At 44.5% G+C, this 70400-nt stretch overlaps 4 protein-coding genes across 7 annotated transcripts; all 4 read right to left on the bottom strand.

Moving 5' to 3' along the window:
- Positions 1-224: 224 nt before the first annotated feature.
- LOC309812920 (HLA class II histocompatibility antigen, DO beta chain) lies at positions 225-24304 on the bottom strand. Of its 3 annotated transcripts, none has more exons than XM_082637247.1 (8): positions 16539-17124; positions 16076-16182; positions 15333-15424; positions 3480-3749; positions 2751-3032; positions 2186-2296; positions 1892-1923; positions 225-1726 (listed from the first exon to the last, which is right to left on the bottom strand). In XM_082637247.1, the coding sequence occupies exons 1-8, from the start codon at positions 16794-16796 to the stop codon at positions 1691-1693; spliced, it is 1188 nt and encodes a 395-aa protein (XP_082493373.1). In that variant the 5' UTR covers positions 16797-17124; the 3' UTR covers positions 225-1690. The 3 variants fall into 3 exon arrangements, with proteins under 3 accessions (XP_082493373.1, XP_082493374.1, XP_082493372.1); XM_082637248.1 differs by lacking the exon at positions 16539-17124 and adding an exon at positions 22734-24304 and having other exon boundaries at positions 1696-1726; positions 1814-1923; XM_082637246.1 differs by having other exon boundaries at positions 1696-1726; positions 1814-1923.
- Positions 24305-24428: 124 nt separating this feature from the next.
- Positions 24429-38169, bottom strand: TAP2 (transporter 2, ATP binding cassette subfamily B member). 2 transcript variants are annotated; one of them, XM_082637244.1, is made up of 13 exons: positions 37962-38168; positions 37642-37764; positions 37044-37544; positions 36849-36963; positions 34474-34604; positions 34024-34229; positions 33257-33454; positions 32973-33101; positions 30616-30804; positions 30305-30478; positions 29963-30122; positions 25478-25614; positions 24429-25177 (listed from the first exon to the last, which is right to left on the bottom strand). In XM_082637244.1, exons 3-13 carry the CDS (start codon positions 37534-37536, stop codon positions 24947-24949), a joined length of 2163 nt encoding a protein of 720 aa, XP_082493370.1. In that variant the 5' UTR covers positions 37537-37544; positions 37642-37764; positions 37962-38168; the 3' UTR covers positions 24429-24946. The 2 variants fall into 2 exon arrangements, with proteins under 2 accessions (XP_082493370.1, XP_082493371.1); XM_082637245.1 differs by lacking the exon at positions 37642-37764 and having other exon boundaries at positions 37962-38169.
- A 1553-nt stretch (positions 38170-39722) lies between these two features.
- On the bottom strand, positions 39723-43466 carry PSMB8 (proteasome 20S subunit beta 8). The gene is made up of 6 exons (XM_082638251.1): positions 43275-43466; positions 42348-42495; positions 42077-42188; positions 41080-41209; positions 40501-40705; positions 39723-40019 (listed from the first exon to the last, which is right to left on the bottom strand). The coding sequence occupies exons 1-6, from the start codon at positions 43419-43421 to the stop codon at positions 39931-39933; spliced, it is 831 nt and encodes a 276-aa protein (XP_082494377.1). The 5' UTR covers positions 43422-43466; the 3' UTR covers positions 39723-39930.
- Positions 43467-44640: 1174 nt separating this feature from the next.
- TAP1 (transporter 1, ATP binding cassette subfamily B member) lies at positions 44641-52613 on the bottom strand. The gene is made up of 11 exons (XM_082639868.1): positions 51892-52613; positions 51298-51412; positions 51029-51159; positions 50062-50267; positions 49203-49400; positions 48226-48354; positions 47875-48063; positions 47129-47302; positions 46725-46887; positions 46298-46434; positions 44641-45254 (listed from the first exon to the last, which is right to left on the bottom strand). The coding sequence occupies exons 1-11, from the start codon at positions 52487-52489 to the stop codon at positions 45042-45044; spliced, it is 2253 nt and encodes a 750-aa protein (XP_082495994.1). The 5' UTR covers positions 52490-52613; the 3' UTR covers positions 44641-45041.
- Between the last annotated feature and the right edge of the window lie 17787 nt (positions 52614-70400).

Genomic DNA, 70400 nt, shown 5'->3' on the forward strand with positions numbered 1-70400 from the left:
ACTACAAGAAACCCAGAACACCCAAAAGCAACCCTGAGAAGGAAGAACAAAGGCAAAGGTATCGCACTTCCTGGCTTCAAACTATAGTAATAAAAACAGTATAGTACTGGCATTAAAATGGACACATAGACCAGTGGAACAGAAAAGAGAGCCCAGAATTAAACCCTTCCATATATATTCAATTAATATTTGACAAGGGAGCCAAGAACACCCAATGGGGAAAAGATAGTGTCTTCAACAAATGGTGCTGTGTAAACTGGAGAAACACACGCCAAAAAAAGTAGAAGAAAGGAAATAATGAAGATAAGAGAGGAAATAGAATGGATAATAGATGCATAATAAAGAAAATCACAAAGCTAGAGTTTTCTTTTTTTCTTCTTTTTTTTTTTTTTGATAAACCACCTGCAAGACACATAAGGAAGAAAAATTCAAATTACTAACATCCATAACAAAAAGATGCCATTGCTACAGATTCTATAAACATTAAAAGATACTAACAGGATATAAAGAATTTTGTTCCGGTAGATTTGTCATTTTGATAAAATTCTTTGAAAAACAACATTTCATGATCTATTTCTGTATAACAAATTACACCCAAACTTAGTGGCTTAAAACTACAGCCATTTAATGATTTTTCACAGTTCTGGGAGTTGATTGAGCTTAGAAGGTGGTATTCACAGAGGGTCTCTCATGTGGTTGCAGTCACATGGTAGCTGGGGCTGGGGTCCTCTGGAGGCTCAACTGGGACACCGAGGCACTCTCTCCCTCAGCAATTCCAGTGCCTCTAACGTGGCCTATGTGGTCCCATCAGCAATGAAGTCAAACTTCTTACCTGATGGCTCAGGACTTCCAATAGGAAAGTAAAAGCTGTAAGCCTTCTTTAGACGTACTCTCAGATGGTCTAAGTCCAGGGCCAGCTACGTCTTCATGAGACGAATGACAAATACTTTGTACCCTAATTAATCTACCCCACAGAATTTACCAAAGCTGACCCCGAATTTAGACAATCTGTATAATCCTACAGATGATTTTTTTTTGAACTGTAAGTGTAATAAAATCACCCTCAAAGGAAATTCAAGGCCCAAATAGTTTGCAAGGATATGACTACTTTTGAGAGGAGGGAGTGGGCTTTGATTGGCCTGCAGCAGGGAGACTTATGCAGCGGCTGGAAAAGTTCTATTTCTTGAACTGAGCATTGATTACAGGGGTTTTGCCCTTAAGTCATGTATTGAATTATACATTTTATGTGGTTATCTCTATCTCAGTTTTATTTTAAAGGAAAAAGTCTTTTAAAAAACAATGAAAAGGGAGCAGTGACTATCTGAACGTTTGTCTTCTGAAGACTGTGGGGCTGCCTTTGGAAGAGAGAAAGATGGAGATCACGACTTAGAGGGTTAGGGCTGGACCACAGAAAAGTAAAAAGTTTGGGACTGGAAGGAGCTAGGTCTTAGGGGAATTTCTGAACACTGTCCTTGGAAATGGGGACTAGTATAGACAAGGAGGAGGAAGAAGGGCACAAGGATGAGAGATGCATGATCTCAGAACAGAAGACTCTAGAATCAGTTCAGGACTCCTCCAAGGTCTCATGGGAACGAGTCATCCAGAACATTGACCTCATGAATGTCCTTCACTTAATCCAGGGCCACTCAATCCCTCTTCAGGCTCCAGGAGAGAAGCTTCTATTAGGACCTTAATGTGGCTGTGGATGAAGAACTGCTCTTGGGACCTGCAGGGACAGTGATAAAGTCCAGTGAGTCCCCCACCCTCCAGCACAGGGACTCAGCAGACAGCGCACCCAGCCAGAGTCACTTACATCTTATCCCCGTGACCCTCCCTCCGCCAAAGGATGGGTGAATGATCTGGCACCAAAAGCTAAGGAAGGAGACATTACCTCAGCACCAGACAACGGAGTCTCCACACGTCCTACAATAAAAAAGGAAGAAATAGGATGCCCCAGTTAGAACCAAATGTTGTGATTATCCTGAGCGATGGGGGATGACCCAGAGTATCAGAACTCCATCTCCGATTACCCCCCGGAATGTTTCTGGCTTCAGGAAAAAACTATCTCAGTGACCCCTGAGAGGTATGATCAGCCCTCCCTGCCTTGCATCTTAGACGTTAGGAAAAGTGGGAAGTGGGGAAAGCCAGGGGGCACGTGGCAGGGGTACTCCTCAGAGCTCATTACCTTTCCGAGCCCTGGTGTGGATGACGATCCCCACCAGAAGGAAGACTAGCCCAACCAGGAAGGCTGCAATTCCACTCAGCATCTTTCTCCAAGAATATTCAGACTGAGCTCCTATGGAAAACATGTATTAAAGTGAGCCAAAAGCTCCCAATATTTGGTGTACCTTCCTGAAATCCCAGAACCTGTGCTGGACGCCAATCCAATGCTATCTAGGGAAGGACTACATCTTTGAAGCCAAGGCTTGTACTCATGGAGTTTCTGTTAATGATTCTTGTAGCCAATAATAATGCCCCCCTAAATGCCAAGACCAAAGCATTAGAGGACAGTAGTTCCCAAAGTTGGAAGTAAGTGACAAGGTGATTACACCTCCATATTTCTTGGAAGATCCAAGAATAGCTATTTGCCATGTTTTTTCCCACCCCAACCCAAACACCCCAATTTCTATGACTCCCTCAGATCAGAGGGAAGAAGAACTAGTGTTGTAGCCAAGATGAACACAGAGGTAACACAGGTCTTGAGTCAGATTGAGCCGAGTTTCATCCAGAAAGTATAAGCTGATTCTCACTCCACTCCACAGAAACAGGACTCAGCAGGCTGGGATGATCAACAAGGCAGGTGTAGACCTCTCCAAGTTCAGGCATCATTGCCAGCATCACCATTGTCTGAAAGGTCCAGTCTCCATTCCTAATGAGGCCAGTGGACATGACCCCCTCTCTCTGTTCCTGCCCATTCCGGAACCACGTGATCTTGATGTCCCCTGGATAGAAACCTGTCACAGAGCAAAGCAGCAGATTGTGTTGCTGCAAGGCTGGGATCCTCTCTGGATACACTGTCACCTCTGGTTGCACTAGCAGGGGAGAGAAGAAATGAGACATGGTGAAGGAAATCCACAAAGCCAACACAGGAGTTTCATTAAAAAATCTCTTTCCCAAATCACCCAAGTAGAAACTGGAAATGTGGGGAAATCTCCCCCGCAAAGACTCAAACACTGGATATGTTAGTGTCGCAAGGAGGATTTAGGCTTTATCACATGCCCACAATTGCCCCTTGTATTTGGGAAGACACTAGCCCTTAAAGTCCCTGAGAACTGGGGGTCTGGGACCCAAGACCACCGTGAACTGACCACTGAGGATAGTGAGTCAGTCACAATTGAGGACAGAACATATACAGACTCCCCTGCTCCTGACCCATCTATCCTGAAGCAGGAAACTGCCCAGTACAAGGAAGAAGAGCCACGGCCAGGCTCACACGGGGGAGATTCCTGAATCCCTGCAGTCCCCACCTTACACCTCACCTTTTCTCCCCACAGTGAAGGGTGCACCCAGCTTGTAGTTGTGTCTGCAGAGCGCATCCACAGAGGCTCTACTCCTTGCCAGTATATCGGGCCGACTGTTCCACAGCTCAGCGTCAGGCTGGCCCAGTTCCGTCAAGGCCACAAACATCCCCAAGTTGCTGTCAAAACGCGCATACTCCTCCAGGTTAAAGATGAATCTGACCACAAACTGCACCTTTTCTGTCCCATTGGTGAAGTAACAGTCAGCCTTTGCCTGAATCACAAAGTCTTCTAGAAAACCAAAAAAAAAAAGACTATGAACCAGCCCCAATTAGGAAACCCATACCTGGTTTATTATGCCAGACCACAATGATTGAGGCCTTTGACCTCAGTAAATCAGCCAAAGTAGCCTCTGCTCCGCTGGGCCCCACCCTGGTTCCTCTTAGCAAAGAGACATCCATTCTTCTTTGAAAGAAGCCTGAGGTCCAGCCTACCAGGCCAGCCAAACAGGAGACATGTAACCCAAAGAAGCAAGTCAGAATGTGTCCAGAGACATAAACTTTCATTCAACAAATATTCATTCCTTTGACCAATATTTATAGACTGTTTGCATTTTGCCAGACACTGTGCTAAGTTTCTCCAAGCCAAGCTTTCAGAAGCCCAAGAATTCCCAGCCCTGTATGGAATAGTTCAATAGTATTCTTGCCGTTAGTAGGTTAATTCTATATATTCCTTCTGGAGTAAAGTGAAAGGAGGATGGAGGTGGGCTAAAGAAATGCAGAGTAGGTTCATAGTAGGTGTGAAATAAACTCCCCTTCTACTTTCCATTCACTATGGGTTTTCTCAAGAATTTTCTTCTGGGGACTTCCCTGGTGGTCCAGTGGTTAAGACTCTGTGCTTCCCCTGCAGGAGGCACAGGTTCGATCCCTGATTGGGGAACTAAGATTCCAAGTGGCACAGCCAAAAAAAATTTTTTTTCTAATGAATTTTCTTCTGGACATTTTCCTTTGCACGATTACTCAAAGACCTCATCCCCTCTGTTGGCTCTAGTAAGGTAATGACCTAATTACCTCTATCTACGTTGGGTAAAATAATATTAACTCATGACTTGAAGATGCCTTTTATTATCATCATCATCATCATCATTGGCCCTGTATGCACAGTTCTAGCGGTTGTAATAATCTGGTGAATATAGGGTTAACTTAAACCTTTTCTGGAGGCTTTTATATTAAACACTTCCACTGAAGAATGAATTTAAAAATCCAAATCCTTCAATATCCTGCGATAAACCATTATGGAAAAGCATATGAAAAAGAATGTATAACTGAGTCACTTTGCTGTACAGCAGTAATGAACACAACATTGTGATTCAACCATACTTCAGTAAAAAATAAATTTTAGGGACTTCCCTGGTGGCACAGTGGTTAAGGATCTCTCTGCCAATGCAGGGCACATGGGTTTGAGCCCTGTTCCAGGAAGATCCCACATGCCACGGAGCAACTAAGCCCGTGCGCCACAACTACTAAGCCCGTGTGCTACAACTACTGAAGCCCGCATGCCTAGAGCCCATGCTCCACAACAGGAGAAGCCACCACAATGAGAAGCCCGTGCGCTGCAACTAGAAAAAGCCCGTGTGCAGCAACAAAGACACAACGCAGCCAAAAATAAATAAATAAATAAATTTTTTAAAAAATAAAATTTAAATAAATAAACAAAAATGCAAATCCATTCTCCATTATGATTTTCCACTTTCAGAGTACCTTATTAGTATTGATAGTGATTCGTTTGAAATCTATACTAACTTTCATACAATGTAACTCTTTTTTAATTGGCATGTTCTCCAAAACAATTTAATTTCCCAAAGCTATTTAATCAGTCTTCACAGGTAAGAAAAAATATGATTGTGTATTGTGGTCTGGATGTTTGTGTTCCCTCTATTCACATGTTGAAACCCCAACCCCCAAGGGTAATGGTATTAGTCAGCAGTGTTAGGGGAGGTACTTAGGTCAGGAGCATGGATTCCTGATGAAAGGGGTTAGTGTCCCTAGAAAAGAGGCTCCAGAGAGCTCCCTTGCCCCTTCCACCATGTGAGGACACAGAGAGAAGGTGCCAGCTCTGAACCAGAAAGAGAGCCTTTCCCAGAACACAACCATGCTGCAGCCTTGATCTCAGACTTCCCAGCCTCCAGAACTTTGAGAAATAAATTTCTGTTGTTTATAAGCAACGCAATCTGTGGCATTTGTCATAGCAGCCCAAACAAACTAAGGTGGTGATAGTTGTCTTAGATTTGAAGATCTGGACAATTTTAAGAGACAAACTGGTAAACGGACCTGGATTGGTCTCAGTTCACTTAAGTTCTAGTTCTTTATCTAGTTATTTTACATAGAAACAGACACTTCCCCTCCCTGACCTGCTTCCCTATCAATAAAGACAGGTTTGGATTCACAACACCAACACTGAGGTAGAACTCAAAAGCATTGTGTTAGGTAAGAAAAGAAACAGAATGTGATTCATCACACAATGACATTTATTAAAACTTAAATATACACACAGGAGGGAGCAGAGTCAAGATGGCGGACTAGGAGGATGCGGAGTTCGTGTCTCCCCACAACTGGGCACCTACCAGAGGCTGGTGGGGGACCTTGTCATCTAAGGGGATGGGAGGAACCCCCGAGTGACTGGGGAGGACATGGGGTGGAATGAGGGGGAAAGAGAAGTGGAGGTCAGAGGGAACCAGTGCCCCTGAGGGGTGGCTGGGGGAGGGGAGGGGTTCCTGTGCCTGGAGGGACCCTTGGAGTTTCAGAGGACTCGGGGGAACATAAATAGCATTTACCCTGCCCACTCAGGCCCTGAGACCTCCACCATCTGGGGACACCTCCTGCCACGTGGGTCCTAAGGGTGTGTGTGGCGGGGGAGAAGAGTAAAGGTGAACGGGGAGCCTGCTAAGGTCTCAGGCCTGATCATCCCTACTCTGAGGCCAGAGGCACATCAGGGCCCCTCCAATAGCACTGAGCCTAATTCCCACCCCCACCCCAAGGGCTTAAGAATAGGCCCCAACCCCACCTAAACGATGCCCATGCCTAAGCCCCACCCCACATAGCCAAGGCCTTTTCCGGCCTTTTTTTTTCCTATTTTTTTGCTATTGTGATTCTGTTTTACCTTCTGGTTGTTGTTTCATTTATATTTTACTTTTTTTTAACATATCTGTTAGTTTTCTAATCTTATATTATTTTTTACTCTTTGTTACTTTCTGCCCTTTTTTAGTTTTTTGCCACCCTGTGCAGCTTGCAGGATCTTGGTTCCCAGACCAGGGGTCAGGGGTCAGCTCCTATGGTGGGAGCACTGAGTCCAAATCGCTGGATGAGCAGAGAGCCTCAGACCCCAGGGAATATTAATCAGAGTGAGGTCTCCCAGAGGTCCTCATCTCAGCACCAAGACCCAGCTCTACCCAACAGCCTACAAACTCCAGGGCTGGAAGCCTCGGGCCAAACCACCAATAAGACAGGAACACAGTCCCATCCATCCAAAAAAAAAAAAAAAATGAGACAATTAAAAAATATGTTACAGATGAAGGGGAAAGATAAAAACCTACAAGACCAACTAAATGAAGAGAAAATAGGCAACCTACCTGAAAAAGAATTCAGAGTAATGATAGTAAAGATGATTCAGAATTTTGGAAATAGAATTCAGGCACGGATCAAGAAAATACAAGAAATGTTTAACAAAGACCCAGAAGAACTAAAGAATAAACAAAGTTGAACAACACAGTAACTAAAATGAAAAATACAATAGAAGGAATCAATAACACAAAAAATGAGGCAGAAGAACAAATACATGAGCTTGAAGATAGAATGGTGGAAATAACTGCCAAGGAGCATAATAAAGGAAAAAGAATGAAGAGAATTGAAAACAGTCTCAGAGACCTCTGAGACAACATTAAATACACCAACATTCGAATTATAAAGGTCTCAGAAGAAGAGAAAAAGAAAGGGTCTGAGAAAATATTTGAAGAGATTATAGTCAAAAACTTCCCTAACATGGGAAAGGAAATAGCTACCCAAGTCCAGAAAACACAGAGAGTCCCATACAGGATAAACCATAAGAGAAACACACCAAGACACATATTAATCAAACTAACAAAAATTAAATAAAAAGAAAAAATTTTAAAGCAGCAAGGGAGAACAAAAAATAACATACAAGGGAATCCCCATAAGGTTATCAGCTGATTTTTCATCAGAAAGTCTGCAGGCCAGAATGGAGTGGCAGGATATATTTAATGTGATGAAAGAGAAAAACCTACAACCAAGATCACTCTACCCAGCAAGGATCTCACTCAGATTCGACAGAGAAGTCAAAAGCTTTTCAGACAAGCAAAAGCTAAGAGAATTCAGCACCACCAAACCAGCTTTACAACAAGTGCTAAAGGAACGTCTCTAAGTGGGAAGCACAAGAGAAGAAAAAGACCCACAAAAACAAACCCAAGACAATTAAGAAAATTGCAGTAGGAACATACATATTGATAATTACCTTGAATGTAAATGGATTAAATGCCCTAACCAAAAGACTCAGACTGAATGGATACTAAAACAAGACTCATATATGTGCTGCCTACAAGAGACCCACTTCAGATCTAGGGACACATACAGACTGAAAGTGAGGGGATGGAAAAGGATATACCATGCAAATGGAAATCAAAAGAAAGCTGGAGTAGCAATACTCATATCAGATAAAATAGACTTTAAAATAAAGACTGTTACAAGAGATAATGAAGGACACTACCTAATGACCAAGGGATCAATCCAAGAAGAAGATATAACAATATAAATATTTATGATTTAAATAAAATAAATATGATTTAAAAATCCTCCCAACATAGGAGCACCTCAATACATAAGGCAAATTCTAACAGCCATAAAACAGGAAGTCAACAGTAACATAGTAATAGTGGGAGACTTTAACACCCCACTTACACCAATGGACAGATCATCCAGACAGAAAATAAATAAGGAAACACAAGATTTAAATGACACAATAGACCAGATAGATTTGATTGATAATTATAGGACATTCCACCTAAAGTGGCAGAATACACTTTCTTCTCAGGTTCACATGGAACATTCTCCAGGGTAGATCACATCTTGGGTCACAAGTCAAGCCTCAAAATTTAAGAAAATTGAAATCGTATCAGGCATCTTTTCTGACCACAACACTATGAGATTAGAAATCAATTACAGGAAAAAAAAAACTGTAAAAAACACAAATACGTGGAGACTAAATAGTGCACTACTAAATAACCAAGAGATCATTGCAGAAATCACAGAGGAAATTTAAAAATACATAGAAATAAATGACAATGAAAACACGATGACCCAAAACCTATGGGATGCAGCAAAAGACTTCCTAAGAGGAAAGTTTATAGCAATTCAATCTCACCTCAAGAAACAAGAAAAACCTCAAATGAAAAATCTAACCTTACAGCTAAAGCAACTAGAGACAGAAGAACAAAGAAAACCCAAAGTCAGTAGAAGGAAAGAAATCATAAAGATCAGAGCAGAAATAAATGAAATAGAAATGAAGAAAACAATAGCAATGTCAATAAAACTAAAAGTTGGTTCTTTGAGAAGATAAACAAAATTGATACACCTTTAGCCAGACTCATCAAGAAAAAAAAAGGAGAGGATGCAAATCAATAAAATTAGAAATGAAAAAGGAGAATTACAACTGACACCACAGAAATACAAAGGATTACAAGAGACTACTACAAACAACTATATGCCAATAAAATGGACAACCTGGAAGAAATGGACAAATTCTTAGAAAGGTACAATTTTCTAAGACTGAACCAGGAAGAATTAGAAAATATAAACAGACCTATCACAAGTAATGAAATTAAAACTGTGATTAAAAGTCTTCCAACAAACAAAAGTCCAGGACGAGTTGGCTTCACAGGCGAATTCTAGCAAACATTTAGAGAAGAGCTAACACCTATACTTCTCAAACTCTTCCAAAAGATTTCAGAGGGAGGAACACTCCTAAATTCGTTCTATGAGGCCACCATCACCCTGATACCAAAACCAGACAAAGATATCACACACAAAAAAAGAAAATTACAGACCAATATCTCTGATGAACATAGTCACAAAAATCCTCAACAAAATACTAGCGAACAGAATCCAACAACACATTAAAAGGATCATACACCATGATCAAGTGGGATTTGTCCCAGGAATGCAAGGATTCTTCAATATATGCAGATCGATAAATGTGATACCCCATATTAACAAATTAAGGAATAAAAACCATATTATCGGGCTTCCCTGGTGGCTCAGTGGTTAAGAATCCACCTGTTAATGCAGGGGACGTGGGTTCAAGCCCTGGTCCAGGAAGATCCCACATGCCACAGAGTAACTAAGCCCATGCTCCACAACTACTGAGCCTGTGTGCCATAACTACTGAAGCCTGTGTGCCTAGAGCCCGTGCTCTGCAACAAGAGAAGCCACCACAATGAGAAGCCTGCACACCGCAATGAAGAGTAGCCCCCACTCACCACAACTAGAGAAAGCCGGCATGCAGCAACAAAGACCAAATGCAGCCAAAAATAAACAAACAAACAAATAAATAAATAAATAAACCATGTGATCACCTCAATAGATGCAGGAAAATCTTTTGACAAAATTCAACACACATTTATGATAAAAAAAAAAAACTCTCCAGAAAATGGGCATAGAGGGAACCTACCTCAACATATTGGGTGGGCCAAAAGGTTTGTGTGGTTTTTTCTGTAATATGGCTCTAGTAGAACTTAGTTGTCTTTAAATTCATTCAAAACAATTTTGTTAGATTGTATACGACAGCTGTCATATCGGCATACATTTAAAAAAATTATCAAAATCGGTGAATATTTGTGTAGCCATTTTAATATTGAAGATGGAAGAAAAAAGCAACATTTTCAACATATTAGGCTTTACTATTTCAAGAAAGGCAAAAACACAACTGAAACGCACAAAAAGATTTGTGCAATATATGGAGAAGGTGCTGTGACTGATCAAACGTGTCAAAAGTGGTTCACGAAGTTTCGTACTGGAGATTTCTCGCTGGACAATGCTCCACTGTCGGGTAGACCAGTTGAAATTGATAGTGATCAAATTAAAACAGTAATTGAGAACAGTCAGTGTTATACCACACAGGAGACAGCCGACATACTCAAAATATCCAAATCAAGCATTGAAAATCATTTGCACCAGCTTGGTTATGTTAATGGCTTTGATGTTTGGGTTCTACGTAAGTTAAGCAAAGAAAACGTTCTTGACCATATTTCCGCATGTGATTCTCTACTGAAACATAATGAAAACGTTCCGTTTTTAAAACAAATTGTGATTGGCAAAGAAAAGTGGTTACTATACAATAATGTGGAAAGGAAGAGATCGTGGGGCAAGCGAAATGAACCTCCAGTAACCACACCAAAGGCCGGTCTTCATCCAAAGAAGGTGATGCTGTGTATATGGTGGGATTGGAAGAGAGTCCTCTATTATGAGCTCCTTGCAGAAAAAACAATGATTAATTCCAACAAGTACTGCTCCCAATTAGACCAACTGAAAGCAGCACTTGATGAAAAGCTTCCAGAATTATCAACAGAAAACGCATAATCTTCCATCAGGATAATGCAGGACCACATGTTTCTTTGATGACCAGGCAGAAACTGTTACAGCTTCACTGGGAAGTTCTGATTCATCTGCTGTATTGATCAAACATTGCACCTTCGGATTTCCATGTATTTCGGTTTTTACAATATTCTTTTAATGGAAAAAAATTAAATTCCCTGGAAGACCATACAAGTCACCCAGAACAGCTCTTTGCTCAAAAATATAAAAAGTTGGGCTTCCCTGGTGGCGCAGTGGTTGAGAGTCCGCCTGCCGATGCAGGGGACGCGGGTTCGTGCCCCGGTCCAGGAGGATCCCGCGTGCCGCGGAGCGGCTGGGCCCGTGAGCCATGGCCATGAGCCATGGCTGCTGAGCCTGCACGTCCGGAGCCTGTGCTCCACAGCGGGAGAGGCCACAGCAGTGAGAGGCCCGCATACCACAAAAATATATATATATATATATATAAAGTTTTGGGAAGATGGAATTATGAAGTTGCCTGAAAACTGGCAGAAGGTAGTGTAAAACAATAGTGAATAAGTTGTTCAATAAAGTTCTTGGTGAAAGTGAAAAAGGTGCCTTTTATTTTCACTTAAAAAACCAAAGGCACTTTTTGGCTCACTGAATAATAAAGGCCATATATGAAAAACCCAAAGCAAAAATCATTCGCAATGGTGAAAAACTGAAAGCCTTTCCACTAAGATCAGAAACCAGACAAGGATGTCCACTCCTGCCACTCTTATTCAATATAGTTTTGGAAGTCCTAGCCATGGCAATCAGAGAATAAAAAGAAATAAAAGGAATACAAATTGGGGGCAAAAAAGTAAAATTGTCACTGTTTGCAGATGACATGATACTATACATAGAAAATCCTAAAGTTGCCACCAGAAAACTACTAGGGCTAATCAGTGAATTTGGTAAAGTTGCAGGATACAAAATTAATGCACAGAAATCTCTTGCACTCCTATACACTAACAATGAAAAATCAGAAAGAGAAATTAAGGAAACAATCTCATTTACCATCGCAACACAAAGAATAAAATACATAGGGATAAACCTACCTAAGGAGGCAAGAGACCTGTACTCAGAATACTATAAAACACTGATGAAAGAAATCAAAGATGACACAAACAGATGGAGAGACATACCATGTTCTTGGATGGGAAGAATCAATATTGTGAAAATGACCATACAACCCAAAGCGATCTACAGATTCAATGCAATCCCTATCAAATTACCAATGGCATTTTGCACAGAGTTAGAACAAAAGATTTTACAATTTGTTTGGAAAACAAAAGACCCTGAACAGCCAAAGCAATCTTGAGAAAGAAAAACGGAGCTGGAGGAATCAGGCTCTCCAACTTCAAACTATACTACAAAGCTACATTAATTAAGACAGTATGGTATTGGCACAAAAACAGAAATATAGATCAATGGAACAGGATAGAAAGCCCAGAGATAAACCCACGCACCTATGGTCACCTAAACTATGACAAAGGAGGTAAGAACATATAGTGGAGAAAAGACAATCTCTTCAATAAGTGGTGCTGGGAAAACAGGACAGCTACGTGTAAAAGAATGAAATTAGAACACTTCCTAACACCATACCCAAAAATACACTCCAAATGGATTAAAGACCTAAATGTAAGACTGGACACTTGGAACACTCTTAGAGGAAAACATAGGAAAAACACTCTTTGACATAAACCACAGCAAGATCTTTTTTGACCCCACCTCCTACAGTAAGGAAAATAAAAACAAAAATAAACAAATGGGACCTAATAAAACTTAAAAGCTTTTGCAGAGCAAAGGAAACCATAAACAAGACAAAAAGACCATCTTCAGAATGGGAGAAAATATTTGCAAACAATGCAACAGACAAAGGATTAATCTCCAAAATACACAAACAGCTCATGCAGCTCAATATCAAAAAAACAAACAACCCAATCAAAAATGGGCGGAAGACCTAAATAGACATTTCACCAAAGTAGACATCTCACCAAAGTAGACATACAGATGGCCAAGAGGCACATGAAAGGTTGCTCAATATCACTAATTATTGGAGAAATGCAAATCAAAACTACAATGAGGTATCACCTCACGCCTGTCAGAATGGCCATCATCAAAAAATCTACAAACAATAAATGCTGAAGAGGGTGTGGAGAAAAGGAACCTCCTTGCACTGTTGGTGGGAATATAAATTGATACAGCCTCTATGGAGAACAGGATGGGGGTTCCTTAAAAAACTAAAAATAGAACTACCATATGACCCAGCAATCCCACTACTGGGCATATACCCTGAGAAAACCATAATTCAAAAGGACACATGTACCCCAATGTTCACTGCAGCACTATTTACAATAGCCAGGACATGGAAACAACCTAAGTGTCCATTGACAGATGAATGGATAAAGAAGATGTGGTACGTATATACAATGGAATATTACTCAGCCATGAAAAGGAATGAAATTGGATCATTTGCAGAGATGTAGATGGACCTAGAGTTTGTCATACAGAGTGAAGTAAGCCAGAAAGAGAAAAACAAATATCATACGTTAACACATGTACATGGAGTCTAGAAAAATGGTACAGATGAACCCATTTGCAGGGCAGGAGTAAAGACGCAGACGTAGAGAACAGACGTGGAAATGGGGGCGAAGGAGAGGGTGGGATGAATTGGGAGATTAGGAATAACATACATACACAACCATGCGTAAAATAGATAGCTAGTGGGAACATGCTATAATGCACAAGAAGCTCAGCTCAGTGCTCTGTGATAACCTAGATGGGTGGGATTGGGGGTGGGAGGGAGGTCTAAGAGGAAGGGGATATATGTATACATATAGCTGACTCATTTCGTTGTACAGCAGAAACTATCACAATATTGTAAAGCAATTACACTCCAATAAAAAAATTTTTTTAATACAACAGGAAAACAATGCTACATCTTCCTAAAAGCCACCCACATACTTAAAGACATACCAGACACATTAGAATGGAAGGGAGGGAGTGAGAATGGAGACAAGGGAAGAGAGGAGAGCATCCTTGTTCTGATCAGTGATTACAAGGTGCTGTAAAGTCACTGGGGAAGATTAACTCCATTCTGTGCACTTGAGAACAATATAAAAGGACATTCAAATGGGTTAATAATGTAAGTTGATCAGGAAAGATCTCCCTGAAGAAATGGCATTTCAGTTGAGACTTGAAGGATAATTGTTACTGATCTCGAGTAGTAGATTTTCCTTCATTTCTACGTTCAGAGGAACTATTGGACTGAGTGTCAGGACAGCAGCAACCTTCCTGGGTCAGCCAGACTCATCTCGAACTCAGCTAATTTCAAACAGGGCTCTAACCTCCAAATCTCTGTTTTGTCTTACATTCTAAATAAAAAAAATTTTTAAGTTAGTTTTCAGTCAGATTTGTGTCAGAGTTTAGATCTTACTGATTGTGTATGTGTTGCTGTTGTTCAATGGATATTATAAGCTCAGAGAGGTTTCTGTTCTCCAAGAATAATGATCTCCTCACACCCATCCTCCACAACCCTAGGTTTGTTCCTCTTTCGTGTTTAATGAGACTTTGACGTTCAAAGGGGTTCTGGTTTTTAGCACGTTATATCCTGTTTTCTTCTGATAAATATGTTTTCAGAATGTAATATCACTTCATATTTGCATAGCTTAACTCCTCAGCTAGAAAAATAACAGCAGTAAAAACATGTACCTGGTAACATGAGGACAGGCCTAATACATTCAATTTCTCTCATTTCTCAAGATCGCTTCATACAATCTGACCATATTATAGGGGCTTAAAAATGTCAAATGAAGCAACCTTCGCTTCCAAGTTCTTTTATTCACATATACCCCAATTGGATACATACAGAAACAGTCACAATCATCAAACTCCTGGCTGAAGGACAGCAGCTATTCTCAGACTGCCTCCATTTTTTACAGTTCTCCAGACTGACATTAATACCATAAGGACCCTAAGCAAGCAATGTTTCCCTTTTTCCTGCCTCTGGACTCCTTGAATCCGTGGCTCTGGGACAGGAAGACCCTTTTCCTGCCGGGCCATTGCATGTGGTAAAGAGGGAAGGAATAATTTCCTGTCAAAGGGAAGAAGACTCTCTTTGAACCCAGAAGCCCCTTCCGGTCTGGACTGGAGCCTGGACCTGTAGGGAAAGGCCTTCCTCCCCCATGCCAGTTTTTGCATGTACACATGAAAGAAATCACTGTGTCCTTACCTGGGGAATCTCTGCCTTGAGTCATGGAGGAGTCCAGCCTGATTACCGCCACTAACAAAGCCACCACCCAGGAAACCCAGCTAGAACCCATTCTGGAAGAAAACAAGCGAGACAGAAAAATCGTCCACCTCTTCAGAATGGGGCTTGCCCACACACAACTCAGTCAAAAATATTCATGAAGAATAGAGATACCTTTCTGGCCTCCCCAGGATTGGAAACTCCTCACATGGATAACCAATCAAGACAGAGGAGCTTTGTGTCATTAAATGCTAGGTAGAATACTTTCGTAAAGTTGTTACCACTCAAGAACTGTTTACCTGCAGAATCACTGGCAGCAGTTTAGGTACATGGAAACCGGCAGAGGAAGAGAGACAGAATCATCAGAACAACCCTTCACTGTAGATACCATTATGACCTCCCTTTTACAGGTGAAGTAATGAAAGAATGAACCAAAGTTCACAAGTAGTAAATCCATAGGCTGTGCTATTTCCATTGCACTACATTTCTTACTTGAGAACCCTGGAAACTTTATTTCTACACCTTTAACATCCCTGTAATGATAAGATGCACAAAATGTCAAAATAACTGAAGAATTGTATTATAACTTTGGTACCAGGACAGACTTCCATCCCCATCTCTTCAAAAGAAGTCAGTGTTTTCGTATATCACAAGCAAGGAATGACATGGAGACCATCTGTAGGAAGAGGTAGCAATGTCAACCAAGAAGAGAAAGCGATACCAACCTGGGAATCTCCCTTGTCAATGGCCTCTGATACATCTTGAATAAATCGAAGCCTCTGATTGGTCCAGTTGGAAGCTTTGAGTCATTTTCTGTGCTCCTTGTCAATGTCTACAGTGGAAGGATCTGAGCTTCAGAGGCTCATCAGAGAAAATAGACATTTCTGGGGAGACAACTAATAAAGGGAGAGGTCATGCCCTGGTTGCTTTCTCCCACATTTTTGTTTTTGTGTTCTACTTGTATGAGTTTGAAAAATAAAGTGGGGCATTTTCATCTATCTCTTCCCGTCTGACTTCAGCCAAGAGCCCTACCTAATAGAGACATGGGCTTTTCTGTGATTTTTCCCCCAAACTCATATTTTGCATCCCTCTTTCTCATTCCCTCCCCATTCCCTAGGGAGTGAGAGAAGTTGGGTGTGGTAGATGTGGTTATTCATTGAGGTGGTAAAAAATCATTCTCCTTATTACCTGACAAAAATATCTTTTCCAGAGGGGCTTCCCTGGGGGGCTTCCCTGGTGGCGCAGTGGTTGACAGTCCGCCTGCCGATGCAGGGGACACGGGTTCATGCCCCGGTCTGGGAAGATCCCACATGCCGCGGAGCGGCTGGGCCCGTGAGCCATGGCTGCTGGGCCTGCGCGTCCGGAGCCTGTGCTCCGCAACGGGAGAGGCCACAACAGTGAGAGGCCCACGTACCGCAAAAAAAAAAGAAAAAAAATCTCTTCCATTGTTATCTTGGTGACTTTATTTTTATTGAGATATAATTAACCTACAACACTCTGTTAGTTCCAGATATACAACATAGTGATTTGATGTTTCTATACATTACAAAGTAATCACCATGATAAGTCTAGTTACCATCTGTCACCATACAAAGTTATTGCAATATTATTGACTATATTCCCCACCCTGTACATTTCATTCCTGTAACTCATTTATTTTGTAACTGGAGGTTTATACCTCTGAATCTCCCTCACCTATTTCACTTATTCTCCCCAGCCTCCTCCCCTTTGGCAACCACTCTGTATCTATGAGTCTTTCTGCTTTGTAATTGTTCACTTGTTTTGTTTTTCAGATTCCACATGTAACTGTAACCATACAGTGTTTGTCTTTCTCTGACATTTCAATTAGCATGATACCCACTAGGTCCATCCATGTTGTTGTTAATGCCATGATTTTATTTCTTTTTTATGGCTGGATAATATTCCATTGTATATACGTACCACATCTTCTTTATCCATTCATCTATTGATAGACACTTAAGTTGTTTCCATTTGTTTGATTTTGTTTTCCTTTCACTTAATTCACTTCATTTCATTCTTTCCTTTCATGGATGTAAGTAATTGAGGTCATGAATTCTCCTCTGAACACTGAGGAACTATATCCCATAAGTTTGATATGTGATTTAATTGTAACAGGGAAGAGCAAAGTCGGATTCCATGTTGGATCTGTTTCTTTGATTTTAAACTTTGTTTTTTGTTGCTTTTGTTATTATAATCATATACAATGGCCTGCCTCAGGGAACCCTGCCCATCTGCCTGAATGTTATAATAAAGTACCTTTGTTCAGCTCCCAGGGAGACAATCTGACTCTGCCCACCTGTGAATGGCTGCAGAAAAGAAGAAATTAACACATCCCCTTCCCAATGCTGGCCAAGCCACGCAAAACTAATGGCCTTTTTACTTTACTTCCTCACCTCCTCCCCCTCTCCGTTCTATAAAAGAAACTGCCATCCAGACCCTGATAAGATGGTTTTGGGGGGACCCTAGTCCCCCATCTTCTCGGTCTGTCGGCTTTCTGAATAAAGTCGCTATTCCTTGCCTCAACACCTCGTCTCCCGATTTATTGGCCTGCTGTGCGGCAAGCAGAGTGACTTAGTAACAATTTTTAATTGTCATTTTTCTAGAAAATCTTCAGTTGTTTGTTTTCTTGTTTGTTTTCTCACTCTCTGGCCCAAGACAAAGACCATTTCTTTTAAGTTCCTATGTGGAAGGGCATTTACCTTTTCTGACCTGATTATGATCTAGCTTGCTCCATTATAGTCAGAGAATAGTATCTGTATCATTCCTATTTGGGGAAATGACTGAGTGCCAGAATGTGTGGTCTCTTTTCATTAATATTTTGCTGAAACTTGAAAAATTGTGTTCTCAATTTTCAATGAAGAAATTTCAATATAGAGCCATCAGATCTAATTTTTGACTATGTTAGTAATATTTTCTGTGTTTGTATTTATTTTTTGTCTACTTGATTTGTTTAGTCCTAAGAAAAGTGAATTAAAATCACCTATTACTACATTTCTGAATATTTTCCTGGTATCTACCTTCATTTCTGCTTTGTGAGGGTTACTTATATGCTATTTAGAACTTATATATTTCTTAGATATGCACTTTGAATTTTATACTTTACATTATAAGGTGTCTTCTTATCTCAATCAATCTGGGGAGATTGGTCTGAATTTCACCTTGTTTAATAATAAGATTGTGACCTCTGCTTTCTTTATATTTGCATTCTTTTTTATGCCTTTGTCCATCATTTTATTTGTTGAATAAATGAATGAATCTATTTGAGTCACTTTATTTTTATGCATATCTTTTGTATATTGCAAGCAGCAGAGTTTTTCTTTTAATCTAATATGAAAATATTTTTAATTTTAATATTTTAATGAGTTAAGTTCATTTACAATTATTAATACGGCAAATAGTTCAGTGTAATTTGGAGATTATTATTTTCTGTTAAATATGATGTTTATATGAGTATTTCTTTTTATTTATTTATTTATTTTTATTTTTTTGGCTGCGTTGGGTCTTCATTGCTGCATGTGGGCTTTTCTCTAGTTGAGGCGGGTGGGGGCTACTCTTCATTGCGGTGCACAGGCTTCTCATCATGGTGGCTTTTCTTGTTGCAGAGCACAGGCTCTAGGTGCACAGGCTTCAGTATTTGTGGCTCACAGGCTCTAAAGTGCAGGCTCAGTAGTTGTGGCACACGGGCTTAGTTGCTCCACGGCATATGGGATCTTCCTGGACCAGGGCTTGAACCTGTGTCCCCTGAATTGGCAGGTGGATTCTCAACCACTGCACTACCAGGGAAGCCCCGAGTATTTCATTTTTAAAATCTTTCACTATGTCTTTTTGTGGTTTTCTAAATTGCAGTTTTTCAAATATTTAGGAAAGTGTACATGTTGGGATTGTCTTGATAATTTTATTTTTATATAATTCGGTTAGTTCCTCTCTTCTTTAGATAGTTCCTATTAGTTTTCTACTATAAACATCAGAAAACAAGCTTATATTCTCTCCCTTTCTCTTCCATTGTCTTTGTGTATAACTTTGTACTCTTACATATGTTCTAAATACAACTACTTGATTTATCAGTCTTAGGGCTAGCTTTTGACTCTCAGATATTAAAGACTAGGCCATCAGCAAGTTTATTCTATGCCCTTATTCATTTTTCCACTTAATCTATAATTATTAAGAAATGTGTTTCTATTTGTCAATTTCTTCTATAAATTGGGATACAGATATAGATATAGATATTTTTTTGCCCACGCTGCTCGGCTTGTGGGATCTTAGTTCCCCTACCAGGGATTGAACCCCAGCCCTCAGAAGTGAAAAACGGGGAGTCCTAACCACTGGACCACCAGGGAATTCCTGTGGTCTATATTTTCTTACCTATATCTGACTTTATTGCTAGGTGCAGACTGATTCAGTTTTAGTATAATGTCCTGGTGACTTCTTGTTATGATTATGCGTATTTTATTTATTTTGTAATATTTATTTATTTATTTATTTATTTTGGCTGTGCCGGGTCTTAGTTGCGGTGTGCAAACTCTTAGTTGCAACAAGCATGCAGGATCTAGTTCCCCGACCAGGAATCACACCTGCACCCCCTGTGCTGGGAGAGCAGAGTCTTACCCACTGGACCACCAGGGAAGTCCCATTATGCATATTTTTAGATGTCAATGTAACTACATGAACTATCTTCTATTAGTGTTAGCTTTACAAATCGTATTACACATTTTGATTTTAACCTTTTCAAGTATTTAAGTTTTCCTTGTGACTCATGTGAAGGGCTTATAACTAGATTTTTTGGGTTTTTTTGTTTTTTTTGTTTTTTGCGGTATGCGGGCCTCTCACTGTGTGGCCTCTCCCGTTGCGGAGCACAGGCTCCGGACGCGCAGGCTCAGCGGCCATGGCTCACGGGCCCAGCCACTCCGCGGCATGTGGGATCTCCTCGGACCGGGGCACGAACCTGCATCCCCTGCATCAGCAGGCGGGCTGTCAACCACTGCGCCACCAGGGAAGCCCCATGTTCTTAAATTTAATTGTCATTATTGCCAGTGATTTTTGTAGTTATAGTCACTTTTCATTCCTCAGTCTGATTTACCAATATTTTAGACAGGTTTCAGTTAATGATGGTTGTGGTGGTGTGTGCACACGAGTGTGTGTTTACTCATCTTTGCTTATTGCATCCCAATTTTTCTTTCTGGGTTCAGTATCCTTCTTCCTTAAGTGGTAACAAAAATAAACCAAATGACAACTTCAGTACGATGCCACTTTTTATCTACAAGAGTCACAAAATCTAAAAATTTTACAACACTCTGTGTTGATGAGAATGTGAGGAAAGCGATAAACTCATATACTGCTGATGGAATTCTGCATTCATACAATCTCCATGAAGGCAATTTTCCAATATCTATCAATATTAATAATATATAAACATTTAGACTTGGCAACATCCTCTTTAGGATTTTATCCTAGTCCTATTCTCGCACATGTGTATAACAATGTCTATAAAAGACATTGCTTATAATAGCAAAAGACTTCTGATAGCCTAACTACTCATCAATAAAAGGAGACAGGCTAAATGAAATATGGTACTTCCATAAAACAACATACATTAGAGCCATGTATTTCTAAAGTTTAAAAAGTAAATTTCAGGACTTCCCTGGTGGTGCAGTGGTTAAGAATCCGCCTGCCAATGCAGGGCACACGGGTTCAAACCCTGGTCAGGGAAGATCCCACATTCCAAGGAGCAACTAAGCCCATGTGCCACAACTACTGAGTCTGCGCTCTAGAGCCCTCGAGCCACAACTACTTAGCCCACATGCCACAACTACTGAAGCCCGCATGCCTAGAGCCCGCGCTCCGCAACAAAAGAAGTGACCGCAATGAGAAGCCCGTGCACCGCAACGAAGAGTAGCCCCCGCTCGCTGCAACTAGAGAAAGCCCGCATGCTGCAACGAAGACCCAAAGCAGTCAAAAATAGATAAAATAAATACATTTATTTTAAAAAAGTAAATTTCAGAACTGGGAATTTAGGGAGCTGCTATTTGTAAAAATAGGGAGCAAGAATATATACATATATATGCTTAAATATACAGTACATTGTTTCTCTGGAAGGATAGAGCTTGAAGTATGGATTGCCAAAGCAAGGGGTATTGGCAAACTGGGGAAGGATGGGAGTGAAGCTTTCCTCCGTAGACCATGTTGTGCTTTTTTACTTTTAAACCACATTAATTAATGTATTGCTTATTCATATGAATTGTATCTTTTAAAAAGAGAATAGTAAGAGGGTAAGTGGATACAGGCAGTATAGCAAACTCTTTTGAGGAGTTCTGTTGTAAAGTTAAGCAAAGTCCACCTTTTCCTAGCTCTGTGTCCCAGGCAAGTGAGTAAATGTTTCTAAATCTCCATTCTCATTCTTAGAATTGGGATAGTAACACCTGCGACATAGGATTATCTTAAATATAAAGTAAGGGGCTTCCCTGGTGGCGCAGTGGTTGAGAGTCCGCCTGCCGATGCAGGGGAAACGGGTTCGTGCCCCGGTCTGGGAAGATCCCACATGCCGCGGAGTGGCTGGGCCCGTGAGCCATGGCCGCTGGGCCTGTGCATCCGGAGCCTGTGCTCCGCAACGGGAGAGGCCACAACAGTGAGAGGCCCACATACCGCAAAATAAATAAATAAATAAATAAATAAATAAATAAATAAAGTAAGACGGTATATGGCAGGCACTTAGCACAGCAGAAGCACACCGAAGGCACTCCGTGAATGATTATCATTGATACTGAATTATTACAATTCATAAAAGTCCTTGAAACTCTAGGTTGAAGACTCAGTCTTTCCTAGGGCCAGCAGGTGGCATCGGACCCAAGTGAATGGATGCTCCTTTCACTCAGCGCCCAAAACAGAAGATTTTTGTTTTCCTTATTCCCTTGTCTTTCCCCCACCCCCAGATTCTGACTCCACACTTCCTTCTCCTGAACCACGACTGCCATGCAGACTACAAGTGGCTGCCCCACTCGGCTGGGGTGTAAAGTACTTTAAGTTCAATGTTATTCCCACACTGGGCAGGGCAGACGGGGCGGGAGGTTGTTTGGGGCTCCAAAGTAATCTGAGAGTTTCCTAAGATTCCTCCTCTCCATTCACATCTCGCTTTGGAAAGAGTCGTACATGGCTGAGCAGGAAAGGCACTGAAGGTAAGTGACAAGAAGAAGGGGAAAGTAAGGGGCGGACGTCAAATGGTGATGGGTAGTAGGAGGGGGAAATGAAAAGAACTCTGGACAAATCAGAATTACTACTGTCTGTGGTTACCAGGCAGACCACACTTGTAAGGATTTGTTGAACACTCTGTCAGGGAACATTTTTCTGTGTTCCTGAGATAAGGCATACCTGGAAGTTTCCCTGAGATAACAAGTTTTCATGACCGCTTATGACCTTAAGTTCTGCTGTATCTTCCGGTACTGCCCATCAGGATGCCTGAGTTTTCCTCCCAGCTCTGTCACTGATCAGCTGTGTGATTTCAGGCCACTTCCCCTATCTGTAAAATAAGATTTGACAGCTATACTATTTTTAAGATGTCTTCCAAGTTTAAAGTATTTTGAGTCAATGGGTATAATTTGTACTGAGGACATCAAAGATTAATAGATCTTCTTCTGTGAGGACTATAGTTTCCATAAGGTTGGGAGATACAGAAATTATCATTCCTACTTTATAAATAGAAGAAGGACATTTGGTGGGGAGGGGAAGGAATCAAGCCAGGCTTCTGTCTCTCCCAATGCTTATTTCACCCTCGGTGAAACTTGAGAGATAAACAGGTGTGGAGCAGTAGGACAACAGCAGGATGAAGCCAAAGGTTTATCTGCATAAGAACTTCCTTACTCTGGCCTCATCTTGCTCCCAACAGTTGCCAGGCAGAAAAAAAAAAAAAATACAAAACAACAAAAAGTTCTGGTGAGGTCATTGCTAGCCGGGAAAGTACCTGCTATTTCTGGGAAAGTGAAAGTTTCAATTTCCTAGAATAGGAACCGTCCAATTTAAGACCCTTCCAATAACCAGTGACGTGTACAGCTTTGGATTTTCCATGATTTGTACTTGTAGGGAGGATTAAGACGGAAGACAGTAGAGGAAGGAGATTTATTCATTTACCCAACAAACATTTATTTATTGTCCACTATGAATGGAGCCCTGTGCCAGGTAGTAGATATAAAGCTTAATAAGATAGACGGCCTCCCCCGCAAGGGCTCACGGTCTAGTGGAAAGACAGAGGTCTACAGTGGGCGGTGGAGAGTTTAATAGGGACTGTGAGAGAGGTAAGCCCCAGCAGCAGAGCAACAAGAGCACGTAGAAAGGGCACTTTCTCCAGACTGAGAAGATAAAGCAAGGCTTCTTGGGAAACTTGAATCCTGAGTTGAATCTTAAAGAACTGGGGCAAATCCAGGAGCGTCGTTCACAGAATGGCAGGAAACATATTCAGAGGCACAAAGGCATCAGGAGGGCAGGAAGTTTGTTGTGATAGAATTTAATCCCACAAGAAAGGGTGAGACAAACGGGCTAGAAAAACTGTCTCTGAGGAAGATCTGAGCAGAAAAAGGGGTGAAGACACAGGGAGGATTTTACAGGAGTGACATCGTCTTATGCGTCTTTTAGAAAGAAGAATGACTTTGTGAACAATGGCTGGAAGAGGTGCACCAACGGTAGGGGAAACTCTCTGAATATGAGATCATCTCACACTATGAATGAAAGTTACAACAGCGAGATCAGAGAGAGGATAAGGGATTCAGAGCTGTTCGGAGCTAGAAGTGAAAGAGCTTTACTTGATCTGATTATAAAGTAGATTATGACACAAGATGCAATATAATGCATTAGTTGAGAGCGTGGACTCTGAGGTCAGGCCTGGATTCCAAGTCTAATTCCACCACTGTGCAACCTTGGGAAAGTCCTTTAATCTCTTTGAGACTCAGTATTCTCATCCATAAAATGGGGATAATAACTAACAATCTCAAAGGGCTGCGGATAAGGATTAAAAATGATAATACATGAAAAAGGCTTAGCATAGTTCCTACTCATATTAAAACTCTGTACACAGTAACTCATCAATATTTTATTCATACTGTTAATTAGGGAACGGTGCTTTGTCCCACCATACCCTAGCTCCCCAACAAAACATCACGTCCTGGTGGGAATGGGGAAGGATACAGAAAGGCAAACTCATGAATATTTATGTCATACTGGTTAATATGTATCTCAAAGAACAATTCAAAGGCTGATAGGACAGCCAGCAAAAGAGTCCCTGTGATTATCTCTGGGATGTGAAACAGTGTGTAGTTTTACTTTTCTCCTTCCTACCTGTCTCTACATTTCCTATATGAATGTGTGCTATTTATATAAGGAAAAAATATTTTGAAATGTATGCCACAGTACAGTACTCAGCACCAGGCAAAGCTCTGTTCATTAAGGAAATAAGGTCCTTGGATACAGAAAGCAACCCCCTGCCCTCCCATGGCCCCAACAAAAGTACCCACGGTCTAAATCTACATCATCGTGCCTCCAGCTCCAAAAACAACCACCCAGGGGAACACCCCCAGGGAAAGCCAAAGCAGGAGCTACTCTGGGTCACTGAGATGGCCCTGAGAAGGCTCCAGCATCTCTGGGGTCTCAGTCCTCCTGTTCTGCTGCACCAGGCAGGAGTAGAGGTCCTGCCCCTCCATGAGCTGCACGTGCTCCTGCAGCTCCCCCTGCCTCAGCACCAGGATCTGGTCGGCACTCAGAACCGTGTGCAGCCTGTGGGCGATCACCAGCACCGTTCGGTCCCCGTGAGCTTTCCAGTCCTGCAGCTGAAGGGGGAGGATCATAACGCCTCAGAAAGATAGGAATGAGATGGACGCCACGGCCTCACTGGGCACCATCTCTAGTGACTTAGGGTAGAGAAGGCATGAAACACGCGAAGATAAGACAGAGCGGGAGGGAAAGGTCTGCGCTGCCCTCCTCTCTCAGCGGGGCTGTGGCAGCTGGAGGATGGGACGGGAGCCATGGCGGCATCAGGGATGTCCTCACACCACCCCCACATATCCTCCATTCCATCCCAGCCCTAAGAAGGGTCCCACCGCCCCTGCCCCTCCCAGCCCAGTACTCACAGCCTGCTCACACTCCACGTCCAGGGCACTGGTGGCTTCATCCAGGATGAGGACGCGGGGGTCCCGCACAAGAGCCCGGGCGATGGCCAGACGTTGCTTCTGTCCCACAGCCAACTGGTTCCCTTTCTCCCCCACCTCTGAGGAAACCGAGAAATCCTTCTCCTCAGACACAGGTGACCACGACAACATCCTCCTCATAAGCACAGCTGGTATTTCCACAGCCAACACTTAGGCGGATGAGGGCCCAGGGTAGGGGAGGGACCTCTAGGGCTGCCCGTGTAGATAGAGCATCATCACCCTGCCCTGCTCTCCGGGAACAAAGGCTCCTGAGCTGGACAGGCAGCTACAGAACTCATGATGCTGGGGACAGAGGTGAGTGGGTTTGGCTGAACATACCTGTATCCCTAAAGCAATTAGAGAAAGAAGAACAAAAAACCCCAAAGTTAGCAGAAGGAAAGAAATTATACAATTCAGATTAGAAATAAATGAAAAAGAAATGAAGAAAGCGATAGCAAAGATCAATAAAACTAAAAGCTGGTTCTTTGAGAAGATAAACAAAATTGATAAACCATCAGCAAGACTCATCAAGAAAAAAAGGAAGAGGATGCAAATCAATAGAATTAGAAATGAAAAAGGAGAAGTAACAACTGACACTGCAGAGATAAAGGATCATGAGAGATTACTACAAGCAACTTTATGCCAATAAAATGGACAAACTGGAAGAAATGGACAAATTCTCAGAAAAGCACAACCTTCCGAGACTGAACCAGGAAGAAATAGAAAATATAAACAGAGCAATCACAAGCACTGAAATTGAAACTGTGATTAAAAATCTTCCAACCAACAAAAGCCCAGGACCAGATGGCTTCACAGGAGAATTCTATCAAACATTTAGAGAAGAGCTAACACCTATCCTTCTCAAACTCTTCCAAAATATAGCAGAGGGAGGAACACTCCCAAACTCATTCTATAAGGCCACCATCACCCTGATATCAAAACCAGACAAAGATGTCACAAAAAAAGAAAACTACAGGCCAATATCACTGATGAACATAGATGCAAAAATCCTCAACAAAATACTAGCAAACAGAATCCAACAGCACATTAAAAGGATCATACACCATGATCAAGTGGGGTTTATTCCAGGAATGCAAGGATTCTTCAATATACGCAAATCAATCAACGTGATACACCATATTAACAAATTGAAGGAGAAAAACCATATTATCATCTCAATAGATGCAGAAAAAGCTTTCGACAAAATTCGGCACCCATTTATGATAAAAACCCTCCAGAGAGTAGGCATAGAGGGAACTTACTTCAACATAATAAAGGCCATATATGACAAACCCACAGCCAACATCATCCTCGATGGTGAGAAACTGAAAGCATTTCCACTAAAATCAGGAACAAGACAAGGTTGCCCACTCTCACCACTATTATTCAACATACTTTTGGAAGTTTTAGTGACAGCAATCAGAGAAGAAAAAGAAATAAAAGGAATACAAATCAGAAAAGAAGAAGTAAAACTGTCACTGTTTGCAGATGACATGATACTATGCATAGAGAATCCTAATGATGCTACCAGAAAACTACTAGAGCTAATCAATGAATCTGGTAATGTAGCAGGATATGAAATTAATGCACAGAAATCTCTTGCACTCCTATACACTAATGATGAAAAATCTGAAAGAGAAATTAAGGAAACACTCCCATTTACCATTGCAACAAAAAGAATAAAATATCTGGGAATAAACCTACCTAAGGAGACAAAAGACCTGTATGCAGAAAACTATAAGACACTGATGAAAGAAATTAAAGATGATAAAAACAAATGGAGAGATATACCATGTTCTTGGATTGGATGAATCAACACTGTGAACATGACTATATCACCCAAAGCAATCTACAGATTCAATGCAATCCCTATCAAACTACCAATGGCATTTTTCACAGAACAAGAAAAAAAAATTGCACAATTTGTATGGAAACACAAAAGACCCCAAATAGCCAAAGCAATCTTGAGAAAGAAAAACGGAGCTGAAGGAATCAGGCTCCCTGACTTCAGACTACACTACAAAGCTACAGTAATCAGGACAGTATGGTACTGGCACAAAAACAGAAATATAGATCAGTGGAACAGAATAGCAAGCCCAGAGATAAACCCACACACATATGGTCACCTTATCTTTGATAAAGGAGGCAAGAATATACAATGAAGAAAAGACAGCCTCTTCAATAAGTGGTGCTGGGAAAACTGGACAGGGACATGTAGAAGAATGAAATTAGAACACTCCCTAACACCATACACAAAAATAAACTCAAAATAGATTAAAGACCTAAATGTAAGGCCAGACACTATAAAACTCTTAGAGGAAAACATAGGCAGAACACTCTATGACATAAATCACAGCAAGATCCTTTTTGACCCACCTCCCAGAGAAAGGGAAATAAAAACAAAACTAAACAAATGGGACCTAACGAAACTTAAAAGCTTTTGCACAGCAAAGGAAACCATAAAGAAGACCAAAAGACAACCCTCCGAATGGGAGAAAATATTTGCAAATGAAGCAACTGACAAAGGATTCATCTCCAAAATTTATAAACAGCTCATGCAGCTCAATAGCAAAAAAACAAACAACCCAATCCAAAAATGGGCAGAAGACTTAAATAGACATTTCTCCAAAGAAGATATACAGACTGCCAACAAACACATGAAAGAATGCTCAACATCATTAATCATTAGAGAAATGCAAATCAAAACTACAATGAGATATCATCTCACACCAGTCAGAATGGCCATCATCAAGAAATCTAGAAACAATAAATGCTGGAGAGGGTGTGGAGAAAAGGGAACACTCTTGCACTGCTGGTGGGAATGTGAATTGGTACAGCCACTATGGAGAACAGTATGGAGGTTCCTTAAAAAACTAAAAATAGAACTACCATATGATCCAGCAATCCCACTACTAGGCACATACCCTGAGAAAACCATAATTCAAAAAGAGACATGTACCAAAATGTTCATTGCAGCTCTATTCGCAATAGCCCGGAGCTGGAAACAACCTAAGTGTCCATCATCGGATGAATGGATAAAGAAGATGTGGCACATATATACAATAGAATATTACTCAGCCATAAAAAGAAACGAAACTGAGCTATTTGTAATGAGGTGGATAGACCTAGAGTCTGTCATACAGAGTGAAGTAAGTCAGAAAGAGAAAGACAAATACCGTACGCTAACACATATATATGGAATTTTTTAAAAAATGTCATGAAGAACCTAGGGGTAAAACGGGAATAAAGACACAGACCTACTTGAGAATGGACTTGAGGATATGGGGAGGGGGAAGGGTAAGCTGTGACAAAGCGAAAGAGAGGCATGGACATATATACACTACCAAACGTAAGGTAGATAGATAGTGGGAAGCAGCCGCAGAGCACAGAGAGATCAGCTCCGTGCTTTGTGATCGCCTGGAGGGGTGGGATGCGGAGGCTGGGAGGGAGGGAGATGCATGAGGGAAGGGATGTGGGAACAGATGTATATGTATGACTGATTCACTTTGTTATAAAGCAGAAACTAATAAAAAAAGTTTAAAAAAAAAAACTACAATGAGGTATCACCTCACACCAGTCAGAATGGCCATCATCAAAAACTCTACAAACAATAAATGCTGGAGAGGGTGTGGAGAAAAGGGAACCCTCTTGCACTGTTTGTGGGAATGTAAATTGATACAGCCACTATGGAGAACAAGATGGAGGTTCCTTAAAAAACTAAAAATAGAACTACCATATGACCCAGCAATCCCACTACAGGGCATATACCCTGAGAAAACCATAATTCAAGAAGAGTCATGTACCACAACGTTCACTGCAGCTCTATTTACAATAGCCAGGACATGGAAGCAACCTAAGTGTCCATCGACAGATGAATGAGTAAAGATGTGGCACATCTATACAATGGAATATCACTCAGCCATAAAAAGAAATGAAATTGATTTATTTGTAGTGAGGTGGATGGACCTAGAGTCTGTCATACAGAGTGAAGTAAGTCAGAAAGAGAAAAACAAATACTGTATGCTAACACATATATATGGAATATAAAAAAATGCTTCTGAAGAACCTAGGGGCAGGACAGGAATAAAGACACAGATGTAGAGAACAGACTTGAGGACACGGGGTGGGGTAAGGGTACGCTGGGACGAAGTGAGAGAGTGGCATGGACATATATACACTACCAAATGTAAACAGATAGCTAGTGGGAAGCAGCCGCATAGCACAGGGAGATCAGCTCGGTGCTTTGTGTCCACCTAGAGGGGTGGGATAGGGAGGGTGGGAGGGAGGGAGACGCAAGAGGGTAGAGATATGGGAACATATGTATGTATATGTATAACTGATTCACTTTGTTATAAAGCAGAAACCAACACACCATTGTAAAGCAATTATACTCCAATAAAGATGTTTTAAAAAAAAAAAAGAAGGTACCTGTATCAAGTCCGTGCTTCATTTCCTTTATGAACTCCTCCACTCTGGCCGCCCGTGCAGCAGCCAGCACCTTCTCATCGCTGCAGCCCTTCAGCCCATAAGTGATGTTGTCCCTCACCGAACCCGAGAACAGCACAGGCTCCTGCCCGACCAAAACCACCTGGGCAGAGGTGACAGGAACAGAGGACCATGTGGAAACCCCCATGGCAGGGACCCTCCTTTCCTCCTCACCTACGTACCTCACAATGGACCCCTTGTGTTTCTTCCCCCGTCTCCACCCCCTGCTCTCTGCACATCCTTCTTCCATCCAATCTGCAATCCCTCTCCTTCCTCCCCACCCACCTGTTGGTGTAGGTAGCGGTGCTCATACTGGGACATGAGCTCCCCGTCCAGCAGCACCTGCCCCTCGGTGGGCTGGTACAGATTCTGCATCAGGGCAGCTACTGTGCTCTTCCCAGATCCATTGGGCCCCACCAGTGCGGTCATCTGCCCAGGAGGCAGGGTGAACGTCAGACCCTAGAAAAGCCAGGAAAGAGTTAGGGGCCTGCCTGTTTGCCCTCCCTCTCCTCTTCTTTCTATCAGAGGAAGATAAGCTTCTCATCACTCAGGGGGTGAGGGGACCAGATTCCCTCCCTGGGGTCTCTGTTGGGCACCTTGAGCACAGGCTGGTCAGGGCAATTGGGATACACAAAGGAGACATTCTGGAATTCCACCAGGCCCTGCAGAGTGGGCGGGGCTAGTGTCCCAGTTGGAGGCAGATTTGGCTTTCGGTCCAGGTAGCAGAACACCTTCTCTGCAGCCCCCACGTTGCTCAGCATGTCCCCAAACATGTACACCAGGGTCTGCAAAACAGGAAGGCAGGGGTCAGCCAAGCAAAGGAAGCTCCACCAGGAACCAACTTCCCAACTCCTCACACACTCCCTGCCACACTCCACCCCGGCCATGCTTCTCCCCTCATCCAAAAAAGACTCCCTACCTTTTATATATATATATATATATATATATATATATATATATATATACACACACACACACACACACATATATAGATAGATATGTATATTTTCTTATTTATTTATTTTTGGCTGCGTTAGGTCTTCGTTGCTGCGTGCAGGCTTTCTCTAGTTGCAGTAAGTGAGGACTACTCTTGGTTGCGGTGCATAGGCTTTTCATTGCAGTGGCCGCTCTTGTTGCAGAGCACGGGCTCTAGGCACGTGGGCTTCAGTAGTTGTGGCGCGTGGGCTCAGTAGTTGTGGCTCGTGGGCTCTAGAGCGCAGGCTCACTAGTTGTGGCACACGGGCTTAGTTGCTCCGCGGCACATGCGATCTTCCCAGACCAGAGATCAAACCCGTGTCCCCTGCATTGGCAGGCAGATTCTTAACCACTGCACCACCAGGGAAGTCCCGATTCCCTACCGTTAATGTGCGATTTTTTTTTTTTCTTGGCCTTGCCACAGGGCATGTGGGATACTGTTTCCCCGACCAGGGATCAAACCCGTGCCCCCTGCAGTGGAAGCATGGAGTACTAACCACTGGACCGCCAGGGAAGTCCCCTTAATGTGCAATTTGCTTGAATTTCAAAGGGGCACCAATACCCCATTAGTCCAATTTGCCAGGTAAAGGATGGAGACCAGAGTCCTTCCATCCCCAGACCTTTCCAGTTACTCGTACACATTTCTGTCTGGCCCAGTTACACAGGGAACTCCTTAAAAGCAGGTGCTGTGCCCACCTCCTCTTTGCAGATGCCAGACTGCTTTGCACAGCTCTCCACCCATAAAAGATGTTTAATCAATGTCTACGAAACTTATAAAATAAAGCCCAAGATGCAGTAACTAATTTTTTTTTTTTTTTTTTTTTTTTGCGGTACGCGGGCCTCTCACTGCTGTGGCCTCTCCCGTTGCGGAGCACAGGCTCCGGACGCACAGGCTCAGCAGCCATGGCTCACGGGCCCAGCCGCTCCGTGGCATGTGGGATCTTCCCAGACCGGAGCACGAACCCGTGTCCCCTGCATCGGCAGGCGGACTCTCAACCACTGCGCCACCAGGGAAGCCCCACTAATTATTTTTGAAAACTGGTAAACATAGGGAAGAAACTAAACACTTACTGTGCCTTTCCTAATCAAACTGTACCACTTGGCAACCAAACAGTAGATGAGAAGACATCTCTCTTGAGACATGCATATAATAAATGAAGGAATGGTGGAGCGTCACCGTTTTGCCACCGCAAATGATTTAATGGATCTGGGCACTAAGCTTTACTGGTTGCTGCCACCACAGATGTATATGAGAGAGAGAATCAGTGTAATATATACCTCTATGAAAAATGTGAAAATCTGATCATTGACCTTCATTTGGTGAAGTTGTTGTTAATTCTTTTGGTGTGGTCATGGCTTTGTGGTTACATGTATTTTAATGTTTACATTTAGCAATACATATTTACAGATGAAACCGTATCTTGGATTTGCTTCAAAATAATATGGGGGGAGGGAATTGGGCGGGGTTACAGATTAAATAAGATGGGCCATGAATTGGTAACTGTTAAAACAGACGCTGGGGGATAAACAACAAGGTCCTACTGTATAGCAAAGAGGACTATATTCAATATCCTATGATATATACACACTACTATATATAAAATAGATAACTAATAAGGACCTACTGTGTAGCACAGGGAACTCTACTCAATACTCTGTAAAGACCTACATGGGAAAAGAATCTAAAAAAGAGTGGATATATGTATAACTGATTCACTTTGCTGTACACCTGAAACTAACACAACACTGTAAATCAACTATACCCCAATATAAAACAAAAATTTTAAATAAAATAAAGTTAAAAAAAAAAACAGATGCTGGGTACATGGGGGTTCACATTATAGTTTTTTTCTCTTTTATTGCCCATGTTTGAAATTCTCCATCACAATGAGTTGGGCTTATTTCAGCTTGTTTTTTTTTAAGGGGAACAAATAAAAGCCAAAGCAGGAAAAGAGAGCGTGCACAGCTCCTGACTCACATGCACGTGGGAGCCCACGTTGTCCTGGTACAGCAGAAAGGAGAGCAGCCCGCCCTGGGTGAGGTCCCCAGCCAGGATCTGCTGCAGCCCACATCTCAGCAACAGCACCTGCATTGCCAAGTACAGCATCTGGAGGGAGAAGGAAAGGGAGCCTGAGAATCTTCCATTCTTTGGCCTCCCTGCCCCTATGACACTGAGCGACCCCCAGACCAGCTGTAGGAAGAGGACCATCCCTTTCCCTGCCCCCTCCCTGGGCCCTTCCTCCAGCCACTCAGCCTTCTCACCCTCCTTAAGAGCAGGTAGAGGGCCGTTTCCAGATCTCGTCGCCACCACAGCTGCCGGCATCGGTCAAGAGCCTCCTTATAGCGACGGACCTCTTGCTCCTCGGCCCCAAAACTGCGCACAGTCTGCAGCCCTCCAACTGCCTCACGTACCACCTGTCCCGCTTTCGCCACAGCATCCTGGATCTCCTGAAGGACTGCCTGGAAAAGTGGGGCAGGAGATGGGAGAGGCTGCTTCAGCAGAAGACAGTCAACTCCCACGTCTCATTCCAGCCCTTGGAACACTCTCTTCCACTAAGTGAAGTAAGTCAGACAGAGAAAGACAAATATTATATGATATCATTTACACGTGGAATCTAAAAAAATAATACAAATGAACCTGTATACAAACAGAAACAGACACAGATGTAGAAAACAAACTTATGGTTACCAAAGGTGGAGGAAGAGGGGAGTGGATAAATTAAGAGTTTGAGATGAACAGATACAAACAACTAACACAAAATAGATAAGCAACAAGGATATACTGTATAGCACAGGGAACTACATTCAACAACTTTTAATAACCTATAATGGAAAATAACCTAAAAATCTCTCTTTCTCTCCCTCTCTCTCTCTCTCTCTCTCCCCCCCTTCCCACCCCCCCTCTCTGTCACACACACACACAAAGTCCCAGAGGGTCATGGACCTTCTGAAGCCTCTAAGGGCCTGGAGAAGAAGGCCTCTAGGAGAACTTTCTTCTTCCCTGGGGATTCCCTACCATCCACACGTACCTGATGGCGAGCACTGTACAACTTTTCAGCCGCTATCATTAGAGGCACCTCAAGCAGAGAAAGGAGGGTGAGTCGAGGGGACAGGCTGAGCATGAAGCTGTAAAGTCCCAGCACTTTCACCAGGCTTCGAGACAGCACGTTGGCATTAAGAGGAAGCCAGTTACTCATCAGTTTGGTATCCGAGCTCAGCCGGGAATTCAGCTCCCCTGGGCAGGACAAAGCAGGTGAGGAAACCACGTGTCGTAATGCAGAACCCCCAGAAACTCCCTCCTGAGCTCCCAATCTCACACAGCCCTCCCTCCGTGCAGACAGACAGGTGGAGACTGCCTCTCTACATGGTCCCCAAAGAGAGAAAAACAGCTCCAGGCCTTGGCACCAGGGATGCAGGGGGAGGGCAGTGGAGGGGAAAGGAAGTCCTGGGGGACCCCAGACCTGGACTCCAGGCCCTACCTGTCTTAGTCTCCTGGAAGAAAGCAAGGTCCTGGCACAGGAGGGAGGAGAAAAGCAGCTCCCGGATCCGCAGGTTGATTCTGGACATGATGAAGGTGAAGGTGCTTCCTCGGCAGCCTGCGGACAGTGAGCTGCGGGGAAAGAGGGCGGCGGAGGATGAAGAGGAGAGATGCAGAGAAGGACGGAGGGAGGGAGAGAAGCAGAGGAGAAAGCATGCAAAGAAAAGAAATACAAAGTTGGGGGCAGTATATCATGAGAGAAGAAGAGAAACAAATAAGAGAGAGGGAGACACAAGGGGCAGGAATCAACAGACGAAGAGAAAAGAGGACGCAGTGAGCCGGCTGTGGGAACCACATCATAACACGGGCAGATTCACCAGCATCACTAGTTCATTCTGTGCTAGACAGGAGGGAACAGTACAATAGAAATGGAAAGATGCTGTGAAGGCAAAGAGCCTATGGCTTGCTTCTGACCTGGTCTCTCTCAGGGCCGCCCCTCCAGCTTTCCCCTTGGTCTTGGTCTCCTTCCTCCCCACCCCCAACGTCCTTCTTCTTACTTCCAGATATTGATACTTTCTTGTGGGAACTGCAGCAATGGACTCCCTGCCCTCCCATCTCCAAAGCCCTGGGATCCTGCTGTTCTCCCCTCTCCACTGTCCTTGGGATTGGAGAATTCCTCTTAGACCAAGTGAATTTTTACAGTCAAACTCAAAGGAAGAATGTGAAAGCACACAAGCAGGAACTGTACCAAATATAGGTTTCTAATACAAATCTAATTACCATGTTTAGAGGGCTGTTGGCATACTCAGACATCAAATGGTGAGGATTTGGACTTTGGTGATCACAGTGAGAATGGAGAGGAAGGAGCCATAGGAGCACGTTTTGAGTGTGGAAAATGCAAGAACATGAGAAAGGCAGCGACGATGCTGGTGCTTGGAGCTGAGGATACTGATGGTTTCATGAATGGGAATAAGAAGAGGGAGGCATTTTCAAGGAGACCAGGAGGGAGTGGGATGCACTTGGAGTTCTGGGTGCGTGGAGTCTGAGGTGACAGGGCGTCATCCAATGGGAACGTCAAGGAGGCCTCTGGATTACAAGACTGGAGCTGGATGTGGGAATGTGGATGTGGGAATGTCCTGCAGACGTGAGCTGCATTAGCCCAACAGGAAAAATGTTCTCAAAGATCAAAGAACTGAGTCCTGAGAAAAGTCCATAATTAAGGATCCAGAGGAGGACGGTTCTCCAGAAGAGGGAGAGTGGACTGGAAGGTAGAAAGGGAGTTCACAAAAGCTACCTGAAGAACAAGATCAATCATAAGAGATTGTTCTGGGACTTCCCTAGTGGTCCAGTGGTTAAGACTCTGAGCTCCCAATGCAGGGGGCCCAGGTTCGATCCCTGGTCAGGAAACTAGATCCCGCAGGCTGCAGCTGAGAGACCATATGCCGCAACTAAGACCCAGCACAGACAAATAAGATACATAAGTAAATAGTTTTTTAAAAAAGAGAGATTGTTCTGATGCCAGATGCTACAAACACATAGAGAACTGAGGGCTGATTTTTTTTTTTAAAGCAGCAGCTTGATCAATAAGAAGTTCACTTTTAAGTAGTTTCAGCAAACAGTAGTAAGCATGGAATAATGAAGATCTGGTTTTTGAGGGACTCTAAGTGAAGTATGACCGTATCAAAGGAGCAGGATCAAGCAGCCGGCTGGTGTTTGGGGAAGGCTCGTGAGGTGCTCGCACGACCCTGAGAATGAGCACCTCCTTAAATGTTGCAGCCTAGGCGCCTGACTCACCTCATCCTAATCCCAGCCTTATCTAGCAGTTAGTTAATTAGTTAGTTTGTAGACAGCAGACTCCTGGCTACATCTTAAAACAGAAGGAAAAGTAAATGAAGTGGAAAAGAGTAAAGATGCTGGAAAGAAAGGTGACAAGCCTCAGAGGAAGATCCTCCAGGATAGACAAGATGACTCAAGGACGAAGAGTCAGGAGGAAGAAACGTGCCCACCCTGACAACTGGGTAACTGTGGAAACAAACACAAGGTGGGAGGTTGGAGACAGAAAAGAGAAATGGAACTTCATGGAGATAAAAATGTTGAGAGGTAACTGAGAGACATTCCATTTGACACATAAACACCTTTTCTACTACATTCACTCCTATCTGTAACTATAGTAAGTAATATAAACTTTGAAGATGTTGGAGCCACGTGGTGAACGGAGGAATAAATGAATGGATGCATGACACAGAATGGTGAATGAACAAATACAAATTTTTAGTTTAAGTATTTTGTGCTTTGGGCACAAGAGGGTCTGAAAACAGAGTTAGGAAAGTGAAGGCCCCTGTAAAAATTGGGGGCTAGCAAATCGCCATCACCTACCTCCCAACAGAGAAGAGACACATGAAAAAGATGGCGCTGGCAAAGGCATCAGGATCAAAATCACCTCCCAGGATGTCAATCACACGACCAGAATAGTAAGGGATTAATGTCTCACCTGCGTGAGGACAACAGTGAATGTGCTGGTGCCCAGGGCCTTTTCCCACCTCCAAGTCACAGCGCCCTCTCCCGACTCACCCAACACGGCAACAGCGAGGAAGAAGAAGGCCGCACCCAGGAAAGGCAGGTCTGGCCTGGAGAGCTTCAGCAGCCTCCACATCAAGGCTCTGTTGTTCTCCTGGCCCTGCTCCCTCTCCGGGGCTCCTGGAGGGTTCAGCACAGCCCACACGCCCCAGCTCAGCCCTGCCGCCCCGTAACCCAGCAGCAGCCAGCTCCAAGGGGCTGAAGCAGCCCTGGCTGGGGGAGCACTCAAGGTCCCCGGGACCAGGGCCCTCAGGGAGAGAAACAGAGGGGTCACCAGGCAGAGGGGGGGCAGCAGTGCTCCCACAAACCCCAGCAGCCCTCCCAGCCTCAGCAGCCACCAAAGCCCTCCCAGTCGCAAGGTGCCCTCTAGCCACAGGCCTGGAAGCCCGCGGGGGAGCAGGGCCCCCAGGGTCGCCTGCAGCAGCCAGAGTAACGCCGAGTCGGCCAGCAGCAGGAAGGCCCAGGGTCTCAGGTCAGGGAGCCGCATGGCGAGATCTAGGGGTAGAAGGTGAGAAACGACAGAGGTGAGTCCCAATCCTTGTCCCCACGCGCACTCCGCCGAACGCGTCCACGGGCTTCCCATTTTATTTACCCAGTGCTACCCTGAAAGATGCCTGAAAGGTGCTTGGTCCTCATCAGTATCTCCCTCCTAGGATCCCAGGCATTCGGCCTGACAGAGGGAGCTGGGAAGCCTGACCATCTGCAGCCTCATCCTCTAAAAAAAAGACCGGTGACACCCTCCCCCCACCCCGCCCCCGCCAGCCGCCGCCGCCGAGGTCCAAAGGGCCAGGCGGTCCCGCCCCGCTCCCTTTCTCCCGGGGTCCAGAAGGGCTGGAAGCCTGGGGCGCGGAGTGGCTGGTGGATGGGCTGCGTCCCTGTTAGCGCTCCAGGTTCCCACGCGCACCAACTCACCGGAGGGGGCTTCTGGGCTGCAGCTCGGGGGTCTTTCCTTTACGTGCCGGGGGCAGAGCTCTGAAGTGCCCTCGCGCCGCCTCCGCTTCGTTTTCCCTCTGTCGGCGGGCGAGGATCCCCGAGCCAGGGCGGCCGGGCTCCCTCGGCTTTCGCTTTCGCTTCCGCAGCCGGTGCCCGGTGCTGGGCCCGGCGGCCAGCAGGCGGCGCGCGACACCTCTAGCCCGCGGAACAGACCCCCGAGTCCTGCTCCACGTGCCAGGCCCCGGTTGGTTAGTCTCCACCCTCAGCAACAGTTACTCTGTCATAGGAAACTGCTGCAGTTTTTTAAATTGCCACTAAGTAAAATAAAGCTGTTTCGAGGATTGGGATGCTTTGTAACTGGAGAACCGCTGGATTTTCATACCTCAGCTCTGAACCTATTTTGAGAACTGCCCTCTTTCCCAATCCAAGTTCCAGATGTAGGATCTTGGGGTTTAAAACAACAACAAACAAACAAACAAACAAAACACACACACACACACACACACACACGAAACAGAGCCAGAGTCAAGTGAGAAACACACAGGACTTCTATACAGAAGGCCCAGCTACTCTCACCAGGACCTAAGTGAGTCTCCACTTACGGATTCTTAGCTGAGAAGGCCCCCCACCCCTGCACATCTTCTCTGTCTTTCTCAACACAGCTCCTGAGCTGAGAAAGTGTTCAGACGCCTCTCGATCTGTGCTTCACGTTATGGTGGAATCACCTTCCTCATATGAGGGAAGTGGACTTTGTTTCTTAGTCTATTTTAACACTGATTAGTGCAGTAATCAGGTTTCTATAGGTCCTGCCAGAACCAGAGCCCATCTATGGTACAGGCAGATTGGTTTATTCCAGAAATAACTCTTCTGATTGAAACCACCTCCCAGACTCAACATATTCCCCAAGGGAGGGCCACGTGGATTCCAATGCACCCTTTTGAAATGTTATTGGCATGACTTCCATGAGTCACTTCAAATTTTGATTTGAAGTTAGGGGATTACTAAAACTTCTCCAACCCCGTCCTTTCTGGGATTTTAAGGATCTCTCTCTAATGAAAAAGCTCCATGTTCAGCTGCTTCCTACTTACAAGCTCTTCCTCTGACAAACTCTCCTTGGACAGGTGACAGTGTCCTGCTCCTTCCTGAAGTCCCAGCGTGATTCAGAAAATCTCATTCTGTCTCATCTTTCTAACCTGGTTACCTTTTCCTCATATTTCCAACTTCAGCGAGTCCTCCTTATCTCCTCTTCCACTTCAATCACAGTCTTGTCATCTTGCAATGGAGTGTGACCCATCATGAAATGGAACCCCTAACGTCCATCTTTCCAAGTAATACCCAATATCTCCACGGGGTTATTTGAGATAAATGGGACCGTGTTTACAATTACCGCACACATGTGAGGAGGAAGCTTGTTCATTCTACTTTACTAAGTCAAAAACAGTTGTTCTAAGCGCACTACACCCAGATACCCAAACCATTAACAACTGACCACTCAGGAGCCTCCAGGTTGTGTGCCTAACCTGAATTAAATTGCACCTAAGTTTCCACGGACAATGTTGAACCTTCCCGAGGTCCTGGAGAGATGAAAGTGGAAGGGAAGCCCAGAGAAATATTTGATGAGACCCCATTTCTGAGGTAGGGGTTTGAGTCTTTTTTCTCAGGAAAAGTCTGTCTTTATTTCCTGATCCCGCCTCCCAACAAGCCCAGCCCAGAGCCCTCACAAGGCCACAACACAGAGTCTTTTATAACCGTTTTCCTTTATTGTGCTTAGTGGGGCACCCAGAAGGTTGGGCTGGGGGTGATACTCATGGAGACAGAGAACACACAAGAGGATAAACTCCACGCTGGCTCCCAGTGGCCTCTGGTTCTCTATCTCTGGGTCAGGTCAGGCCCCTCTTTCTCCTGGGGTGTAACCTGGCCCAGGTCCCCAAGTCCACCACTGCCACCATTACTGACTGGCCTCCCGGTACTGGTACATCAGGTCACTGACGTCTGTACTTTCCACTTTCACCCAACCGTCCTCCTTCACGTGGTACACTGCAGGCAAAGGAGAAAGAACAGAGTCGGGCTTCCCTGGTGGCGCAGTGGTTGAGAGTCCGCCTGCCGATGCCGGGGACACGGGTTCGTGCCCCGGTCCGGGAGGATCCCACATGCCACGGAGCGGCTGGGCCCGTGAGCCATGGCCGCTGAGCCTGCGCGTCCGGAGCCTGTGCTCCGCAACGGGAGAGGCCACAACAGCGAGAGGCCCGCGTACCACAAAAAAAAAAAAAAAAAAAAAAAAAAAAAAAAGAACAGAGTCACCTTCCCTTCAGCAAGATCCTGCTAATGACGTTATGTTGAAGGCAACAACAGCAACACACACTCACAAAGCCCTTGTTACGGGGATTGCAATGCCCCCTTCAGGCTCTGAAAACCCACTCCCTGCCACTCAGCCCCCCCCATGTCTCCCAATCTCAACACCCCCCTTCTTCCTCCCTCCCCAGGGGCGTGGCAGGGGAGGAGGGCATTGGTCTCTTACTGTTGACAACGCCTCCAGAATAGCTGTCTCGGTGGGTGGCATGAACAATTGCTCTTCGGCCCAGGTCACAGGCCTCTTCAATGCTAAGGTCAGGTCTATAGCCAGTATCCATGACCCCATAGGCATAGGAGTGCCCACTACCGGTGGAGAACATAACTCCCGAGAGCCGAGTCCCATTTTCATCCACATAGTAGAGTCCAGGACCCTATAGGATACAAGAAGGGTCTAGGTTGGAAGTGGAGAGGAAGTTGTTGGTAACATCCAGATTCAAGTGTGAGCCATGAGAAGTGGACCAAAGACTTAGGCTGACGCCAGGAACATCTGAACTAGGAGAACACTTTGGGAATAATCATAGAACTTAAGGGAGGAAAAACAAACTTGGAATCAGCTCTTTGATCCAAAGGGACAAGCTTATGAAACAATGGTCCTCATCCAGACCCAGAAATTGCCAGTGGGTAACAGTTCTATAACCGAGTGTTCTCTGTGCCACGTATCCTGTAGTGGGGGGAGTGGGAGTGTACGGTGGGGAAACTGACCTCTCATCCACACGTGGGAATATGGAGAAGGGAGGGAACTCACTTTCTTGTCCCAGCCACAGATCATGCTGCCCATGGAGAGGCCCATGCCCCGGTACTGGCACATCATGTTGGAGAGCAGTTTGGAGGCTGCAGACACAGAGATACGCTCACCATTCCGCAAATAGTACAGCCTGGGTGAGGATAGGAAGGTTCCAGGAGAGGACTTAGAGGTGACAGGAGAAGGCTAGCCCTCCTAGCAGCCCACTTGATGGGCAGAAAATGATTGAAGAGATAAGCATTTGAAAGGAGTGGTTTTGTAGGATCTAAGGATGGGGAAAGATTTGGAATTTATATAGAATTAACTTTTCTTTATTTTTTGGCTATGTGGCATGTGGGAGCATAGTTCCCTACCAGGGATGGAACCTGCACCCTCTGCATTGGAAGGCGTAGTCTTAACCACTGGACCACCAGGGAAGTCGTCAGAACCACATCAAGAGATCCCAGTAGGGTCTTCCCTGGTGGCGCAGTGGTTAAGAATCTGCCTGCCAATGCAGGGGACATGGGTTCGAGGCCTGGTCCAGTAAGATCCCACATGCAGCGGAGCAACTAAGCCCGTGCGCCACAACTACTGAGCCTGCGCTCTACAGCCCGCGAGCCACAACTACTGAGCCTGCATGCCACAACTACAGAACCCCGCTCACCTAGAGCCCATGCTCTACAACAAGAGAAGCCACCGCAATGAAGAAGCCCGCTCACTGCAACAAAGACCCAATGCAGCCAAAAATAAATAAATAAATAAATAAATTTTAAAAAAGAAATCCCAGTAAATGATAGGATCCCACCAGGGTCGATGGTGTCGGTGCTAAATATTGATAATTGACAAATGATCTGGCTTCTTGGCAGGAGCACAGGCTGAGATTTGGGAGAAGGTTTTTAATCACCAAAAGGCTGTTTTGTGAAATACGACATATAGCACTAAGATGCTGGGGGCGGTTAGGAGCAGTGATCTGGAAGATGCAGAATCCAGGCTTAGAAGGGAGGTAAGGGGCCAGGCCTACCTGCACTCCTTCGCCAGCAGACGCTCCCAGTACTGACAGTCAGCTGCACAGCCAGACATGGTGCCAAGCAGGTAGGGGTTCATCTCAATCACCTTGTTCACCGTTAATGTGGCTGAAAGAAGATGGAGTTTGGGGAGAAGAGGAATGACCCCACAGCTCTCCCTGTGTGTCCTAAAACAATATCTGGTCCCACTTTGGTGTAGATGCTGGGCTCCTGCTGAGAGGAGGGCCCAGCTCCCCAGATTCTGCCAGCTGGAGAACACACACTCACCAATGTAATTCCCTGCCGAGGCCCGAGAATCCACGGCCACAATCACCCCATGCTGGAACTTGAAGGCCAGCGTGGTCGTGCCATGAGCCATCTCGATCTGAATGTTCCTTTCTCCGTTCCCACCCAGGGACTGGAAGAATTCAGTGGGCTAAGGAGACAGAAAAAGCAGAGAAAGGGCCACTGAAAACTTCTGAAGGTGGACACTCCAGGAAAGGAATTTAGAGGAAGGAGATACCCAGAAATTCTCCAACCACCAATAAAAGAAACAGTTAATAACCCAGCTCTACAAGGAAATGGTTTGGGAGAAGGGAAAGAAGAGGCCATGATACCAACTTTTTCCATATGCCAGCACAATAGACATGAAAAAATAAAATAAAATAAGTGGTACCATAACTAAACATTTTAAGGGTGACTGTAATGGTTTTCCATTCATAGGTCATTTAACCCTCAGGAAAAACGTTTTATGAATATTATCCCCATTTTACAGAAGAGAGACCCAAGACCTAGACTAAGGGACTTGATCCAAGGCACACAACTGTGAGTGGCTGAGTCCAGGCTAAACGCTCAAGTTCATAGGTTTTGCAAGACACTACACAGCCCCTGTATCATAGAGAAAAGCCCATGAGAAAAGCTTTGTGATTTGTTTGTGATGGAGAACGGGCAGGAAAGCTCTCTGGTCTCCCGATGGGAGCCCCCTTCCCGCTCACCTCTCCCTCTTTGTCCTAATCTGCACCTCCTAACCCTCAGGCGGCCAGCCCCCAAGTCCCACGTGGCCTCTTCCCTGGCTCCGGCCCTAGACCCTGGACGTGGCTCTGCTAAAGGATGGCCCCCTCCGCATTTCCCCGCCTCCGGACAGTCTCAAGGCAGACCCTCCATTACTCTGCTCCCTCCTGCCCGCCTCCCACGGGATTTTCTTACAGCCCTGACCTGCATTCCCAGGGGCAGGGCGAGCTCCGGAGATCGCAGAGAGAAACTGTAGTGACCGGGGTCCGAGCGCTGCCGGCTTCCCGCGTGAGGGAAAGCCCAGTCCTCCTGCTGCCCGCGGGGGGCTCCGCACACGTCCAGCAGCGCCATGACCGCCCAGCACCCGGAGATCTGGAGGCTCTCGGAGGAGGAAGTGAAAGCGAAAGCCCGAAGCCTTAAGGGGAGGGAACCAGAATTTTTTCCACATCCCCCTGCCCTTCTCGAGAAGTGTCCAGTGGGCGTATGGAGTATTGTATCCAGTGGACCAGGAGTATTATGTTGGGGACAGGCTTCTCTGATCCGCCTTCATAGAAATTAGGGAAACGGGGGTGATAGACTGCCAGAAGAAAGGAAGAAAGAGAGCGAGCAGCTCGAAAGCTCCCTGGGCGATGAGGTTACTGTAAGAGACACCGACAGGCTGGGGCATCCTCCGGGGACAGTTATGGGGTGGGCAGGGGTCATAGCATCAAAAGTGTAGCCTTAACCAGAAATCTGGAAATCAGCGAGAACCTGGGAGCAGTTTCAAATCGGGAATGGGGGAGGGGTGTGCCTAGGAGCATCGCTTTATAAAAGTAGGGGACGGATAGGAGTACGTGGGGGCACTGAGTCTTGAGGACAGACAGGTCTTGGGGAGACCGGCAATAGAATACACCCGTAGCGTGTGGGGGAAGGGAGCACCAAGGAGAGGGTGCAGCCTCTGAATCCTTCGACCTGGCCCCTCCTAGGGCCTCTCCCCGTTCAACGGTCTCCCTGACCTGTAGCCACCCACAAGAACTGCCCTTTCTGCCCGCACCTACTCGCGTAATTCTTGCTTGACTGAGCACTGTCGTGTTCAACGTCTCTAAAACCCGCCTCTCCTTGCAACCTGAGTTGGCCTAATCTGCCCGGCAACTGTTGACGTCACATGACCACGGCCCTCCCTGAATGGAAGAGATCTACTAGACCACCCCGCCCACTACGCTGAGTTACCGGGGCAGGTGCCACTGCAGAACCCGGAGAGCCCTGCTATAAAGGACTGGGGTGGGCGAGCGAACGAGGTGGTGAACTTCCTCTAGACGTGCTCATCCTCCATCTCCGGGCTCTGAGGCACTGCAGCTGCTGGTGCCTTGGAGGACACTGTATCCCCGTTTGGCTCATCCTTGGGGGCGGGCACAGGGGGATGGAGAAGTGAAGGGGGCAACCATAGGAGTAGAAAACGTAAGGGAAAAGATGGCACACTTAGGGCTGGGAAACACTGAGGATGCTGAAGGAGGGAGGGACCCAGCTCCTGAAAATGGCGCTGCAATGGTCAGTGGGCCATTCGGTCCACTGAAAACACGAGAAACCACAGTACAAGACACCAATTTTATTATAAATATCAAGAAACCACAGGTTATTTATGGGCCAGCATATGCCTCGGGTCAGGTTGAAAAGGAGCTGACCTTCTGTTTCTGTGTATTCGAAATATTTCTCATGCTAGCCACACCAGCCCTGGCTCCAAAACGTTACACTAAGGAGTTCTAAAGCCTGTTTTCTTCCAGGAAATCTGTATAACCAAGAGGAGCTTGGAGAGCAGCTAACACTGATGGCAAAATTTCAGGCATCACCTCAGGGGTTACATTTTAGAATGTCACCCCTCCCAGTAGCAGCTGCCCACTCTGCAACTCTGGTAAGACCTTTGTTCTCAAACTCTCCACTATAGAGAGGAGGGAAAAAGGGAGGGAGATGGAGTGTGCAGGTCTGAGGAGTCTTTCATTCTGGAGCACCTGACCCACCAGGAGCCTGAACCATGGTGCAATAGCGTCCCTTATTCGCCATGAGCTGCTGGTGGGTTCCCGCCTCAATGATGGTGCCTCCTTCCAGAAAGAGGATGTGGTGAGCCTGCTTCACCAAGCTCAGGCGCTGGGTGATGAGAAGAACAGACCGAGAGCACCGCTCAGGGCTTTTATACAGGAGCTGCTCCACCTGAGAAAAAAGATACACTCTGTCAGACCAGGGGACCACACCCAGCTCAGGGGGACATCTGTGTTTCCAGAGCTGGGACAGACCTTGCAAGGATCATTGCCACCTCTGCCAATAACCCAAAGGAAACTGAAGATTCTCCTTCTGGGTGTTTCTCTGTCAAACCTTTGATTTGTGAAGGGCTGTTTACATGAGGTGGCAACGGTGGAATAAAAGAAAGAGTCCTAAACTGGGAGATTGGGATTCACATACACACACTACTGTATATAAAATAGATAACTAATAAGAACCTACTATATAGCACAGCGAACTCTACTCAGGACCCTGTAATGGTCTATATGGGGAAAAAAAAATCTAAAAAAAAAAAAAAAAAAAAAAGAGCGGATGTATGTATACGTATAACTGATTCACTTTGTTGTACACCTGAAACGAACACAACATTGTAAATCAACTGTACTCCAACAAGATTTTTTTAAAAAAAACAAAAAAAGTAATGAAAGAAAGAGCCCTAGGGTGAAACCCATAAGCAAAGAGTGAAAGGTATTGAATAGCCTCTCCTCTCGAATTTTTATATTCTCTTTTAAGGAAATATAACTTACTAGTAAAGAGCATGAGCATTCAAGTCAGGCAGACTTGAATTGGGGTCCAGTCTCTGCTACTCAATAGTTGAATGACAGTGAGCATGTCATTCAACCTCTCTTAGCCTCCGCTTTATCATCTGTTGGATGAGGGTAACAACACCCAGCTCACAAGCATCCACGATGAATAAGTGAGCAAGAGACTACATCCAGCAGCTGCAGCACACAGTAAACTTTCAATTCGTATTAGTATTATGAGGATGGCCTTTTGCTTATGTTTGGCTTCACGGGTTCAGGGTCTGTAGATCATCTCTTTTAACTGGTTTTAGGCATCTTGGGGAGAAGCTAATGGGAACTGAGAATTGCAAGGACCAGTCTGGAGAATTATGATGTTAGTATAATAACAAAGGATGAGTGAAGGAAGGAGGACTGGATGGGAAATAGGCATTAAGAAGATGACTCTCCTACCCGGGACTGGCTGTTTGCATCCAGGGCACTGGCAGCGTCATCCAGGATGAGTACACGTGGTTTCCGGATCAAGGCTCGAGCCAAGGCCACTGTCTGTCGCTGACCCCCTGACAGCTGGCCCCCAGCCTCACCTACTTCTGCAGAGACAAGGGCCAAGGTGAGAGTTGAATAAGCACACGTGCACCCATGTGTGTGCGCGCACACACACGTACACGCACACCGAGGACTGATGGATGCAGCAAGACAGAGAAGGTTCTGGGAAGGTAAAGGAGTTCTGAGGACATGAGGATAAAAGAGCCATAGGAACAAGATCTTACAACTTCAAATTGATGTCAGTGGGGTGGGGGGAGCTAAGGAATCAAGGCAAGACTACTGGGGTTACAAGGAAGGTGAAGATGTCTGGTGGTGACGTGAGCGGAGAGAGCACCTGTGTCGTAGCCTTGAGGGAGTACAGAGATGAAACCGTGGGCTCCGGACTCCACTGCAGCAGCTGTGATGTCCTCCATGGTTGGCTTCTGGACCAGGCCATAGGCAATATTTTCTTTAAAGCTTCTTCCAAATAGCTGTGGCTCTTGTCCCACAGCAGCCACCTGGGACAAAATACGACGCAGAGTCATAGAACAAGGAACACAGGAGTGTGGTTCTCTAGAGATTGAAGACTGAGAATTGGAAGACTTCTATTGGAAGCATATCACAAAATTACACGGCCTCTCTCCTGACCACACGCTCACCTCCACCTAAGGTCTCCTAACACTCTGTTCAGAGTGCTCGGTAAGAATGCTCTTCTGACTTGAGGCTCCCTGCCCTTCCCCATGCCATCTTCTTGCTCACCTGTCTGTGCAGGTAGCAGTGCTCATATTTGGGAAGGGGCTCCCCGTCCAGGAGCACCTGCCCCTCGGTGGGCTGGTACAGATTCTGCAGCAGGGCAGCCACTGTGCTCTTCCCAGACCCATTGGGCCCCACCAGCGCCGTCACCTCACCAGGACAAAGGGTGAACGTCAGCCCCTGGAAGCCAGAGAATCACACACACTAAGAGGCAGCCGGAGGCCCCTAACCTTGAGACCTGTCAGTCATTGTCTTGTTACGTTGTCTTGTCAATGTCTTCCCCCACAGAAGACAGGAGGAAAATGGTGACGTACAGCAACTACTCCCCTTCCACGTGCACAGACACCTCCCCATGGAGTAGAGATGGAAGATGAAACAAAGACAAAGGCAAAGACTAAGAACACTGTGCCACACACTCAATCTCAGAGAGCAAGAGAAAAAAGAAAACAATCACATTCCAAACCACAAATGAAAAGAAAAAGGAAGACTGGAGACACAGCTTTTGCTTCCATGACGCCTTAGCATAGGAAAGCCTTCTCCCTGAGAGCCTCCTCTTCCATTCTTCTTAGAAATCCAGCCTGGTCCTTGAGCTTGGGGGCAGTTTTATGGAACGCGTGATCTCATCTTTGCCTCTGAAGGGTGAGGGAGGCTCTGTCTAAACCTGGTGCCAAGCAGGCTGAAGGCAGGAAGAAAATTTAGGGTGGTCGAGTTGAGGGCGAGGTTGGTAGAATACAGGGATTGGTAGGTTGTACCTGCAGCACTGGGACATCTAGACGGTTTGGGTAGGCGAAGGAGACACCCTGGAACTGGACGAGGCCCTGCAACTTTAAGGAAGTGAACACACCACTGGCTGGGCAGCAAGGGATCCGGTCCAGGTATTCAAATATTTTCTCTGAAGAGCCCACAGCCTTCTGTACCCTGGGATAGGTGGACAGCAGTACCTGGAGGGGAGGTATGAATAGTGAGGCGGGGGATGGGAGGGACCCAATCTGTTACCAGGGTTATGTGATTTGAGAAGGGCAAAGGAGGGAAGGAAAGTGATTCAGATGGTGATGGCACAGGGGAAGGAAAAGCACGGGGAAGTGAGAACGGAAGGACCTCACCTCAACAGCTGTGGTGAACTGGATCTGGTAAAGAACAAAGGTGACCAGGTGCCCACTGCTTACAGACCCACTTGTCACCAGCTGCCCACCGAAATACAGGATTCCCACCTTCAGCAGCAATCCTGAGATCTGTGGAGACCACAGAGAAAAGGGACTGTGGGAGGAAAATCTAAAATTCTGGTGCAAAGAACCAGAATCATTAACATTAAGGAGAGATAGCATCCCATTTCCCCAAGTAACTCAGGGGGTTCAATAGGTATTAAAGAATGAACCATAGCATCCCATGGAGTCTCACTCGGTTTCCCATGATAGAAGTCAATTATCACCATTGCCATCACCAGTAGCGCCTTGTTTGGGGAGCATCTTGCTCTTCACAAAAGGCTTTTATGAATGTAATGTCATCTAATATTCATATCAAGAGCCCCATAAACTAGGTTATATTACTCCCATTTTTTAAAATGAGAAAAAAATCTCAGAGGAGGTAAGTTACTAGCCCGCGGTCCCAGAGCTAGTAAATGGTAGCATCAAGGCAGGACCTTCCGATCGCTGATCTAGTTCTCTGTCAAGTACATCACAAGACGCCCCGCATCCTTGGCTTCCGCTATTCCCATGGCTCTCAGGAGTACATCCGCATAGCTCCAGCATGAAGCAGGCCCAGGTGCAGGAATGTATAGCTTCCTGAGCACCCCCTATGAGGCAAAGGAAGGCCCTGGGACTAGAAGACTTGGCCCTTTCCTACAAAGGGGGTCGGGGAGATTTTGTGCACCCTAGGGAAAGGAAGCCATCTAGCATGCCTAAAAAGAGGGAGGGGGTTAGGAACACTGAGTGGGGTCATGGAGCCTCTGGTTGCTGAGATAACAGACACTGAACCCACCACTGCCCAGCGGAGGAAGAGTGTGGAGCAGGGTCATGGGACAGGGAATGGCATTGAAGCATCTCAGGGACCAGGGAATAGGCATTCATCCCCAGGTGCTCACACCGGTGGTCCAGACGTTGACCGCATAGGCCAGGGCCTCCTTCTGGTTGAGTGTCTTCATTTCATGCAGCTTTTGCCTGAACTTCTGGGCCTCACCCTCTTCGTTGGCAAAGCTCCGGACTGTAGGCATAGCTGACAGCACTTCAATGGCCACCTGGCTGGATTTTGCCAGAGATTCCTGCACCTGTACTGCCAGCACCTGTGGAGACATGGACAAGAGATGTCACACGTGGTTGGCAAACCATAAGGGACGCGACCTGAGTTATCGAATTGTAGATTAAAGTGAGAAAGGGCAGAGAGACAGAAGAGAAAGGGACACAGCTATATCCCCCACGGATACTAAAGAGATACAGAGAAGAGGAAAATGACTCAGAAGGGTCATAGAGGATCATATTCTGGAGACTGGTGATCATATTCCTTTTTTTTAGTTTTCATTTTATATTGGAGTCTAGTTGATTTACAATATTATGTTAGTTTCAGGTATACCGTGAAGTGATTTAGTTATACATACATACATATCTATTCTCTCCCAGAGTTCTTTCGTATATATGCTATTACAGAGTATTAGGTAGAGTTCCTTGTGCTATACAGTAGGTCCTTGTTACTTATCTATCTTATATATAGTAGTATGTATATGTTAAGCCCAACCTCGGTGATCATATGCTTAAAGACAGATTGTAGGCAGACATTAGAAGACACAGAGAAGGTGAAGATCGACACTGAGCAACCCAGGAACATGGACAAGGAGTTTCAAAAAGATGAAAAATCAGCGAAGGTGCCAGGAAAGGAATCTGTGAGGAGAGCCCACCAAGTCTGGGCGATGAGGGTCAGTATAGGTTGAGGCAACTCCCTGGACATACCTCGTGCCATTTTCCCAGCTTCTTAGGCAGAAGGAAAAGTAGTGGCAGGGCAAGCAAGGTGACCATGGTGAGGGACGGGGACCCCCAGAGCATGAGCCCCAAGAGACACAGTCCACGCACGAGGTACCACAGCAAGAGGCTCAGCTCCGAACTCAGAGACTCACTCATGGTGGACGTGTCCTGTGTGACCCGAGATGTGATGGCACCTGCCAAGGGTTGAGGAGAAGAGAGTGAGTGAGTGAGAAGCTCAAAGTGATGGGAGGGACTGGCAATGAGCCAGGATGCCAGGGGGAGGGGTTCTAAGAAGGTCTGGAAAACAAGGTCAGTGGTTTAGGGAGGCTTGGAATCTCAACTCAAGGAGAATGGGCTCCAGAGGAAAAGCCTGGCCACAGACCTTCATTTTAACTCTAAAGAAATTGACGCCCTTGTGAATTTCTAATTCTCTGACAGATTTCTGTTCTCTAAAGAACTTGTATATCCCCTGCACATAGGCAGGAAAAACTTAAACTGATCATATAACAGAGCTGGAGAAAAACGAAGGTGCTGCTAGAAAGCAGTCCCGAAAACTGTAGCAAGTCCTGGATTGGGAATCAAGAGATGGGTTCTATTCCCAAGTTCATCTCTATCCATACGTGTCTATGCAAGTTTTGGCATTTAGGGCCTGGGCCTCAGTTCCCATCCCTGTAAAACGAGGTGGTTGGACTCTGTGATCTCAAAATTCCCAGGTTTGAAATTCCTGTCATTTCTATCTAAATACACACAGAGAGATATATCTGTGGGAAAATCTTGGATGGAAACACTAGGTTTTTCTGCAGGTAAGGAGTATATGTATTTTGCTCTTGAGGCACGTCAAGAATAAGACATGATGACGTTTACCTGTGAGAGAAGGATCAAGGTTATAAGTAAAAAGATGTATGGGGATATAAACAGTAAGTGGATGGATAGTGAAAAGAGTTTCATGAGAAACCTGTTTGGTTCTTTTGAAAAAACTCTGTTTCCTGGCGCAGGACAGCCCGAAACACCTCTCCCTGCAGGTGGCAGTGCACGCGGCCCATGGTGCTGTTGTAGATTCCATCAGCCGTGAATTCCAGCACTGCACTAGAAGGAGACAGAGACGGAGGGCCGGGCACGGTCAGGGGGCCCCCGAGAAATGCACTCTGGACGGTAGCCCCAACTTTCAACTCCCTCTTTTTCAGGGTTCCCCCATCCCCAGCCTTCCAACTTCAGCCCCCAGACCTGGCTATGGTGAGGACAGACATGAGAGTTATGTTTCGAGTGAAGGAGGCGCCTGTCCTGTCTTGTAGAATCCAGTCCGTGAAACGGCCCGTGAAGAATGGAACAGCCATCTCCCCTAGGGAGGGAGAGAAATATCAAGTCTAAGCAGGTCAGCTCTAACCAGACGGCCCCCGGCCCACCCTCCTTTCACCTTTGCCCATAATCCTGGAGGGCAGTGGCAGAAAGACACAATCTACACCTAAACGGGCCACCTGGGAACTCAAAACCCTGTAGCCCCACCAGACCTCTAGAGGTTGAATGAGGAAGGCTAGGGATCATAGGATGGGCTGCCCCAGAGGAAAGGCCTTGTCCAAGGTGGCCAGTGAAACAACGTCTGGGGCAGCCCTGGAGTCCAGGACTCCTGACTCCTACCCAGTACAGGGCTCTTCCATCTCCACTGGGGTGGGGAGTGGGGGCTCTTCTTAAGACCTGAGCTGGGTCCCCTTCCCCTCATCCACATTTCCGAGAACTCATACCAATCTATCTCACTGACCATTACTCTCGATTCCTTCCCAGTCCTCTAGCCTCGTCCCTCTCCCCCTGCATCCCCCTTACCAAGACAGGAGAGTACCACCAGGGCCAGAAGGAGCGGGAGGCGTTGTATCTCTGGGCCCAGGAAGCCTAGAAGCCGGCTCACCGCCACTCCAGAAGCGCCGTGAGCTCCTTGCACCCAAAGGCTCCTGATCTTATGCCACAGGGCGGCCGCGGGCAGTGCCGCCGTGTAGCTGAGCGCAAAGGCGTCCAGGCGACTTCCCCAGTGCACTGGCCGGGTGCTGTGAGCGTCCCCGGGGGCTCCCCACGAGCCCAGCTCTCGGAACGAGGCAAGTCCCGGCAGGGCCAAGCCCAGTGCCGCCGCCAGCGGCTCCAAAGCAGCCAGCCATCCCCGGACTCCTGCGCTTTCTCTCCGGAAGCCCAGCGCTGCCCAGAGGACGCCTCGGGCTCCCAGCCACAGCACCGCCCAGCGGCTCAGGCCCGCCACCCAGACCCGGAGCAGCGGCAGCGCAGGGGGTACCAGCAGGGAGGCTATTCGGGGCAGCGCCAGCCGGAGCAACATCCAGTCGGCGAGGAGCAGCAGCGCTGTCCCCAGGCACGCGAGGGAGGCTCGGGAGAGGCGGAGACACCCGCAGGGAGCGGGGGACTCCGAGCAAGCCATGGGCGCGCGCGGTTCGAGGCCGGCTCGGGTCCTGGGACTCTCGCCGTCCTCGCCGGGACGGAGTCTCCGGACGCTGTTGGAGTCGTAGCAGGGCGGGCGCCCGGACCGAGGCGGGGAGGGAGCAGGGCGAGCCGGAGCGGGGCTTCGGAAAGTCTCGGGAACCCGCCGAGCCCGCCGGCGCTGACCAGAAGTGAGCAGTTTACGCTAAAGGGAAAACGAAAGCGTCTCCGGCTCCCCAAACCCGCCCACTCCGAAGGCGGCCTGCCCGGACTATGTGGGGGGAGGGCGTCGACATCAGATCCTAGGTTTAGGGGAGCAGCCCTGGTGCTCCACCTTCTCCATTCCCAACACCCGACCCTCCTGTCCTCGCCTCCACTTGCAGGACCCACTTGCCGCGACTTTCTCACTCCAGCCTCTGGGTGTGGTTCTACGTCATCTGTCTCCGGGCAGTTCTGCCCCGCTCAAGTTAGCGCCCGGATGCGAAGCCTCACGGCATGGACCCGGGCGCCCTCTGGCGGGCGTGGAGAAGGGGCGGAGCTGTACGCAGCGAGCGGCGCGCTGTCCCAGGTCGCAAACCAGTGCCCCAGGCGGCGAGGAGCACGGCGCAGGGATGCTGCGAGCGGGAGCACCCACCGGAGACTTACTCCGGGCCAGAGAAGTCCACACCGGGGTAATGAGTCTGGGCTTGAGGGTTAGCGGAGGGGTGGAGGAAGTGGAGCGATAGGGGGACGCTGGAAGCGCCAAAGAGTGAATTTGGAGACTAACAAGAGTGGGGAGATAGCTTGTAGCAGCCGGTGCTCACATCCCGAAATGAACACGGGCGTCTGTATTCTGAAGGGGTCGTCTAGGGGTCCGAGAAGGAACTGGGCACGGGAGGCAGGCGGAGAAGGTGTCCTTTGGCTCTGAGCTGGAAGCGTTAAGGAGAAGCTGCCCTAAAGCGCTTTCGCTTTCACTCTGGGCTAGAGAGAGCCGCTGTTTAAATCAAGGGAGGGGGTTGGAGAAGGTGCACAGAGAAAAGGAAACGGTGCCCTGGGTTAAGTAGGACAGCACTTGAGAGAGGGGAGTATGGGCACTGATTGAGAAGGGACGCATCACACAGACTTTTGATAAACTAGCCCGTGGGTAACTCATAGCCCCAGCACTGATAATGGGGGTTCCATGTGAGCTGGAGGTGCCCTTCCCCAGCCTGGCCCAGGAAGGCTCCTACTTGGCCCAGGTGTCATCGTGCTCCCTTCCCCATGTCTTCCCCACCCAACTCCACAACCTGCTGGACGACTTTTGCCCAGGCTGGACCCCTGGGGCAGATGGCAGCCCAAGGCAGGCTGGCTTCTGCTTTCAAACTGCCACCAAGCTTAGCTTTGGGGCAGCTTTGTTATATAGGAATAACCTCTTGGATGGGGTTGCCCCTGTTCTCTGCTGTGCTATTCATGATGAATCGGTATGTCAAAATGAACACTCAGCCAACATCCCTGGAGGCCAGAGTAATTTATGGAGTGGTGAGAAGCCGTAAAACCATTTATAAATTAGAAAATCTCTCCTCACTGCCAGATGAGCAGTGAAAAGTAAGAAGTAGAAGTCAAAACAAAGCATGGGAGCTAGACATGGGTTTTAGTCCTGTGGACCTTCGACAAGTCATTTGCATTCTCTATGACTCAGTTTCTTCACTTGTAGGATCTTTAAGGCTTTTTCCAGTTCAACAGGAGTAAAAAAATGTAGCTTTATCCTCCTTCACTCTTCCTTAATTCTTTTGTTTAATTTCTTTTCTTGACCTGAAAAAGTCAGCTCAAACTCCCCAACCAAATCCTCTTTTGGTACAGATCTCTTCCCCTGGCTATTTACCTCTTGATAAGAAATCCTTAAATGAGACCTCTATTTTAAACTGTCCCATGTGTTTCTTGCTGCTTTCCTCCTTCCTTGACACGTGGCCATGCTAACCACTGACCCCTGAGATGCTTTCTGTTGTTCAGTAAACTGAAAGAGCTCACTTCTCATTAAAGGGGGGGTGGGGTGGATGATTGTGGGCCCAAAAAAAGGGCTTGAGCTTGTTTCCCAAGGTCACGGTCACTCGCTGCGTGGAGAGGTCTGTAGCACATCTGTACACACAACAAGCGCATGCGGAGGTAATTGATTTGTGGAGCTGCATCAGCGGGACTTGGAAGTGCCCGCCCTGAGCCCTTCACTCAAAGGGAGCACTTATGCCCCTAGGAGCCTCATCCCACCTCTCTCTCTTTACAGTGGAAGGATTCTAGGGATACCATTCTCTCTGTGTGATACCACTGCCAGGCTCTGACATTCCCTTGCTGCTGGGAGAGACGAGAGAAAATGGAAAGATGAAGAAAAGAATCCCATTCTGGGAGTCAGCTCTGGCCTAAATTACTGTATAACCTAGAGCCAGTCGCCTCCCCATTCTGAGAATGTTTCCTCATCTGTAACATGAAGGGATCAAGGCTCTTGCTGCTCTGACGTTCCATCCTCTGTGTCTCTGCAGACAACCATCATGGCGGTAGAGTTTGATGGGGGCGTCGTGGTGGGATCTGATTCCCGGGTGTCTGCAGGGTGAGTAGCAGTGCCGGTGTGTACTTTTGGAAGGAAGCTAATGTCCCCCAGTGCACATTTTTCTTAACCATTCATAAAGAGACTGGCAAACTGAAGCATTGGAGAAACTGAGTGAACCTTTCAGAAAGGCCACTATGATAAGATATTGGGTGGGTATTTGGGTCTCTGAATTCATGGAGAAGAATCTGGGGCCTGGATGCTAATGTGGCCCATCCCAGGGAGTCACGGAATCGGTCTGAAAAGGGTTTAGGAGATAGAGATTTCAGGGGCCCACCTTCCATCTATGTTTAGAGATAGAAAAGATGGTCCTGCCAAGCAGATATTCTGGTTTCTGATCCATCACATGTTGAACTAAGTTTGTCTTTCTCCCTTCTGGCCAGTTTCCTCACATACAAGATAAGTATACAGGATTAGATCAATATTACTTACTTTATGTTCCATAGAACACATAACTTTCTCAATATGGTTAATAACAAAGAAAAATTAATAAGACAAAGATTATTCTTAGCTTAATTTAGTATTTTTTGTTTTATTATGAAAATCTAAGCCTGAAAATAAATCTAATTTTGATCATTACTTGCAGTGTTTCGTTTGTTTGAGACGATTCTTTGCTTCCTGCTTTAATCCAAGCATTACATTTCATGTACTCTGAAGCCATTCTCTTGTGAAATAAATTTGAGAAACACCGAAAGATGAACATCAAAAATTTTGGCAACTCTCTATATGATCCAGCAGTCCCACTCCTGGGCATATATCCAGACAAAACTATAATTCGAAAAGATACATGCACCCCTATGTTCATAGCAGCACTATTTACAGTAGCCAAGACATGGAAGCAACCTAAATGTCCATCGACAGAGGAATGGGTAAGGAAGACGTGGTACACCATGAACATTGGGGTGCATCTATCTTTTTGAATTATGTTTTTCTCCAGGTATATGCCCAGGAGTGGGATTGCTGGGTCATATGGTAGTTCTATCTTTAGTTTTCTAAGGAACCTACATACTGTTCTCCATAGTGGCTGTACCAATTTACATTCCCACCAACAATGTAGGAGGGTTCCCTTTTCTCCACACCCTCTCCAGCATTTATTGTTTGTAGATTTTTTGTTGATGGCCATTCTGACCAGTGTGAGGTGATACCTCATTGTAGTTTTGATTTGCATTTCTCTAATAATTAGTGATGTTGAGCATCTTTTCATGTGCTTTTTGGCCATCTGTATGTCTTATTTGGAGAAATGTCTGTTTAGATCTTCTGCCCATTTTTTGATTGGGTTATTTGGTTTTTTGATATTGAGCTGCATGAGCCATTATATTTTGGAGATTAATCCCTTGTCAGTTGCTTCATTTGCAAATACGTTCTCCCATTCTGAGGGTTGTCTTTATACTAAAAAAAAAAAGAGTGAATATATGTATATATGTAACTGATTCATTTTGCTGTACACCTGAAACTAACACAACATTGTAAATCAACTATACACCAATAAAAAAATTTTTTAAAAAAGAAAATGTGGTGTGTGTGTGTGTATATATATATATATATATATATATATATATATATATACAATAGACTATTACTCAGCCCTAAAAAAGAATGAAATAATGCCATTTGCAGCAACGTGATGGACCTAGAGATTATCATATTAAGCATAGTCGGAAAGAGAAAGACAAATACCAAAAGATATCACTTATATGTGGAATCTAAAGTATGACACAAATGAACATATCTACCAAACAGAAACAGACTCACAGACGTAGAGAATAGACTTGTGGTTGCCAAGGGGGAGGTGGGTGGGGAAGGGCTGGATTGAGAGTTTGGGTTAGCAGATGCAAACTAGTATATATAGGATGGATAAACAACAAGGTGCTACTGTATAGCACAGGGGACTATATTCAGTATCCTGTGATAAACCATAATGAAAAAGAATACGTATATGTATAACTGAATCACTTTGCTGTAAGCAGAAATTAACACGACATTGTAAATCAACTATACTTCAATAAAATTTCATTAAAACTTGGCATCTCTAACGTTGATGACTTTTGACTACTTCCTGACAGAGAGGCTGTGGTGAACCGAGTGTTTGACAAGCTGTCCCCCCTGCACCAGCGCATCTACTGTGCTCTCTCTGGCTCAGCTGCTGATGCTCAGGCCATAGCGGACATGGCTGCCTACCAGCTGGAGCTCCATGGGTATGAAGTTTTGGAGTCCCCAGTCCACACCACCTAGAGTTCCCCCAACCAGTGAACCCCTATACAGAGTCCTGTTTCAGGAGCACTGCTGTGGAAAATGAAAAATTCTTGCTTTGCCTCCGGTTTTCATTAGTGTTGAACGGGCACTTGAATCTCTCGAAGCTGGTTTCTGCACCTGTAGAGTAGAGATAACTAATAGTACCTACCCTACCTCACCAGGTGGCTATTTCCAGAATCAAAAAATATGAGTGAAAGTAGTTCAAAAACTGCAAATCACCCTCCTAATATAAATAGTGGGGAAGAAGATTAGGACGTGGGCCACCATATCAGGTGGTGACCATAGGGGAAACCAAGGTCATTAGGGCAGAAGTAAAGTTTACCTGCTTTTACCCTCATGGGCAGGGCTCTGGCAGTCAGGAGAATTATGTCATTGGGGGCTGGGGGTGGGACAGAGTAAAGGAGGGAGAACAATTAGCAATTGAAACTTCTTCCCAGTGGGTGATGTGAGACTCTTGTTCCCCTGCACTTGTAGGAGGGGAGCTAGAGTTTGAATCCTTGCTGCTATAGGTTTCGGGTATTCCCCCGGCAGCGATGATGGTAATGGCCCAGGAGGGTGGAACTTCAGGAAAATCATATTACTGCCTATTCCTAACCCTTCCTTTAGAATGGAACTGGAGGAACTCCCACTCGTTCTGGCTGCTGCAAACGTGGTGAGGAATATCACCTATAAATATCGGGAGGACCTGTCTGCACATCTCATGGTTGCAGGCTGGGACGGACGCGAAGGGGGCCAGGTGAGTCTCTCCCAATGTCCTCCCTCCCTTGGGGTTCCCCTCTCCCGCAGAGAGGGAGATGGAGGTCATATGGCATTCTTGCTAAGAGTTCCGAAGACACTGCCTCGAAAATGTAGGATAGGCTCAAAGGAGAAGGGCATGAGATGCTGGGGCTTCACTGCAGAGTGGACACCACCTGCTTGTCTCAGTGGTGAGCAGAGGAGGGAGGCTTCTAGAGTCTGACCTGAGGATGCCTCCCCCAGGTATATGGGACCATGGGAGGGATGCTGATTCGACAGCCCTTTGCCATTGGTGGCTCTGGCAGCACCTATATCTACGGTTATGTGGACGCGGCGTATAAACCAGGCATGTCCCCGGAGGAGTGCAGGCGCTTCACCACAAATGGTAACTAAGCAAGTGGAAGGGTACCTGGGGCAAGGGTTGTTAAATGTGGGAAGGAGGTAGAGTATGAGGAATAAGAATACATGGGTGACCATTTAATTAAATGTCCAATGGGAATTCCCTGGCGGTCCAGTGGTTGGAACTCCTCGCTTTCACTTCCCGGGGCCCGGGTTGGATCCCTGGTGCGGGAACTAAGATCCCACAAGCCATGCGGCACGGCCAAAAAAAAAAAACAGAAAACGTCCAAACTGGGACACTTTTGAGAGTGAGAGATAGCAGGACAAAGGCTAAACTAGATGGGCTTTCAGGATAAAAGGCATAAACCAGGATTGTTATGAGTACACCAAATTAAGATCTAGGGTGACCACAAGAACCAGTGGTGAGCTAGCTTGGGCCCGCTCATAAGAGTTGATTGTTAAATATTCAAGGTTGGAGAGCTGCTTATTCATCTATTTATAACTTGAAATCAGTCATGATGGGAGTACTGAGACCATGGACATCATGTGAAGACTTTTTGTTTTTTTAAGTTGGTTGACCACCACTAAATATGCATCTCTAGGAGATGGGTTCTGAAGTCTGAAAGTGGTCATAGGCATATGGACAGGAGGGAAGGGAAACAATATTTGAAGCTAAGCCATTCTCTCTTCCTGTCTGCAACTTGAAACCCTCTGCAGCTATTGCTCTGGCCATGAACCGGGATGGCTCCAGTGGGGGCGTCATCTACCTGGTCACGATCACAGCCGCTGGTGTGGACCATCGAGTCATCTTGGGCAATGAGCTGCCGAAATTCTATGACGAGTGAATCTTTCTCAGACTTCCCTTCTTTATTTTATAATAAAGTTTCTGGGACCGGAACCTGGTATGGTCATGGTCACTCAGGGAGATGAAGCTTGGGAAGGGGGCTTCTTCCCACCCAGATGTTAGCATATCTTTTTTATTCTTTTGTCCCCAGGTCTAAAACATCTTTCCCACAGGAGAGAGAGGTGGGCGGGGAGGTGGGGTATATACTAGAACCAGGAAGGGCTCTACACATGACAGGTCATAGGTAGCTAAGACAGCTACACACAGGAGAATTAGCTAAGAGCACCAGCAAACTCACATGGAAGAGAATTCCTTTCATAATGCATTCATTCACATTAGAGACCAAAAACTGATAAGTACTTAAATATTTGGTGGGGGGGTACTTGTGAATTTCAAAGAATAATAACAAGAACCAAAAAAGCTACATTTATTGAACCAAGCATTAGCTACATGCTTATAAACTTCATTTCTTAGAACCCAAACAAAAAAATCTTATGTAGGTAGGACAACTACTTCTGTGTACGGATAGATGGGAATTTAGGAAGAGTAAGTCATGGCAAGTTCAAAAGCTGAGATGTGGGATTTAGTTTACCATATGCCTTTCCTCTACCACAACATGAAACCTTCTATTCCCGCAAGCTTCATGTAGCATCTCCTCCTTGAAACCTGCAATAATTAGCCTAGCCCATGATTTGACACTTACGAAGTCATCACTAGATGTTTGAGTAACTGTATGAAACAGGCTGAGTTCTGGTCCTATCGTTGCCAGGCACTTTCTGAGTGCGAGAACAAATTACTCCCCTTCTTTGAGCCCTCATTTTCTCTTCTATCAAATGAAGGTGTTGAGTGACTTCTAAGATGGTTTATAGTTTTGACATTCAATGCCATTTTGCTCATAAGTGAGCAGTTAAGAGGTCTATTTAACAGAAATCCTAGTAGGCTACCCAGGAAGCTTCTGTCTGCTTTTCTCTCTGGATCTCAGGCTCAACATACAAATTCAAAGTACCCTAAGACATTCCTATGTCCTTGGTAGTGTGTATTTGGTTTGGAGAAAAATAATCTAAAATTACTAGAGCCTAGGGGAGGGGGAAGGGTAAGCTGGGACAAAGAGAGAGTAGCATTGACATATACACACTACCAAATGTAAAATAGATAGCTAGTGGGAAGCAGCCTCAGCTCGGTGCTTTGTGACCATCTAGCCCTCTAGATAGGGAGGGTGGGAGGGAGACTCAAGAGGGAGGGGATATAGGAATATATCTATGCATATAGCTGATTCACTTTCTTATACAGCAGAAACTAACACAACATTGTAAAGCAATTATACTCCAATAAAGATGTTAAATAAATAAATTGTACATTGCAAATAAAAATTAGATCAACCGTTTAAACTGAAAAATAAATTCAAAATAAATTACTAGAGCCTTGAGTTCTTTCTAGCCATGAGATTTAATTTATTTTGAAATTTAACAGAATAGTTTAAGAGCCTATCTCTCCTGCTGATCACAACTCCCCACCTCGAACTCTGGAGAGTAGACTAAAGTACTAAACCACCCTGAAAAATAAACAAAAGCAGGAGGATTGTGGAGAGAGTCAAAACTTGGGGAGGCAACGCTCCGGGGGGGGAAAAGGAGGGTTCAATGTTTTTTCTCTTTCCTCTCATGGCTCTGCCCTGAAGTCAGGCATCAGCTACAGAGCTACACTTCTGAGCTGAATCTCCACTGCCATTCTGACTGGAGGAGCTGAGAAAAGGGGCCCCTGTGGGCAGGAGAGTGTAGGGGAATCTCCCAGATGAGAGAGCTGGGGATGGGGCTCCCTAATTCTAGGTATGAATCCTCATAGCAGCCGGGTTACTCCTGAGCTGCACATACGACACAACCAGCACGAAACAGCAAAGACTTCAGGGACCGAATTAAGATGTAAACCTTTTAAAATTAGGTGGCCGTCTTGTTCTTTATTGGCCAAAAAACTGCATCCTTATGCACCTCATTCCGAAAAAATGGCTTGTAGCAGCTTACAATTTAAAAAGAAGGAGGAAGCGAAGGAGGGGGAGAAGGGGAGGGGCAAGGGAAGAGGAGGGGGAGGGGGAGAAGGGGGAGTAGAGGAAGAAAATAATTAAAGCAAAGACAAAGTAAAGTTAAGAAATAAATGAAGCCAAGAGGTAAAAACAATATACAACATGAACATCTCTTTTTTAAAAAGAAAAGTGAGGGCTTCCCCGGTGGCGCAGTGGTTGAGAGTCCGCCTGCCGATGCAGGGAACACGGGTTCGTGCCCCGGTCCGGGGGGATCCCACATGCAGCGGAGTGGCTAGGTTCGTGAGCCATGGCCGCTGAGCCTATGCGTCCGGAGCCTGTGCTCCGCAACGGGAGAGGCCACAACAGTGAGAGGCCCGTGTACCGCAAAAAAAAAAGAAAAGAAAAGTGATGTGTTGCATTGTAAAACATTCAGGAATTTTGAGAGGCAACTGTTAACTATCGGTAGCTTGACATTTACCGTGGTGGAAGCATTTATACTACAGAAACCAGCAATGCTACGCATCAGGACTTTTTTGGTTTTTTCCCCAGAAAGCCAGTTTAACAGGCCACATGTTGATCAGCCAGCTATCCATGGGTGAGAAACAACTGGCTCTGAGCTACAGGGTAGTGAAAGCAAAAAAGGAAATGAAATCAGGTCCAAGATTTGAAAGATTCATTTAAAAAGCAAATCATCAAAAAACAACAAAATATATATATTATATATATATATATATATATAGTTTTTCAAATCACATAGAACATTAACTGCAATAGAATATGCATCATGCCATAAAGAAAACGCCAATGAATTCCAAAGTATCAGTATCTTTGAAACTACATTCAGCATCCATATTGTATTAAATTAGAACTTGATAACAAAAGGATACCTAAAATTCTGATGGTTTGCAAACTAAAAAAATATTGATAAATAACAGATTTAATAGGTACTCATAAAAGAAATGTACTCATTTAGAACCAGGTGGTAAAAATGTTACCTATCAGATTCTGTGGGACACAAAGGAATACTTAGAATTTTATAGCTTCAAATACATTTCTTAGAACAAAAAAAGTTCAAAATAAATGACTTAAAAATTCTCCTAAAGTGTTGGAAAAAGAACAATTGAGCAAACCTAAAGAAATAAGAAGGAAGGAAATTAATTTCTATTGTTGTCTCATACTGCATTAGCTACCTATTGCTGTGTAACAAATGACACCAAAATTTAGCAGCTTAAAATAACAACCATTTACAATTAGGCATTATTGGGACAACAGGGGAAGTTTAAATACGGACTGTGTATTTGATAATATTATATCATGGTAAGTATCTTAGAGGTGATGATGTTATTCTGGTTTTGTAGGAGAAACGTCCGTATTCTTAAAATACACATTCCAAACTATTTTAGGGTAAAATGTCATATGTCCACAAATTTTCTCAAATGGCTTAACGACATAGATCCTCAATAGTAAATGGATAAATAAAATGTAGCTTATTAATACAATAGAATACTGCATAAGCAATGCATATTAATGAACTACTGATAATGCAACAAGATGGATAAATCTCATAGAAATAATATTGAATAAAGAAGCCAGATGCACACAAAACTACACAATATATGTTTTGAAACAACCAGGTCCTACTGTATAGCACAGGGAACTATATTCAATATCCTGAGATAAACCATAATGGAAAAGAATATGAAAAAAAATGTGTATAACTGAGTCACTTTGCTGTACAGCAGAAATTAACACAACATTGCAAATCAGCTATACTTCAATAAAATTAGAGAAAGAAAAAAAATAATATAGATTTCGGTTATCTATTGCTGTGGAGCAAACTGCCCCTAAACTTTGTGGCTTAAAACAAAAACAATCATTTTATGGTTTCTTGTTATTCTGGGGGTTAACTGAACTTGAAGAACCACTGATGTAGCCCGTAAACCAAAGCACTTATCACGGCAGCCAATCCATACAACCCCTGACATTTCACGTAAGGACATTGGTTACCTGTCCCATCAGATTTGAACACCTTTAGAATACCGTAAAAATTTCCCCGACTTTATGGGTCCTGCCTCCTCATAGTACAATTCAGAAAACCCACTTCTCCCAGTCCTCTTGGAAGCCAGGGCACCAATATAGGACCTAAGTCCCACCTTTAAAAAAATCAAATTCATGCACCTGAGACTTCAATTCACAACTGAGCAACAGGAGGAAATGGGCATCTGCCCTGCATTCAGTTCGCGGCAAAGGTGACAGGAAAAGCAACTGGCTTTGGGGGAAGCAGTGGTAAAAAAGACTAAGTTCCTGCCACCAAAGCGGCTTCTAATTGTCTTCTGTGATGGTTGCAATAAAGTCTAATTCCTAATGACAGAGCAAAGAGCGACACCTGGAAGCAGCAGCACCTGGAAGCAGCAGTAAAGTGGTTTATGAGACCTGTTCTGGCTTGGTTGGGGGGGACGGTTATCTGTTTATGATGAGCCTACCATATGTTGGAGAAATGTATTTGTTAGATTTTTTAAAGTGTTCCCAAACATTAACGAGGGAACCAGGAAGAATACAAGAGACTAGATTCAAAGAGTATTTGCAAAACAAAGTTGCACATAGGGGAAATCACTGTGTTAGAGATTCAAAATGGTTAATGTACTACAAAGCAATAAAATCATAACCTTGGCATTATCTCCTTTACCAGAGAAAAAGCAAAGGCATCACACCTTATCAGCTTTCTACAGATTAACGTCTCATAGTACAGGGCCAGCCGGGTTCATTTTAGTCAAGTTACAATCCCTGAAACAGGATTATAATCAGGCAGGATTATAAGAAAATGTTCACATATATTAATCAAGAAAGCAGAATTTTGGGCTTCCCTGATGGTGCAGTGGTTGAGAGTCCGCCTGCCGATGCAGGGGACACAGGTTCGTGTCCCGGTCCGCGAAGATCCCACATGCCGCGGAGCGGCTGGGCCCGTGAGCCATGGCTGCTGAGCCTGCGCATCCAGAGCCTGTGCTCCACAACGGGAGAGGCCACAACAGTGAGAGGCCCGCGTACCGCAAAAAAAAAAAAAAAAAAGCAGATTTTTGCCTTATTTCCAAATTTTGGAACACTTTCCCTACACGATTCCTACCCCTAAAGTAATGAATTGACCAAATAAGATTTTCCAGAAATATTCTAATTCAATATCCTTAATTTGACAGGCTCTTTTATTTGGCCTGTTTTAGGATTAAGATGTGAAGACTTCCTTGTCATGTAGTTAACAAAACAAAGGTCTTAGTGATATTAACAGTTCACATCTATCTGGAAGGCTTTAGCCCATAAGGTCATAGTTTTAATTACTCCTATGATAACCAGGAATAATTTTATTGCCATGCAAGAGCTTACTTATCCCAAGAACCCTCCCCGACTCACCATCTCAGAGCTTCATTTGTAGGGCCTTTCACTGGGGATGAAATCCCATTTTCTCTGAGATGCTCAAAGTTCATCAGTGATTCTGGCTCATCAGAAATTAACATCCTTTTCCACCTGTCGGGTGGGGACAATAAACTAGGAACCAGTGTGCTCAGAGGATTTTGTAGGCCTTGTTTCCACAAACAAACTGCAGTCCTTTCTCTTATTAGAGAAATTAATGAGATTAATGAAATGAGATTTTCCTTTTTATGTGACATTTTTGGCATGCTCAGGGTTCCAAATTTGGAGATGTGAACCACTGCATATCACTACATTGCCATAAAAACATAAAGCAACCCACAAAAGCACTTTGAACACTATTTGCAGAGAAGAACTGTATACCAAATTTCCTAAAGAATTATCATATATTCCACCAGTGATGCTGTCTACAAAAATATTTGATTGTCTATAGAGCTATGGTAGCTATAAAAAGCAAAATTTGACTCACTGTCCTTTAACAAAGGATAGCTGGGATTTTTCTAAGCTTAAAAATTGTAAAAGCATTTGTCAGAATTCCAATTAGGAATAGGGTCATTGTTATCTTTCATTTTTCCTGAGTAGTTATACTTTGCAGTCTATATTAAGATTTACTATAGGATATTTTTTCCTGAATTCTGTGGTTCCAATGGAACAAGACATCATTCAAAGAACACTGGGTTTTATTTTCCATAAGCATAGGTTAAACCTGAGGATTACAGATAGATAAGAAGAAAATAAAATGGTCTGCTTACATGCTCATCAGAAAATAGAACATTTAAAACAATGTTCTGAAATAAATCACCATAATTAAATATTGGTTAACAGTTTCATTCAGTCTTATTTCCTGTCCCACTGATCTAGGGCTAGCAGACTATGGTAATGACTTCTCTGCTTCGGTACTAAAATAGTCTTATAAGTTCCAATTTTTCAGTTCCCTGATACAGTTTGACAGGTGTCAATAGGTGACCATATCAGCTTAAAATGGTAAATTTGTTCTCATAATTCTATTCTCTGCAATAGAAAGAATCAAGAAATCCTGGTCATCATTTCCACTGAGCCCCTGAGATTGTCCTTTTCTGCTGTTTCTCTCAGAAGACCCAATTTTTGGTGATAGCTTCTAGCAGAGGGTTTCTTCAAGTATGAGAGAAAAACAGAAAACATCTGTTTGGCCAGATTGTGCAGTTTAATTTATCACAGTAGCCAACAATATCAGAATAGAGGAGTAGAATCTAGAAATCTCACAATTTCACAAAGACTTATGAGTCATTACTCTGAAGGTAAGTACACATTCTAGACAATGAGGGGCTGTGGCAACTTTCCATGTTCTTCTAATTCAGCCTGTAAAGTGCGGACTAGGAATCCTACTGATTGACAAGGGTATTTTAAACCCAGAAACAAAACCTTCTTTAAAATAAATGTATTAAAATCACCCATCCAGACTTGGAATACGAACAAGAGTATGCTTTTACCCTTCCTGAAACATCTACAGTCATTATGACACACATTCGCAATACTTTTACCTGGACAAGATTAATAAAGGAAAGGTTGAGCTCCTGTGTTTTGTCAGCTTTTTCAGCATTGTGGGGTTGATACACAGGGTAGCTCTTTTGAGAGTATAGAATTAATTTAAAGTATATAAAGCATGCAAAATGCACCTAATTAACTTCTGGCCTCCTGCATTTCATAGTGACAGATTAAGGCTTTGGGACCACCTAGTGGTCAAATGTGTAGTGGCTACCTAGTGGGAAAAAGGGTTTTTTTAGAGTACAGTAAAAGATAGCTTGACAGTTTTAATATTTTCAATTAAGAGTTTAGGCTTCAGGAAGGCAACAACAACAAAAAAGAATTGTCAGAGGAAACTGGTCACTTAATTAATATAAGTGGACAGGTACCTAAGAGTGGTCAATTGTTAAAGTTTTTGCTATCCCAATAACCAGAGTGATAATAAAACATTTTAAAATAAATAAAGAAGGTAACATAATAATTATAGAAGCTGTAGGTCTCTCACAATTCAAAGGGTTTTTGTTATTTGTTTTCAAAATATTTAAGGCCATGAAAATATCAGCAAAAGCACTCAAATTTATCAGGATACTGAGTGAGAGTATTCTGAGAGAAAATAGCTGCTTGCTGAGCTGATTACACTCAAGGAAATAAAAACTTTTTCTATTTTTTTTAAGAGTACAATGAATATTCCAAGACCAAATTTGAACAAGTCCTCTCTTTTTTTGCTTATTAATTTTAATTCATCATTATGTGTGTGTTTCAAATATGTGTATAGTTAGATGACAATATTATTTAAAGCTTTCAACTTCAGCTTTAAAATATAATTAATCTTATTAATACAATACACTAATGTGTATACCACATTGAGTTTACCATCTTTTCTTATTGAAGTATAGTTGATTTACAATGTTGTGTTAGTTTCAGGTATACAGCAAAGTGATTCAGTTTTACATATATATGTAAATATATATATTCCTTTTCAGCTTCTTTTACCATATAGGTTATTACAAAATATTGAGTATAGTTCCTTGTGCTACACAGTAGGTCCTTGTTGGTTATCTATTTTAAATATAGTACTGTATGTATAAGTTACACCCAAATTCCTAATTTATCCTTCCCCCCAACCTTTCCCCTTTGGTAACCATAGAAGCTTGTTTTCTATATCTGTGAGTCTGTTTTGTAAATAAGTTCATTTGTATCATTTTTTTTAGATTCCACATATAAGTGATATCATATGATATTTGTCCTTCTCTGTCTGACTTACTTCACTTAGTATGATAATCTCTAGGTTCATCCATATTGCTGCAAATGGCATTATTTCATTCTTTTTTATGGCTAAGTAATATTCCATTGTGTAAAAAAGAAATATATATATATATATACCACATCTTCTTTATCCATTCATCTGTCAATGGACTTGAGTTTACCATCTTAATTTCAGTTTTGCAAAAAGTAAATATGGACAAGAGTATATACATAAAAGCTGATACAGCATTTTTTTGGTGATTCAGTATTTTTTTCTTTGTCTCTATGAATTATTATTTCTTTTAAGAATGTTGTAGGTGGGGCTTCCCTGGTGGCTCAGTGGTTAAGAATCCGCCTGCCAATGCAGGAGACACGGGTTTGAACCCTGGTCCGGGAAGATCCCACATTCCGCAAAGCAACTAAGCCTGTGCTCCACAACTACTGAGCCTGCGCTCTAGAGCCCAAGCTCACTGCAACTAGAGAAAGCCTGCGTGCAGCAACAAAGACCCAACGCACGCAGCCAAAAATAAATTAATTAATTAAAACAAAAAAAAAAATTTTAAGAATGTTGCAGGTAATCAAAAGTCATTTCTTACTTAACTCAATTTAAATTAGTCCAAACTTATAAAATCATTTAGGTGAGACTACGAAGTTGAACATAATAACCACTATTGACCTTAGAAGTTTTTCAGAGGTGAAATTTTTAATTTTTACTGAGAAAGTAAGTGGAGTAACTAAGTCAATGATTTGTAGCACTGTCTAAAGATCACAAGAGCTAATAGTTTACAAAATAAAAGCATGTCCTGTGTTAATTAGATTAAATACATATGTTTACATTTAGGTTTTCTTCCCAGAAATTAAGACAGCAAAATGAGGGGCTTCCCTGATGGTCCAGTGGTTAAGACACTGTGCTTCCACTGCAGGGGGTACGGGTTTGATCCCATCAGGGAACTAAGATCCTGCATGCCCCATGGCAGTGACAAAAAAAAAAAAAAAAAAAAAAAAAAAAATCTGAGGACGGGGAACAAATCCTTCTTTTTTTTCCCCAAAATCAATTTAAAGTGATAGAAATCAAATTAGTAGGTGTCTAGAGTGGGGAGTTACTACAAAAGGGCAAGAAGGAACTTTCTGAGACAAGAAAAATGTTCTATGTATCAATTGGGGTGGTGGTTACACAGTGTATACATTTGTCAAAACTCATCAAACTGAATACTTTAAATCAGCGGTCCCCAACCTTTTTGGCACTAGGTACCAGATTCATGGAAGACAATTTTTCCACAGACGGGAGTGGGGGGGATGGTTTTGGGATGATTCAAGTGCCTTACATTTATTGCACAGTTTATTTCTATTATTATTATGTATAATGAAATATTTATACAACTCACCGTAATGCAGAATCAATGGGAGCCCTGAGCTTCTTTTCACTTGCCACTCACTGGTAGGGTTTTGATATGAGTCTGAAAGCAATTGATTTATTATGGTCTCTGTGTAGTCAAACCTCTCTGCTAATGATAGTCTGTATTTGCAGCCGCTCCCCAGCGCTAGCATCACTGCCTCAGCTCCACCTCAGATCATCAGGCATTAGATTCTCACAAGGAGCGCGCAACCTAGATCCCTCGCATGCACAGTTCACAGTAGGGTTCGCGCCCCTCTGAGAATCTAATGCCGCCACTGATCTGACAGGAGGCGGAGCTCAGGTGGTAATTCGAGTGATAGGGAGCAGCTGTAAATACAGATGAAGCTTCGCTCGCTTGCCTGCCACTCACCTCCTGCTGTGTGGCTCGGTTCCTGACAGGCCACGGACTGCTACAGGTCCGTGGCCCAGAGGTTGGGGAACCCTGCTTTAAATGTTTCCATTGGTTTTATGTAAATTACACCTCCAAAACGCTTATTAAAAACCACAAAATAAGATCAGAAATTTCAGTTGTGGAGTTTGTGGGCTTTGGCAATAGAAAACCAAATAGGTCATAGGTCAAGCATAGCACAATCAAATATCCTGTTTCCTTTTTTGCCTCCTAATTTAGTAGATCCGGTTTTTTTAATTTAAATTATGTAAACTAAAGTAAAACAAAAACATCTGTGACACAGTTTAGAAGGATTACAGGGTGCAAAGCCTGGATTCCGTATCAACTCCAGGCAAGAAAACTGGCCCTAACTTCATCAGGAGTCCTTCCCAAATCTACCACTTATGGCATAAGCATTGACCAGATATTTACTAATCTAGGCCTTTCATTCATCTTGCTTCTACCATAGTTTTCAAAGGTAAATTTGAAGCTCAACAGCTTAACCTTTTGATCATCATTGTTTTGCTGTGGCCACCCAAGGCGTGAAGGGTAAAATGCCTTATCTGTCTCTATAGTAGAAAGACAAAACAATCCTTAGTTGATGTCTTAGAATTTTTCCTGCTGTATACCTGAATATGTAAAAGCACAGGGAATGTCCCAGCAGGATACAGGCCACAATGCACAGTTACCTTTGGGAAGCAGAGTGAAATGGAGAGAGGGGAGTGATAAAAGGAGACCTTTTACCCTTTTTACACTCTTCTATATGATTTGAACTTTTTTTTTTTTTTTGCGGTACGCGGGCCTCTCACCTTGGCGGCCTCTCCCGTTGCGGAGCACAGGCTCCGGACGCGCAGGCTCAGCGGCCATGGCTCACGGGCCCAGCCGTTCCGCGGCATGTGGGATCTTCCCAGACCGGGGCACGAACCCGCGTCCCCTGCATCGGCAGGCGGACTCTCAACCACTGCGCCACCAGGGAAGCCCTGATTTGAACTTTTTATAACAAGATATTTTATAACAAGTTCAGGTATTTACTGTGGGATTTTAAGAAATAAAAAATGGGACCTTTTTTTCTTTTTTTTTTTTAATTGGTGGATTTTCCACTAGGTGGTAGTAGAGAATTACAATCAATATTAGTCTGAACCTGAAGGGCAAAAAGAAATACTTATTAAGCCGAAAATCAAAGGCTGTAGCCTATTTGCAGCTACAATATTTATTAAGTAG

Source organism: Mesoplodon mirus (assembly GCF_964341445.2).
Source record: "Mesoplodon mirus genome assembly, chromosome: 12".
NCBI classification, from domain to species: Eukaryota; Metazoa; Chordata; class Mammalia; order Artiodactyla; family Ziphiidae; genus Mesoplodon; species Mesoplodon mirus.

Excerpts from the sequence above, each read along its gene's own strand:
- LOC309812920 (XM_082637246.1), bottom strand. The coding sequence starts at position 16,796 with ATGGAAGAGATTTTTTTTCTTTTTTTTTTGCGGTACGTGGGCCTCTCA. Across the intron at positions 3,750-15,332 it reads TCAAGGCAGAGATTCCCCAG|AAGACTTTGTGATTCAGGCA; the intron begins GTAAGGACACAG and ends TTGGTTTTCTAG. Across the intron at positions 1,924-2,185 it reads CCACACCAGGGCTCGGAAAG|GACGTGTGGAGACTCCGTTG; the intron begins GTAATGAGCTCT and ends TTTTTATTGTAG.
- TAP2 (XM_082637245.1), bottom strand. The coding sequence starts at position 37,536 with ATGCGGCTCCCTGACCTGAGACCCTGGGCCTTCCTGCTGCTGGCCGAC. Across the intron at positions 33,102-33,256 it reads TCTACCTGCTCTTAAGGAGG|ATGCTGTACTTGGCAATGCA; the intron begins GTGAGAAGGCTG and ends TTCTCCCTCCAG. Across the intron at positions 30,479-30,615 it reads CTGACCAGCCTGTGCTCAAG|GGTCTGACGTTCACCCTGCC; the intron begins GTGCCCAACAGA and ends TGGCTTTTCTAG.
- PSMB8 (XM_082638251.1), bottom strand. The coding sequence starts at position 43,421 with ATGGCGCTGCTGGACGTGTGCGGAGCCCCCCGCGGGCAGCAGGAGGAC. Across the intron at positions 42,496-43,274 it reads CCCTGCCCCTGGGAATGCAG|CCCACTGAATTCTTCCAGTC; the intron begins GTCAGGGCTGTA and ends CTGTCTCCTTAG. Across the intron at positions 40,706-41,079 it reads TCTGTGGCTGGGACAAGAAA|GGTCCTGGACTCTACTATGT; the intron begins GTGAGTTCCCTC and ends TGTATCCTATAG.
- TAP1 (XM_082639868.1), bottom strand. The coding sequence starts at position 52,489 with ATGGCTTGCTCGGAGTCCCCCGCTCCCTGCGGGTGTCTCCGCCTCTCC. Across the intron at positions 48,064-48,225 it reads AGTTCACCACAGCTGTTGAG|GTACTGCTGTCCACCTATCC; the intron begins GTGAGGTCCTTC and ends CCTCCCCTCCAG. Across the intron at positions 45,255-46,297 it reads ATGCAAACAGCCAGTCCCGG|GTGGAGCAGCTCCTGTATAA; the intron begins GTAGGAGAGTCA and ends CTTTTTTCTCAG.